The sequence below is a fragment of the Cibotium barometz genome, chromosome 12 (genome assembly GCF_041138505.1).
Source record: "Cibotium barometz isolate CiBa-2024 chromosome 12, ASM4113850v1, whole genome shotgun sequence".
Taxonomy (NCBI): Eukaryota; Viridiplantae; Streptophyta; class Polypodiopsida; order Cyatheales; family Cibotiaceae; genus Cibotium; species Cibotium barometz.
This window is the reverse complement of record NC_141057.1, coordinates 41881774-41940920: the sequence shown is the minus strand read 5'-3', so window position 1 is coordinate 41940920 and position 59147 is coordinate 41881774. Positions and strand designations below refer to the sequence as shown.

General features: G+C 43.0%; 1 protein-coding gene across 2 annotated transcripts; it reads left to right on the top strand.

The window, feature by feature from the left end:
* The first annotated feature begins 14482 nt into the window (after positions 1-14482).
* LOC147633419 (uncharacterized) lies at positions 14483-46867 on the top strand. Of its 2 annotated transcripts, none has more exons than XM_086806488.1 (8): positions 14483-14856; positions 14957-15023; positions 15179-15785; positions 26199-26405; positions 26717-26956; positions 27096-27307; positions 27654-27908; positions 46433-46867. In XM_086806488.1, the coding sequence occupies exons 3-8, from the start codon at positions 15395-15397 to the stop codon at positions 46682-46684; spliced, it is 1557 nt and encodes a 518-aa protein (XP_086662614.1). In that variant the 5' UTR covers positions 14483-14856; positions 14957-15023; positions 15179-15394; the 3' UTR covers positions 46685-46867. The 2 variants fall into 2 exon arrangements, with proteins under 2 accessions (XP_086662614.1, XP_086662615.1); XM_086806489.1 differs by having other exon boundaries at positions 14553-14856; positions 14957-15089.
* The last annotated feature ends 12280 nt before the right edge of the window (positions 46868-59147 follow it).

Here is a 59147-nt window from a genome sequence, read left to right as displayed (position 1 = left end):
AACAAATCTTCGTAGACCATGTCTTTATCAAAGCTCACCCCCAAGCATGAGAAAAGTATAACTGTGGCATTTATATCCATGGATGACGTTGTTAGCATCCTATATACCACATGTGATGTAGCCACCCATCATGACCTATGGGTTGGTCAAAGCAACTATTACATAAACCTACTATAATTATCATATTTTTTGTACAACCCTTAATAGTGCCTTTACACCTCCTTTAGTCTCTTTTTAGCAATAAATACCATAATATTCATTCCCCCTTGAGATTTCATGTCCACTGAACAAAATGGAAAAGTGTCTCTCTCAAGGTGTTCCACATTTCACTTAAGTATCATCATTCAATGACTTTTCTTTCCAAGGGACTAGATACTCAAACATGGTTACGTTATAGAGTTACGTAATAGAGTTACTTTTATTGTTACTCTAGTATCCGATTAATTTCGTTAATTTGCTCTTTATGAATCCTCAATTTGAACAAATTTGTTTTATGCAACTAATGAGTACTTGTCATGTAAACTAGATTTTAATCTACTCACGTGAAAGCTCAAATGAATAGTGACCTCATTAGGTAATTTCAATTGATATGCCATTCCTCTACTTTCTTCACAATCTAGTAAGGCCCACCATATCTTAACAATAACTTGTAATGGTTCCCAAATTAAATTTCTTAGGAAATCTAAAGAAAAATCGTACCTACTTTATGAACTTGTACTTTCTAAAACCCATACGTAGCTAAATGCATAAGCAATTTAGGAAGAAAGATTGGTGGTTTTATTGCAATGAGTGCGGCAAAAAGTTAAGTCTCATAGATCAAAAGAAGGATGTCTTTGCAGAGAAACTATGTACCCTCCATCATAATTCAACATGTCTTTGCCCCCTATGCATGCCCATCCCGTTATCTCACAACCCTCTTGCCCCCCCTTTCTTCTTGCACATGCCTTGATTATTGTGTGCCTCTCTGACCCTTCTCCTCTCCTTTGTGCACCCTCCTAGACTCCTCCCTTGCTTGAGCACCATTTGCCTTTCCCTTCTTTTGCTCCCCCTCTCTACCTCTACACCAACCTCTCCCCCTTCTCTTGTTCTTCCCTCCCTCACCTTACTTCTTGACCACATTACCAGCACTTGCATTCTTCTCCTTTCCCTTTAGGAGATCCCCCTTTTCCTTCCTCTCTTTCTAGGCACTTTCCTCCTTCCCTCTCCTCCCCTTTACCCTATTTTCAACCTTTTTTCCTCTTCCACTCCACATAATTTTGGGTCCTTTATGACTCGCATTTGTTCTTCATTTTGTGATATCAACCCTTGATTCTCCCCTTCTAGATGACCCCATGCCGCTCCAACCTCCTTGATCAAGGCTACACTCATTTTTGGAAGTGGATAACCCAACTCTCGTTGTCTTCAATCAACTCTCTAGAAGCCACTCTTGTCTATAGGTTTGCTTGTTAGTAGCAAGATGTGCCTCCACACACAAATCCAAGATCTCCTACAAGACACACTAATCCGACGAGCAAGAATGGGTTTTTTAGTTCCTCAATAATGGATACATTCGGGTTAAGTTTGATTTTATAGCAAGATGTGCCTCCACACACAAATCCAAGATCTCCTACAAGACACACTAATCCGACTAGCAAGAACGGGTTTTTTAGTTCCTCAATAATGGATACATTCGGGTTAAGTTTGATTTTATAGCTCTTATAAATAGAGTTAAGAAACTTAGCCCCATCACAATATGTATTATACATGTGTACTTTGTCAAAAATGACATTGCGGCTTCATGCTTAACTTGGACCCACTCGACTCCATGGTTAGCTTTCTACTGATTGCTTGATTCCCAGGCTTGACAAAGACGTACCATGAGCTTTTCATAGCAATTGGTTGGAACCTTCGGTAGGTGATAGAGATCGCAAACTATGATAACTGCCATGCCTTTGGCCATAGACCTCTTGCCCATTCAGATGATCACCCCCTGACACAAAAACCTCCCATACCAGGTGCCTATATTGGATGGCTCTGACTTCATAGAAAGGATTGAGTTCTCATGACCCCTTAGCTAGTATTTTGTTTATTTCTATATGTTACTCGTGTGGTCCTCTCCTCAATGCCATGCTAACACAATAGCCTTGGCAAGATGGCCTCACATTAGGTTGGCTCAGTCATTTTGACACTGAGCAACATACAATCATTCCCTTGTAATAGAATACTTGTGAGCTCTTCTCTTCTCTACTCCTTTGTACTTGTTATTGGATTCATGCATGCTAGTTTCTTGAATAGATTTGCTTGTAGGAATCCCTCTTACATTAGCTTCTTCTTCTTCCCCCCACCTTTTGTGAGAAAAAACCACTGTAAAGGACAATCTCCTTTTGCCTCTTGCCTCTATCTAGCCATAGAGATCTCTTCCTTCACTCCATTTGGAAAAGGAGTATTCGAGTGTGACAATGGAGTGAGGATGCACCCATATCAAGAAGTTACAATTGCGGCTCTAAGGCAAGGCCCAACGACACATGATTCGGCAAATCCTAGTTTGTATAAAAAAAGACGTAAACCAACAGACGTGAGCCTATGTGAACCTGCACACGTGAACTTAGACATGTGAGCTTGCCTACATGAGTGAGTTAGAAGCATGACCTAGAGACATGTGCCTAGTAAAAAATATATATAGCTTAAGCAGAATAGGCATGTCTGAAATCATTTTCAAACCTGCTTCAAGAGCATTAAAGACATTTATTGTTACAAACCCAATATGGACTAATTGTTAAAAATGATAATATAATCTATTGTAGCACATCAAACCACACTTCCTCAAACCCAGCTAGCCTTTGATCCCAAAAAATGACCAGCACTCATCAAAGTGCTCCCCTATAAAGAAGACTAGACTCCTTCGGATCCACCGCAAGTGAGGAGAAACGCAGATGTGAGCGAAGGAATAGGAAAACCTCTAGAAATAGGAACTGCATGGTCCTCTGGTCCAGATTCACAAATGGTTTTCCAAGCTTTTGTAGAAGAGTGTCCATTGGTGCTAAGACATGGACCTAATCCTTAGAGTCCTTAGGCTTAGAGAGAGGCTTGTAGTCCTAATTTTCATCTTTACTATCTAACTTGTTACAACAATTGCACATGTTTTTTGAAGCAGTGTGGACAATTGTGTCAGACTCATTGGCACGAAAATACCTCGACCCATGGGATGAGTCTTCGTTGTCTTTAGGTTTATCTTCAAGGACTAGTTGTCTACATATATAAATGTGATTGGTTGAACTAGCCTACATATATAAATGTGCCCATATGTAGAAGACTACCCCAGGCCTCCTAACAATCCTTGGTGATTAGGCTGACACCAGTGCCACCATCCATGACATGGCGTTCATTTTGTAGCTTTTAAAATAGTGCTATAACTTGCTAATCGGAACTTTGGATTATCCTTTGGGTTGGGTTATGGAGGGATGGTGCTCAATGGGGCACAACTCATCCTCCTCCTCTTCATGTTCAAGTGGGTTCTTAGATTCCCATTCCTCCAGTCGGATAAGTATCTTAAAAGGAAGTTTCCTACCAAAGAAAACTTATCGAAACTTGGACTTTCGAGAACAAAAAGGCTTTGAGGTGTTATATGCCTCACAAGTGATATTTACACGTGTTGGGTTCATACTCACTTTGAGGTGGGCTAGGATGTGCACTAATCCTTCTAAAGGAGGTGATGCCTCTAAAGGGAAGAGAATAAATTCATCACCAATTACCTTAGAGAAAATGTTATGCTAACTATGATGATCTATGGAATCGCAACTTTCACCTCCCATCATTGAGTCTTCCCTCATTGCATCTAGCAATGAGGGGTCTGGCTGAATTGGTTCTAGAGTTAGAGGCTTGGAATTAGTTCTTTTTGTGTGGCCACTTGAGAATGGTTATGGGTCAGCTTGAGGCCTTTGGCAAACTCTGAGTTTCCCTCACTGGGTCTATGATTGGCTTTAGGATAGGGTCTAGGATACGCTTAGGCGAGGTCAGCAATCAGTACTTGACCACTTACTTTAGTACTAGCTCTAGTTTAGCCTGCTCATTAGCTCTTGTGCTTGTTTCTTTCTCTCTCTCTCTCTCTCTCTCTCTCTCTCTCTCTCTCTCTCTCTCTCTCTCTCTCTCCAACATAGGGTTGGGATACTCCTTCGATTTCTTGGGAAGGTTTTCATAACCTATGGTTTTTTTTTTGGAAGAGCGAGTTTGTGGGGGAGATTACTGGCTATTTTTGTATAAGGAAGATAGTCTCGAGCTATCTTCCGAACCACTTTCAATGGTTTTTCTCAACCATTCGTGCATTGTGCTTCCACATGCTATTTGAGGTCTTCTTTTGAACCTTTGGTGTTGGGCCATTAGCCTTTTTAGGGGCTACTACACTCTTTACAGCTTGCACCTTAGGCTTTTTGGTTGCTTACAGCTTGCACCTTAGGCTTCCTTGGTGACTTCCGCTCTCGTCTTAGCTTGGAGCCTTATGATGGTGTGTATGAACAAGTCCTCCTTACATGCTCAACAAGTTAAGCTTTGTTGAAGTGGTAAGAGATGCTTTTTCCATGGCCGGGGGGGGGGGGTGATTGTCACTCTATTGAGACAATCTTATACGCGCATTTTTTTGAATCCAAACTTATAGCTTGTGCCTTTGTCTAGAGTTATGTTGGGGTTTTGTACAAGATTCAAAGTGCCTATAGCAATGAAGGATTTTGTGCAAGGTCTTTGTGAGGACACTTTGCATCAAAAGCATTGCCATTGGTGGCCTATGTACCATATTGTTGAGGTCTTTCACTCTTTCTTGCACAATGGATTTAAATAGAGAGACATAGTCTATGGGTGAAGCCTGGTCAGGATACCCATAGGGATCATATTGTTGCTCCTTATATGGGTCTTGTTATTCATAAGACTCGTAGCTCTCTTTTTTCTAGGTTTCTATCTCTCTACAAGTAGAGTCAGCGAGAGTATTGTTATGGTTCTTGGAGGAACCGGTTGAGGCTATAGTACCAAAGGTGGATAAGGCAATTATGGCGGTCTATACATACCTATTGATAAGGAGTGATGATAAATAGGCATTGAAGCTTGTGCCTCCTTAGGATTGACTAGCTGGGTTGGCAAGAAAACCAACAATGGCTTCCTTGGCATAAGGAGCATTTGCTATCGTGGTTCTAAAGTTCACCCTACTGGGTTTCCTTAGTACCAATAATAAGCTATATCATGGCTCTTATGGAAGCACAAAATTGTTGTTGTCTAGGTCTCAGATCCAAACGCTCAATACTTATATGATTTTGACGATAAATTATGCACCAAACCATATCTCTTTGTGGAAATAGGTGTGGGTGTCTTGTTTGAGGTGCTGGCTAGGGCTAGCCTTGAGGTTGTTCTTGGGGATGACCCTACCATTGTCATAGTTGAGCAAATTTTCTACCAACTCATCCATGCTCATTTCCTTTAACTACATAGGACTCTAGCTGGTGTTGGTGGGGCACCCTTGGCCATTGAGGCTTTGGATGATGTATTCCCTAACTTTTGATTTGGGTGGACGACTTCCATATCCTTATCTTGTAGATTTTCTACTAGGTATACTGCCTCTCTTGCAACACTCATCGAGAAGATGTAGGGTCTAGACTTATAAAGATGGTTGTGGTCTCTTGCTCTTTGGACTAATCATAAATCAATCAATGAGTAATAAAATCATCTAACCAGTCTTTCATAGTAATAGATGCATCTCATGTGGAGATACTTGGTTTTACCAATGTAACCCCACATTGTTTATCCCTCCTCCTGCTTGAGGTTATAGATTTGTGCATTGGGTCTCCATTTTGTGAGAATCCCATAGTGAATGTGTGTCTCAAAACCTCATATTGGCCCTTTCAAGTGGATTTAGAGACCTAAGCCATTGGCCTGTTTTGTCTTTAAGGTAAACAGATCTTAGTGGGATCATTAATCCTTTCCATGGCCTCACAAATTTGATTGAACAACTTCTTTAGGTACTGAAATGGGATCTCTAGTTCCATCAAATTTAGTCATTATCCTTAAGATGTAGATTTGCTAAGTTTTGTCCAACTTTGAGCATTTGGGTGTTATGTTTATCACAACCCCTCTTCCCATTTTAAATGCCATCATAAGTATCTCTTGTGCATGTTTACGTGGTAGTGGAACATAAGGGAGTGGTTGCACAACTAAATGCTTTATTTTGGGGTTTAGGATTTCTTGCCCCCTGGGGTGGGTTGTGTGATTTCCAATGGCACTTGTCCTTTGTTGACCTGGCTTTGAGGCTATTAGATTGTTGTATAGTTGAGGACATGTTATGTGAATGCCCTTGTGGATCCCTTTGGTGTGAGGTAGTCTTTACCCTTCTCTCTGTTCCCTGTTCCTCGTCTGAATGGAAAAGAATTCAAACTTGGGTTCCGTTGGTAAAGATGCTTCTCTAATGAGATCCTCAAAAAAATGGGAGTCCTGCTTGCACTATATGCGCTTGTTGTTGTGTGTTTTGAGAAACCCTTATCCCTAATGGTAGTGAAAAAGAGACATGTCTTAATTACCGTAATTATGGTTGTCGGGTAGCTTGTTGGTTGTGGTTAACTTGAGATAAAACATCCAGCTTAGGATCGATAACAAATGTTTGTGGCGTTTGACATGATTTGACCATTTCTTGAGGAGAGAAATGAGGTTCTCTCCCTTCTTGTGCTACTACTTCATTGGAACTTTGCCCATAAATAGGGTAGTTTAATACCCTTTATACATAATTTATGGTGGTGTTATTACATGCATGCTAACACAGCTAGGGGAGAACAACATGGACTTCCTGTGACCTTTGCTAGCCATCAACTTAATAATGTTGTGAACGCAATTACACAACCACTAAGATAGCTAGCCATGGTATATGCCATGAAAAAGAAGTATAAGCGTTACCTCTTGGCTACTAGGCTTGCTTTCTTTGTCAACCATCAAGCACTTTTGCTTTATTTGGTGAATAAGCCTTACACTATGGAGCGCATCACTCACCCGATGGTTACTCATTTATTTTGGAGTTAGATTTCACCATCACTGCATGCAAAATGGATATGTGCATGTCTATGCTGACCACTTTTTCATAATTCCCCATGAAGAACCCCATTTAGGAGTGAGATGATCTTCCCAATGCTCCATTGTTCCACATTCGCCATGTACCAAAATGGAGTGAAGACATTTCCCACTTCTTGGTTAATAGATTTCCAATTGGTTGTTCCATCAAGAATAATAGAGCTATATGCCTCATTAGGAAGGCAACCCCTGTCAATTGATACCAGGAATACTTTACAACAAGAAGGATCAAGATGGCCTCATGAGGAAATGATTTCACATGAAGATGAATTTATCATCATTCTTGAGTAATCTAGGGACATGACTGCCCACGAGGTTCTCCAGATTAGACTATGGTGGCCCCTACACTTTTTAGAGATGCAGCCGAATTTGTCAAACGCCTGTGAGATGAATGCCAAAGGTTTTGCATAGTCTAAGAGAAGGACCCAATGCCCCTATAGAATTGATACAACCATTTGAAAAAATGGGGTTTAGACTTTGTGGTTCTTCCCATTAGCCCCACTGATTACTTCACAAAGTGGGATAAGGCCAAGGCCACACAAAAGGTTGACACAAAATCTACCACATAGGTTTCTTTATGAGAATGGGATCACTAATTTTTTAATTTTCCCACTTAAAATAGTGAGCCATTGTGGTACACATTTTATAAACGAAGTGGTTTAGTTCTTGCTCATCAACAAGTTTCTTATGGTGCACAAAAAGTCAACACCTTTCTACCCACAAGTCAACAGCCAAGCCAAAAGCACAAATAGGACATTCTACACTATTCTCGCTAAGACGGTAGAGGCATAAAGGTGCGATTAGGAGCATAAGTTGTACTCTACTCTAGGGGCCTACTCTAGGACACTTTTTTAGCCAACATTCAAGCTTGATGCAATCATGCCAATTGAACACTTGGTTCTAAGCCTTCAAATTGCATAATCTCAAGAGAAATCCTCTCACAAAGAGGTTGGTTTAAGCAAATATTGTGATCTGCTTAATGGATAAATGGTTTAAAAACTATGGTAAAAGCAAAGGTTTTGATGACCAACTCAAGGACAAGTGCATGGAGGTAGGAGATAGATAAAGAAGCCTATAATCAAGCCTATCCATGTATGAATACATCACTCTATGTAAAGGTTCAATAACACAAGCAAGTAAGAGAGTAGGGAGAAAAGGGAAAGCTCACAAGTATTATATTACAAGGGGAATGATTTTGGATCGCTTAATGTCAAAATGGCTATGGGTGTGGAGGAAGAGCTCTATTGTGAGGTGGATGGAAGAGAAGCTCATGAGATAAAGAAGCCTATAATCAAGCCTATCCATGTATGAATACATCACTCTATGTAAAGATTCAATAACACAAGCAAGTAAGAGAGTAGGGAGAAAAGGGAGAGCTCACAAGTATTATATTTCAAGGGGAATGATTATGGATCACTTTATGTCAAAATGGCCTTTTATATAAATGGCTAGAGTTCACACTTGCCATAACTTAAAAAATATTCCACGACGACCATTTATAACCTTAAGATACACACATGAATTCTATGACTTAAAAAATAGTCCACAATGACCATTTATAACCTTAAGTATATACATGAATTCTAACCTTAAGTAAGTATATACATGAATTCTATGACTTTCGATTCGGCACTAAGTACAGGGCAAGTATATTATAGCATCATCTTACAAAAGACCTTCCATTACATATGGGTAAAATGGAAAAAAGGGCCTTACAATAGGAACACTGTGTTAATTAAAATGGTTAACTTACCCCCCTTCCCAATGGTTGGTGACTGCATCCACACATCACCAAATATAGGTGTTTGGCAAATTTTTGACCACCATTGGAAAACAATCAATCAAATGAAGGTAATCCTAGGGCAAAACCCCCAATGCAAAGGCATGGTCCCCTTCCCCACCACTTCCCTCTATTTACAAGCCCAAACCACTTATAACCCTTGGGAGATGAGACCTTGCATCAAGCATTTCTATGCCAATACTACACTAAATGCATCCTACCAAATCTCTCAACCTCCGTAAAGCCTAAAAATAAGATGTAGATTGCTCTCTTATCTACCATTAAATCTCCAAGAAAACTTTATTATAAATACATCTTCAAACTAGTAGCATCTTCACCCATTTGTTGAGACAATGGTCATTACCAAAGAGGAAGGTTCCTGCTAGATGCAAAATTGCTCCACAAAGTCATCTAAGTTCTCATCCAAACACACATCACCCAATCAACAAAATAAATAATTACAAAGTGACTTATCCATCGATAGCGTGCCTCAAACTTATCTAGGCACCGGATGTGACCCCTTACCTTGACAAGGTCAGTCTCCATACACAACCATCGTGGAGCTCTACCTCTCACACTACACTTCATCGATACCCATGACAACAATGCCAACTTGGGTGAAATTTTGTTATCGGATGGCTTACAAAAGAGGTTAGTCCTCGATCTGCACAACGCTCTCCATCTCCCCACCATTCCCTAAAAATTTAGCAGAGTAGGGAGGGTTCTCACAACAATCAAGCATCTCATGACCAATACAAGTATTAACAATAATGGTGTAAACAAAACTTGAAAAGGGTACTCTTATTCCTTTGCCCACCGAATGCCCATGGGACCACCATTAGCGAAGTACATCGCTCACCATTATGGCCAAACTCCATAACGGCACCCCACCTAGTTAGGTTGATGTGCTCACTTTGGAGCTTCGAGGTGCCTACAAGTACCATGCCAACAAGATCATTTGTGCCCACGTGCTTACTACGGTCTTTTGCTACCATTAGCAAAAAACTACCACCATAAGTATACCTACAAGTCCCATGTAGGCAGCAAGATCACCTCAACAAGATTTACCTCTTCAATAAACCGAAACTGACCTCCCACTAAAGAAGCAGATAACTTTGCAACCCTTCAAGAACCTTTCCCACGGCTTCTCTTTGGGGAGACCCAATCCAAACCAACCCAAGTGTCCATGGTCAAACCCCTACCTCCCTAGGAACCCGTCACCCATGAGCTACCATAACAAAAATGATGAAGAAGAAGTGGCTCTGTCTCCCCATCCAATTCAAGAAGAGAACCCTTTCAACTTGAAGAGAAGATCTCTTCAAGTTGCATCACTTCTTTATAGATGCAGTGCGGGGAGAGAGGTGAATAATGCCAGTGCTTAGAAAGTTATAGCCACCCCCCACTAAGTACTTCAACAACTAACATTTTATGCATTAGCTTCACTCATCAATGCTTCCCAAATCATAACAAGGGCCATGGCCTATACATCAACATACCACCTTACTTCTTGCCCATCCCACAACCTCAAACCCTCAACAAAGCCATCCCTCTTCGACCAACTCTTCCCACTTCAAGGACATGATAGATATAAATTTTTGGAAACCCTTTGACATTATGCGATGGTGGCTGGGTTGATGGCTTTCTTGCAAGCCCTTTATCACTTCCTTCTACTAAAAACTGATAATGTCTTTGGCACCATGCTAGATAGTAAGTACCACCACCATCCCGGGCCGCCTTATCCACCATTTCTCTTTTCTATATGAGCTGAGAGCTGTACAAAACCCTCGCTCATCAACTTAAAGAGAGGCTTGTGCATGCACACACACACACACACACACACACACACACACACACAAATGAGTCTACCAGCCGTGGAGGGATATCTATTGGCTTAAAAAGGAAGGGTGTTATCATAGAGGAATGTTATTCCACTATTAAACATCTTTTATATAATTGATTGTAGGAGAAACATATTGTAGTCCTTCAGCATGGATGGAAAGGTTTTCGTAAAACAAGTTCAAATGGTGTTTTTATCCATATACGTTTTGTCAATGGTATATTGGATCAACTTAATCTCAAATTCATATTTTGAGAATTTTGCGACATTCTGGATCTTTCTCTCCTATCATATGTAAATTCAAATGTTATTTCATTTGCATGAAGTTTTGGTAAAACTTAAAGCATTTTGCATATTTTCCAAAAGAATGCTTTAAGTTTTAACAAGTGGAATACACTTCATGTCATTACACTGACATCTATCCAAGTTTTTTCTTGTTTCCAAACTCAAAATACATTGTCACTAGTGCTTAATATTGTTAACAATATGATACTAAAATGAGAATTATGTAAAGGTCTTAATCATATACCTACAAGACTATACATATACCTACAAGAATTATGGTCTTAATCATATACCTACAAGAATTATGTAAAGGTCTTAATCATATACCTACAAGACTATACAATGAACAAGAAGATATTGAGTCTTTATGTGATGATTGGAATCTATTTTCCTCTATCATCTCACATGATGGTATGACTTAAGGTAATGAATATAAACTCTTTATAACTAACAAGATCGATAATCTTATTTACTTATGTCTCACTTAAACCTACTTTTTGCATATACCAGATGTAAGATCGAAATTGAATTCATTACTTGAAGATTTTTTTATTTGTGGTTTGGATTAAGCTCCAAATAACCCTACCTTTATATGTAAAAAATACATAATGAATCGAGCTAGAGAGAGATTCAATTGCAAGGATTTCTATCGCATTGAATATCAAGAACATGCCCTCATACCAACATGCTTGTTAATCCCATTTTGGATTAACAAAGATGCTCCTTCAATTGAGGAAATTAAAAAGTGTCATGAAAAGGCACTATAAAAGTTGTATTAAGAATCTTTTTAAAGCCTGCATTCTCTCATAAAGATATCAGTAGGTTCTAACCTTTGGTATTTTGTGATTGAATGGTTGCACGTGGGAAGATGTCCTTTGGTATGCTTAAATAGTAACACTAATCTTATATGTACTTGCAATCTCATATCGTGGTGCTGTAGTCAATCGGTCGAGAAAAATTTCGTGCTTGTCTTGTACCCTTGATTATATAAAGATTTTTTATCTTTGTCTACGCATGGTTGAGAAAACAGTGTCAAGGTATTTTGCAATTGACATTATAATGTTTCTTTTGGAAGTTGTCACATTTTTAATATTGCTTAACACATACACATAAATATAAGGAAATAAACAACTAGATTACTTTTCCCTATTCTCCACGTCATGAACACCACATATAGAGTGGAGGTTATGGAGATTAAAACACCACATAATTGAAGCTCTCTATCCTTTTAACACATGTGAGATCTCCACCCTTGAGAGTGAATTCTATACACTTGATAATGAGAGCTATACAAGATAAGCGAGGGGTAGTGTGTATCTCTATAGCCAGGGTTTACAACTAGAGAAGACATGGGGTGAGAGAGAGATATATACACAATGCAAAATTTAGAAAATGGCATAGATATCCGTTATTGTAAGGGAGATTCCATTTATTTACAATGAAGCCTAAGTACCCATCACCTATGTATACTCAAACAAAGCATACTCAAGCTTCAAAACAAAAATTTTGTCCCTAGTCACTTATGTAGATGCTCCCTATTCTCCATGTCATGAACACCACATATAGAGTGGAGGTTATGGAGATTAAAACACCACATAATTGAAGCTCTCTATCCTTTTAACACATGTGAGATCTCCACCCTTGAGAGTGAATTCTATACACTTGATAATGAGAGCTATACAAGATAAGCGAGGGTAGTGTGTATCTCTATAGCCAGGGTTTACAACTAGAGAAGACATGGGGTGAGAGAGAGATATATACACAATGCAAAATTTAGAAAATGGCATAGATATCCGTTATTGTAAGGGAGATCCCACTTATTTACAATGAAGCCTAAGTACCCATCACCTATGTATACTCAAACAAAGCATACTCAAGCTTCAAAACAAAAATTTTGTCCCTAGTCACTTATGTAGATGCTCCCAAGAGGCTCTTTGAACCCCACATGAAAACTCAAATATAAAGAAAACCAATTATTGGGGGTAGATTTAGATAAGAGTACACACTCACTTAACCCTTTTGGGCACACACATCAATGTATCTAGTCCTTTCCATGTGCTGTTTAATGGGGTTAACACACGCCTTCTTTACACACAGTGAATATCGTACTTTGTATGGGTTATTCATAGCCCTTTATTGTGCCTCACAAATCCCTACACAAAAAATGTAACATGATTTTATGCATTTACATATAACAAAGACCATTTGTGAGATAAGAGGAGTACCTTCACTTAAATACGAGGGAAGTTATGAATATAGGTTTTCTACTATTCAATATGGAAAATGAAAATGTTAGAATAGTGAAAGGTAAAATGGAAAAATGTAGTAGCAAAAGTAAAGTTATAATAAAACATGATATAGAAAGAAATACAAACTAATCAATGATATAGAATTATTGAAATGATAATGCCACACACAATAGTATATAATAACACTCACTAGATTTGGCTACAAGGTGTTGTATTATTTATGACAAGATTTTAACACTCTGGTTGGTTATATAGCATTATCCCTGGCACACGTGGTGTTCGTGCATGAGCTTTAAGACCACTTTTTCGTGAAAGTGACTTAAGGTGTAGCCCCATCCCATCGCAAAAAGGAGCTAGATTATGTTTTCCTGATACCCAACCTTTTACTTTTTAGAAGGAAGTTTATTGGATTGCAATGAAGGTTGTAAATGGATCCAAAACAAAAGCTTCATCTTAACCATAGGTAAAGTCGGTCATAGGCCACAAGATGATGGGGGAGAATTGACAAATTCAAAATTATTTTTCATAAGCAATTAAAGTAAGAATTGTCCACCAAAATAATAATCACTATCACTATCACTAGAGTACCCACAAAATGCTAATTTATAACCACAATACATGTATTCAACTAGACAAAATGATGATAAAATATCATTTCTTGGCTCTATGCAATCCAAGTATGGATTTTGTGTCGACAAAGTTTTAGAGATCAAGATAGTCAATAGCTTTATTTTTTTGCAAAGAAGTTTGCTCGAAATAATTCGACACATTATAGAAGATCAAATCCTCATAATGTGGTTGCTTTGGTAAGTAGAGCCCATTAATAAAACGAACAAATGTTCACAATTTCTCTACTTAGATAATAAGAAGAGACCATTAGCGAACATCAAATCCATTGGTGTGACAAGCAGAATCCAAAGTACAAAATATAGATGTACTAGAGAGCCCATTCTTGCGAGACCTAAATATTGTTTATCCCAACACAAGCTAGAAACCCCCCCAAAACAAAAGAAATAGAAGAAGAGTAAGTATACTTTTCTAATGCTTTACTGGAAAGCACCTCTTTTTGAAGTAAGCAAAAATATCAAATGCTTTTTATGGCTAAGATGAAATTAAAAAAGTGGTGAAAAAGGGATTTTGAAATGCTAAAAGAGCATTGGGAAGGTTGCCTGTTTCAAAATGTGTGAAATAGATATTGGCCTTAACAAGAGAGAAAGTGAAGGGAGTGGGTGTGAAGGGGCTTGTAAAAACTCGTGGATTGTGGAATCCTGAAAAGAGGGCGGTAAAAAGACCCAAGGAAAAAGGTCTTTGTAGACCACACTCATTCATTGCTAACAACACCAGCAGTTGGGTTACACTTCAACTGTCGCTGTGGGAGGCAGCACACACACAGAGAGAGAGAGAGAGAGAGAGAGAGAGAGAGAGAGGCGAAGGGCAGCACACAGACGGGGGGAGAGAGACAAGACAGAGAGAGAGAGAGTGAGAGTGTTGGGGGTGAGGGGGGAGAGAGAGAGAGAGAGAGAGGGAGGGGGCCAGCACACAGACAGGGTGAGAGAGAGAGAGAGCACTCTAGAGAGAGAGAGAGAGAGAGCACCCTCCTGTCACTCCTTTGAGCTCTCTTTGTACTCACAGTAAGTCAATTTGGTTGTTCTTTCATTTTTTCCCCTGTTCTATCATTGATCTGCTTTTCCTTGAATAAACTCACATGTATTTTTCTTAATTGGCTTGCAGACACATGGGTGCATTCTAGAAGGCCAAACCGCAGCAGTGGGCACATCGGAAAGAGAAAAAAAAATCAGTGCGTATTAAAAAATTAAAGAAATCGCTAGGCTCATTTTGTACTACAGGCACTCACCAAATTCATGTAATTCAGTGGTTTCCTTGCAGCTTGTGGCGGCTCATTATTTTTTGGGCTCTAAATCTTTTTTTGTTTTCCTTGCATTTTCTTTGCAGACACATGGTGTACATTCTAGGAGGATCTAGACCCACCAACGCCTAACAGAGGCAAGAGGACCCAATCCTACAGTCTATTAGTTCCTAGATGATCATGCACACCTCTCTAGAGAATTCCAGAATATACACTGGTGGGTTCTAGAAGCAGCATGGAGCCTTATAGTGTGTTCTAGAAGCAGCCTCAGAGAATTTCCCATTCAGATTTTTGCCCACTGTATGATGGAGAGAGATCAGAGCATTGAGGACCCAGAAGAGTTGGAATTCCAGGCAATGACTTACGAGCCCAGAATATTTGAGTCTGTGGCTTCTACCAGGGATCCATCAGAGCAATGGGCAGAACACAATGGGGATATATGGGACACATCAGCCCATGCTGACGGGAGTGGGGACTTTACAAACAGAAGCTCGGGGTATGCTAGTGTTGCAGCTGGAAGTGACTCCTTGGCAGACCACGAGGCACTTGAGAAGGCGTGGAACTGGAGTGTTGAAGTATCCACTCGGCTGTGGGAGAAGCTTGAGCCAGTGCTTGTTGAGTACATGCCTGAGGACCGAAACCCCTTGTGGGTCTGTGGTGTCGTGGTCCTGGTTTGCTTCCTGGCGATTGCTGGTTCTACCTCTTAACCTCCTCGTGCTTTTTATGATAAAGAAATTTGTGAGCTGCAAAAAACAGAAGAGAGTCCTGAGTGAAAAAATCTTTGTCCATATTAAACATTTTAAGAGAGCTTTGAGTAAAAGAACCTTTACACTATTGTACACCAGATAGTCCCCTAACTAGAATAATCTCCTATCCACCCAAACCTAATGCAAACATAGAGAGAAAATAAAGTATGATAGAGAGAGCATGCATAGGAGTGCCATGTGTCCGGGCAGGTGATATGTGTGGGGGGGCGATGTTCTCAGAGTTTCCTCTAGGCCTCTTTGCACTTTGGCCCTAAAAAGAGTCGGTATAACTCATCCTCTTTCTGAGCGCAGAACTCTTGTTTCTTGTGTTGAGTGAGGCATTGAGAAATCCATTGCGCTTGGCACTTCGTGATTTGCCCAATCCGCACCTCATGCTTAAGACGGGAGCGTGTGACTTGGCATTCCTCATCATACCAATAGTTTTGGGGCATGGAACCACAAGGTGGCCTGGTGGCAGACTGCCGCGTGTAGATGAAAGAAGTGGTGGAAGATGTGTGGAGTATGGTGGTGAGCTGAGATGTGAGGGCATCCACATCTTGGAGTTGGCGGTAGATGTGGTCGGAGTAAACAAGGTCAAGCTCATGATCAAAAGAGAGAAATATTAACATTTGCAAAAGACCCCAAGCGTCTATGAGAACATGAGTGATACAATGATACCTTGGGTATACTGAGCCATGGTAAAAGTAACTGAAAGAAAATGAAAAACAACTATCACTGGAGTGAGGTTCTAATCACTCAAATCAATATATGTCATATGAGACCTAAAACCGGAGTACAAACTTGGGCACGAAAGTGAAAGGAAAGGTCAATAGACCATGACCATTTGTCTAAGTGGCATAGGTTGGCTAATCCAACCAGTGTTTTATGACATTGGAGTCGATAGATAAGCAGTGTATATACATGTGATATCAACATATGACCCTGTGTATGAGGTAAACTAGCCATGATGTACACCGGATAGTCCCCTAACTAGAATAGTCTCCCATCCACCCAAACCTAATGCAAACATAGAGAGAAAATAAAGTACGATAGAGAGAGCATGCATAGGAGTGCCATGTGTCTGGGCAGGTGATAGGTGTGGGGGGGCGATGTTCTTGAAGTTTCTTCTAGGCCTCTTTGCATTTCGGCCCTAAAAAGAGTCGGTATAACTCATCCTCTTTTTGAGCGCAGAACTCCTGTTTCTTGTGTTGAGTGAGGCGTCAAGAAATCCATCGCGCTTGGCGCTTCGTGATTTGCCCAATCCGCACCTCATGCTTAAGACGGGAGCGTGTGACTCGGTATTCTTCATCATAGCGATAGTTTTGGGATATGGAACCACAAGGCGGCTTGCCCCAGTGGACCGCCGCGTGCAGATGAAAGAAGTGGTGGAAGATGTGTGGAGTATGGTGGTGAGCTGTGATGTGAGGGCATCCACATCTTGGAGTTGGCAGTAGATGTGGTCGGAGTAAACAAGGTCAAACTTGTGATCAAAAGAGAGAAATATTAACGTTTGCACAAGACTCCAAGGGTCTATGAGACCATGAGTGATACAATGATACCTTGGGTATACTGAGCCATGGAAAAAGTAACTGGAAGAAAATGAAAAACAACTATCACTAGTGTATATACATGTGATATCAGCATATGACCTTGTGTATGAGGTAAACTAGCCATGATCAACTAATGGTAATGCTTGCTTCAACCAATACCGATCTGATGGCCAATAGAATATCAACTCTCTGTGATGAAAGCATGTCATGGTGTCGAAGAGCCTCTAGGAGCTGTTGTTTCTGTCGTGGAGGGTCGTGATGCTATGGGTTGGGGGCGTCTTGTCAGAATGCACAGCAGAAATAAAAGACAATTGCTGTAGAGAACAAAATGTAGAATAGAGAGGGAGAGAGAGAAGCTATAGAAACTCTGCTCTATACACAAAATCTGATACACAATGTACAGAAAGGTGTGGGGGGCAGGGCCAATATATATGGCCCCAGGCTACTGGTTGGCCAGTCTAAAAACAACTGACAGGAGCCAGAGATGCTCACGACCTGCAAACAAATCAGTCGGCCAGAAGAAAGGTAGTCAGCCAGTACGGAGGAAGAAGTCGGGTAGCACCAGTCCAATCGGCCAGCAATAGACACAGCCGACAACCCTCCCACAGCTAGTAAAATTGGGAAAATGAGGAAAAATGGGGTGGAACACCTAAAATGGGCGGGCACACCCACAACAGAGGCCCTGGTGTATACTATACAAACAGGAGATGATTGCTAACACTCCCTTTCAGCTCTTGGGTGTGGAATCAACCCCAATGAGCTGGAGTGCTGTCGGAGCATAGCTTGAGATAGAGACTTCATGAAGAGGTCTGCTGCATTGTCCTCTGTCGAACAATAAACAAGCAAGATGTCACCAGCCAAAATCTTCTCACGAACAAAGTGATATTGTATCTCTATGTGCTTGGTCTCGGCATGGAAGACCGGGTTCCGAGCAATAGCGATACAGCTCTGGTCATTGCACTGGATGACCGTGGGCTCTTTTTGTGGAAACCCAATCTCGCCAAGCAACCTCCGTAGAGCCACACAACCTCGCAAGCAGCACCACAAGCAGCTTGATACTTTGCCTCCGTAGACGCCAAGGCAATAGTTGGTTGCCTCTTGCTGCTCCATGAAATAGTTCATGAGCTGAGGGTAAATTATAGCCTGATGTAGATCTTCTCGTGTCTGGATCACTCCAGCCTTGGAGTCAGTCTCCATCCGTCGTTCCCCCTCTAGTGTCATAGAAGAGTCGAAGATCCTTCGTACCCTGCAGATACCGCAAGATCCTCAATCCTGCGTCCCAATGTGAGTCTTCAAAGGTGTCTGCATGAATGAGCTCAACAGCCCCACGGGAAAACTCAAGTCTAATCTGGTCTTCAGCAACCAAATCAATGAACCAACTAGCTTCTGATACAAAGAGGCATTAACCTGCTCACAAGGATCATTCAGTGTAAGCTTTGTGTTCGGGTCCCGTGTTCGGGTCCATCGGTGACATGATAGGCTTGCAGTTCTCCATCCCAAAGGCCTCATGCAAGTTTGCAACTCATGAACATATCGCTGTTGAGAGATAAAGAACCCCCTGTGGGTCTGCCAAATCTCCAATCCCAAGAAGAAGTGGAGTAAGCCTAAGTCGGTCATCTCAAACTCCTTTGACAAGGTAGCCTTCGTCACTACTATGTGCTCCACATGACCGCCAGTGAGAATGAGATCATCCACATAAAGGATAATCAACGTGACCAAACCGTGTTCTCGAAAGAGATACAAGTTAGGATCTGCAATTGATCTCTGAAATCCAGTCCGTAGATAGAAGGAATCAATCTTGTGATTCCAAGCCTTGGGAGCCTACTTAAGACCATCCAAGGCCTTCCGCAACCTGTAAACCATCCCCTTTGACCCTGGAACCTCAAAGCCTGGAGGTTGCTCAACATACACCTCCTCCTGCAAGTCACCATTAAGGAACGTGGATTTTACATCCATCTGATATATGGGCCACCGTTGAGAAGAGGCAAGGACAAGAACGGTCCGAATCGTGGTCATCCTCGTTGTCAACGCAAAGGTATCCTCATAGTCGATGCTAGGCCGCTGAGCATAACCCTTAGTCACAAGTCTGGCTAATGGCTGCGTGAATCGTGCGTGTGAGTCGAAAAACCAAGCTGCTCCTGTGTTCTACCATGAAAGCTTCTTCAAAAGCTTGATAATAGTGTTCTTAAACACTAATAGTGTTAATTAACACTAATGATGCAACTAATCCAGCAAAGGGGAGCCATTTTAGAGTGTTTCTAAACACTAAGAGTGTTCTTAAACACTAATGGTGAATCTAATCACCAATACAAGTGTCATTAGATGCTAAAAATGTGCTCTTAATAAGCACTAATAGTGTTGCTAAACACTAATGGTGATCTTAATCACCAAACAAAGTGTTCTTTGACACTAATGAAGCTCTTCTCCATGAGAATTAGTGGTTGGGCACAAACCCTAAGTGCTAAACCATAAGCTTCATCATCTTAATCTCTTTTTATGCAACATCCTTGGCTTGATTAAGAGTTGTTGCACTCTCATAAGCCATTCTCTGGAACATGCTCATCAAAGACATCTCTACTGACAACAACCTTGTTCCGCTCCGGGTCATACAACTTGTATCCTTTGGAAAGAGAGTTATATCCCACAAATACAAGCTTTTGAAGAGCCTGCAACTTGTTGATGTGCTCCTGCATCGTCGAAGACTTTGCAGGATTCATCACCCGCATCTGCACTTCCAAGGAGATTCGCTTCATGGGCGATACCCTGTTATATAGAGAAGCTAAATGCTGTTAAATCCCTCTGGCCAGCGTCATATGTTTTATATGATTAATCACCTGTGGTGTGCAATTAAGGAAGATGAAAGAACGCACATGGGCACTGACATGATCCCACAACTATGCCTGAGCCTCCCGTTCTTTCCAAGTAGAGGGTAAAAGCTCCCCGTCCTCCAACTTCGGCCATGGATCACCAACCACAATGAAATCAGCCTAGTCATAAGACTCCAAGATAGACTCCATCATAACCTTCCATATGCCGTAGTTCTTCTCGTCCAACTGTCAATCCATCGGGAATGTGGGGAGAGTAGGGATCTTCACGTGCTTCTTAGCCATCTCAAGCAAGTCTGCCATCTCAGGGGTTCACGAGGTCTTGTGAAGGGAGGGTGGGTGGGAAAAAAAATGAAGAAGAGGTTGCAAATAATATGCAAGGTGGCTGTCCAACGGTGATGGCCGCCTTCTACCCGATCTTCAACTCCCGAAGTGCCCAAGCAATCTCCAATCAGCACCACAAATCAACAAACCCTCAAGCTCCCACTGTCTCCAAGCTTCAAGCGACTCGGGGCTTTGATACCATGTCAGAATGCACAGCGGAAATGAAAGACAACTGTTGTAGAGAGCAGAACGCAGGAGAGAGAGAGAGAGAGAGAGAGAGAGAGAGAGAGAGAGAGAGAGAGCTGTATTAACGTCTTCTAGAGGCCGAAACCTATGAGACAAATCAATGTACAACTGTCAATGTCTTTTGGATGTCCAGAAAAAAAAGGACAAAATGAACATGAAATAAACTATGAAAGTACCGAGCTAGTGGGGGGGTGTGATGGATGGAGCACTACTGCTAGAGGCTTAGTATGCAACCTATATGCGCAAGGTATACAAGAATGCAATGCAGATCTGTCTAGCTCCAACCAGTACCATAATGGGGTTATAATATGTGATACATAGGCGATGGCGAGGCAAAAATACCTCGGAGCATGAGCTCCGGGTGTGACTGTAAGTGGGCTAGCCGCTCCTGGATATGGTGCTGATGTCGAGCCCGTATCTCTGTGATCTTCCTCTGATGTAGTCTGGGAGTCTGGTAGCCTGGTGCTCTCGTTCTCCGTCTGGCTCAGAGGTCCGCAGCGTGCTGAAGTGTAACCCCCTCCTGTGTCAGGATAGGCACTGGGATGGATCTCTGGAAGAAATGAGAGAGAGAGAGAGAGAGAGAGAGAGAGAGAGAGAGAGAGAGAGAGAGAGAGAGAGAGAGAGAGAGAGAGAGAAGCTGTAGAAACCTTGCTCTATACACAAAATCCGATACAAAATGTACAAAAAGGTGTGGGGGGCAGGGCCAATATATATGGCCCTAGGCTATTGGTTGGCTAGCCCAAAAACAGTCGACAACAGCCAGAGATGCTCACGACCAGCAAACAAATCAGTCGACCAGAAGAAAGGCAGTCGGCTAGTACCGAGGAAGAAGTTGGGTAGCACTAGTCCAGTCGGCCAGTAGTAGACACAACCGATAGCCCTCCCAAAGCTAGCAAAAAATGGGAAAATGAGGAAAAATGGGGGAACACCTAAAATGGGCGGGCACACCCACAACAGAGGCCCTGGTGTATACTATACAGACAAGAGATGACTGCTAACACGTTTGGTCCACAAAAGAGAGAAGGAGAAGAAGATATGTTAATGTCTTGCTAGAGACCCAACAGGGGTGTGTGTGTGTGAGAGAGAGAGAGAGAGAGAGAGAGAGAGAAAGCTGTATTAACGTCTACTAGAGGCCGAACTCAACCTATGAGACAAATCAATGTACAACTGTCAATATCTTCTGGATGTCCAGAAAAAAAAAGGACAAAATGAGAGAGAGAGAGAGAGAGAGAGAGAGAGAAATGAAATGTTATATTAACGTCTTCAAAAGGCCAAAGTGACCTATGAGACCAAAGTTACAACCATATGACATCTGATACACTATCTGAGAGAACTGGCCTATGAGACAAAACCATGTACAATGTATGTATGTCGTATCTCTGAGTATCAGATGGTGCTCAGTGCACAATACAACAACCGGAAAAAAACTGAAAGAAAGAAAGAAAACTGCTACTGTGAGGTCGGGATGTATTTACATATATAAGGATGGAGCACTACTGGGGTAAATGCACAACTATATGCCAGGGTGATACAACGATGGTCAATGCAGGCACGCTCCTAGTCAGCTCCATCCTGTGGTGAGCGGGGGGTGTAATATGTCATACATGTCAGCGCCAGTTGTAATGATATGCAAGATGGCCGCCAGATCAATGGGTCCCGGCTGTCCTCTCCCTTGTAGTCGCCTCTGGTGTCGTGCCTGAATGTCCCTGATCATATGTCGATGTCTGTGGGAAGGTCGGTATCCGGGCGCTCGTGGACACTGCAATGCTCGAATCTCCTCTGCTCTCCTCAAAGTGACCCCTCGGCCCATCACTGTGGGCTCTGGCATGGCTGTCCTCTGGAAGAAATCTCAGCTGAGTTTGTCAGATCTGGGCGCTCCTCTCTCTTGACTGGAGTAACTGCTCTCTGTGTCGGTATATCTCTAGTAAGAAGCGCCCAAGTACTCGTTGGTCTGATATCTACAGGATGGACTGAAAAGATGTGTTTGCTCCTCTGAAGAGAGTAGGGTAGGTGGCTTTGATCCCATCATAATATGGACATCTGCATACAAAGTGTGACTCGCTCTCCACATCCTCTGCATAATCTGCATAATCTCTCCTCCCACTGGATGTGGGCTGCTCGTCCAGCCTCAATCTCCAGGGGGTGTGATGAAACTCGGAGCTGTCCAATCACTACTCTCAGAGCATGTGGAACATATAGATCCATGTAGTGCGGTCTCTGAATGAAACCATCATAAGTTAGCATCAAGAAATGATCTATGGAGTATGCCATCTTCGTACGGAGAGGCTGTGATGGTGTCACCCATGTGGGCATGATATGTCTCTGAATCAGCTCCTACTTGATGACTCTTCCTCTCAGTGTGTGAGACGGAGAGGTGTGGGGCATGTAGATCATACTGGGTAGGTGGTAATCGGTCCATATCATACCCACAACTCTGGAGCCACTGGACTACCTGTGTATACCATGAGCGATTGTCCCCTGACTCTGCAAGCTCCCCGGATGCCTCAAAATCAATGCACGGGAGTCGGTCCACGGACATGTCACTGAGTCTGTGCAAGAAACATACTGTCTGAAAGAGTGCCTCCACTAGCATCGGTGGTGCAGCAAACTCTGCTCTCACAATGTCATGGGGAACGGATGGCTTGCTCTACGAACCATCCGGGATAGCAGTATGACCTGTGGGCGCTCTATCTGGCTCCATGTGGAGGCTGCCAAGCCTGGTGTCCAAACTGGGGCTGCGTACATCAGGGCTGGGGTGACTTAAGTGTCAAAAAGCCACCCTTTTGTACAGGGCTCTTGGAAATGTGCCTGATGGCTTTGTCTCTCTAGCATAGCCAAGGCTGCATAGGCTCGGGTGAGTCGATCATGGGCTGCCTGCGTCATAGAGAATCGCCCGGCTCTGCTGGTGAATGTAATCCCCAAATATACATAAGATGTAGAGACCTCTACTTGGCTGCCCTCAAACATAAAAACAGATCTCCTCCTTATTGCTGGCGATGTATGGAAGATCATAACCTTGGTTTTCCCAAGGTTCACTGTGAGGCCTCTGTCTCTGCAGAAAAGCTCTAGAGCCCCTAGATGCTGCTGTAGTCCCTCCTGGGTCTCTGAAATCAGGATAATGTCATCAGCATATAGCATAATATGTACCTGTGTGTCCGAGATCTGCCCGCCGACTCCACCTCCTCGCTGAATATAGTCTGCTACCTCGTCGATGTATAGCCCAAAGAGGGTGGGAGATAGTGGGCATCCTTGCTTCACACCAATGGTGCTAGCAAAGTCTGCAGACATACCTCCTGGCTGCCACACGCTCATAAAGAGCATAAATTCCCCACATCAGCTCTGTAGGTACTCCCAGTGTCATGAGTCTCTGAAAGAGCTGCTCTTGAGGAACCGTATTGAACGCTTTGCGGAAATCCACAAAGCAGCAATGTGAGCGCCTGCGAGAGAGAGAGAGAGAGAGAGAGAGAGAGAGAGAGAGAGAGAGAGAGAGAGAGAGAGAGAGAGAGAGAAGGGGGGTGGGGGGCGCGAGGAGAAGCAGAGTAATTTTAACGTAGTCAAGAGACCCAAAAGGTCTAAGTAGTACAAGAAATCATTCCAAATCATGGAATTTTTAAGAAATTAAAATAAACTAGCTATCTATGCTTTGATAACATTTGAATACAAGATACACATACATCATGTGCTTACCTAGGTATAATGTGGATAGTGGTGGGGAGACATCATCATCATCCATCAAGAATGTCCAATATGAGTGAATGTAGGACCTAGAAGAGGCTCTTGTTATCCATTGCCTGTGGTGGACATCTCTTTGAGAGATTTATTAACGTCTACTAAAGATCCAATCGGTATGTGAGACCAAAAAGTGTTCCAAAAGTTCCATGCGTAAGCTAAAGATCATAAACACATAAATAAAACTACCAAAGGAAAAAAGTATGTGGGCCCTACATGCACAATGGGTAGTGAGGCCACTAGTGGGGTGTGTGTTTGTGTGTGTGAGAGAGAGAGAGAGAGAGAGAGAGAGAGAGAGAGAGAGAGAGAAGAAAGTTAGAATTAAAGGCCTTCGAAAGACCCAATGGGCTAAGAGACCAAAAGTGATACAATAGTGTCCATGTAATCTCATCATGGTACAAAAGAAAACAAAGACTAGAGCTATGAGCTGGGAATGTCAAATCCAAGCCAATGATAGTACCAAGGTTGCATAAGTACGATGTACCTTATTATAAGGTACGTTTTAGTTTACAGTATGGTATTGTACCGTACCATACCGTACTGTATGGATCTGTACGTGGCAAGTTCCCCCCCCCCCCCCCCCCCGCGGAGTCCTTTGGCCCAAGATCCTCTCGTAGTTATTGATTTTTCACCGCCCATAAAAGCCCTCCTGTAGCCGCTTATTTATCCACCTATAGGCGACGCCGCCGAGGAAGCACCAAGGGGGGTTTTGAGCCCAAGGCCTCTTGGTCCTAGGCAAACACCTTCACCACTTGAGCTATCACCTCATTGGCAAGTGGCAGTTTTAAAAAACATTTTGGGCCCAAAAAAACCCTAGGCCGGCCATCGTCACCGATTTTAGCCGACTTATGCAAAGTGCGAACATAGCCATTCCTCTCATTGATACAGACATTGCAGCAAGAGATGATGATGATGCGGTGCCAGCTGTTGCGGTCACTGCCATTGTAGAGCCAGAGCTGAGAGTATGATAGCGAAGGAAACATGTTGACATATGGAGCTCTCATTTTGGTAATTGTGTTGTTGTTGAATGTTCAGAAATGAATTGTTTTTTCATTCATTTTTCTGTATATATATGTACACTATATAGTATATTTTTTATGTTTTTATGGACCTTACGTATTTAACATACCTCAAAATCTCAACCCGTACTTGAATGCGTACCTTACCGAATAGCCTATGGAGCTACCTCAGCATGTAGAAGGTTCTCCAGATCCACTCCAGGGTTGAGAGACGTTGAGAGAGAGAGAGAGAGAGAGATGTTATTCACGTCTACAAATGACCCAATGGGTCTCTATGAGGCCATGAAAAGAACGCGGGCCTCCCATATATACAAGTGGCTTTGAAAATCCCAAAGCAAGTCGGCTAGAGATACTCAGAAAGAAAGAGTTATATTAAATGTCTTCTAAGACCCAATGGGTCTGTGAGACCAAAGTGATACAATGCTATCCATGGTATGTCTCATCATGGAAAAGGAAACAAAACAAGTAAAACTAACATAGCTGTCTGAAAGTAGAGGCTGATACAATAATCATCATGTGGGAGTTCATGGGATATATAAGCATTAGTACAAGAGAATCTCATCATGGAGTGCCTGAGAATATGAAGCACCAGAGAGAGAGAGAGAGAGAGAGAGAGAGAGAGAGAGGCAGAGAGAGGAAGAGAGAGGCTAGAATTTCCATTTGGCAGGTCTTAGAGCAGGTCCTAGACAAGGTGGGGCTGCCAAGACTGTTAACAATGAAGCTGCTAAGGTTGTTGACCTGCCTCCTATCAGTGCACCACATGTCAAGCTTCCTGATGGTAGGCGTGTGGCTTATCGAGAACAAGGGGTTGCTCGAGAACTTGCTCGCCATACAGTTTTGGTGTTGCATGGATTTCCATCCTCTCGCCTTGCAGGTCTGAATGTTTCATTTTTTGAATTTATAGTTTGTGATCTCGTTGTTTACATGCACGCACACGCGCACGCATGCAAACACATGCATGCACGCACACACACCTGCACACATGCATATACATGCATGCACGCATGCACACACGCACACACACACACACACATGCCCCTGCACATGCATGCATGTGGGTATGCATATACATGCATGCATATGCATACACACATGCGTGCGTGCATGTGGGTATGCATATACATGCATGTGTGTGAAATAACGATTTAAATATGTCAAACAATATCAAAAAGTTTCATTTAGCAGGTATTCCTGGTATAAAGAACAGAGTATTGGAGGAGTTTGGCGTTCGACTAATTGCGTATGACCGCCCGGGTTTCGGTGAAAGTGACATGCATTCTCGGAAAAGTTTGCGCGCGTCTGCCCAGGATTTGGCCCACATTGCTGATGCTCTTAGGGTGGGGGAGAAGTTTTGGGTCCTTGGATATTCAACGGGAGGAATATATGCTTGGGCTGCAATGAAGTATATTCCCACTAGATTAGCAGGTGCAAATCCTCTTGACTGTCCTCATACAAGGACACAGAATCTCATCATTGCTTAATTGAAATCAAAAAAATCAGTCTTGAATAAATAATCTCTTGGCGCAGCATGGTGCTCATATAGGTTGTTCTTGTATGACTTTAGGTGTAGGTTTATTTGCACCTGGAGGTAACTTCTATGCTCCGAACATGACTAAGCAGGAAAGCAGTCAGATATGGGGGCCGTTGACTTTCCACCGACAGCTATTATACAGGGTTGCTCGATGGGCACCCTCGCTTCTTCCGGCCCTTTGCAGGAGAACATTCATCGGGAATGTTGACAAACTCCAAAGCGATTATCTGGTCACTATTGGAAAGGTAAGTCGAATTTCATCCATCCATCTACCATGCATCCATCCATATATGTACATACATATATACATAGGCGTATGTGCCATCCTACCCACCCACCTACCTACATACGTAATACACATGTACATATGCATGCGCATGCACATCTACCTTCACATGCATGTACAATATATATATGTGTACACTGTACTCAAGAAGGAAACTCTAATGCTGGTTGGTTTCCCAGCATGATAACGGTACTTTTGCTGCTGTCTTTCTATATTATCACAGCATACACGCAAAGAGACTAATATGTGGCTATTTAGGGTGATTGTTGTGTGGACATTTTATTGAAGTTTGATAGATTTTGCAGGATCAAGTGCTGATGCAACAGGAGATGTTTTTGAAAGCTCTTATGAGAGATGTAGAAGAGTCTGTTCGGCAGGGTAATGCAGCTACCATTGCACATGAGATTATAATTCAGGTTCGTCCATGGGGGTTTCACCTTTCAGATTTCCGAGTGAGAAAGAGGTTGCCACAATCTGGGCTATTACATCGTATGAAAAGTTTCTGGAAGAAAGAAGAAGAAGGATGGGAAGGTTTCAGTGCACCCATCCACATTTGGCAAGTAAGTTATCAGTCTTGGTATCCATATGGAAGAGTTATCTAATGTATTACATTGTTTTGAGAGAAAGAAAGAAAGAAAGAAAGCTGTATTAACGTCTACTAGAGGCCGAACTCGACCTATGAGAAATCAATGTACAACTGTCAATGTCTTCTGGATGTCCAGAAAAAAAAGAGGACAAAATGAACATGAAATAAACTATGAAAGTACTGAGCTAGTGGGGGGGTGTGATGGATGGAGCACTATTGCTAGAGGCTGAGTATGCAACCTATATGCGTAGGGTATACAAGAATGCAATGCAGATCTGTCTAGCTCCAACCAGTACCATAATGGGGGTGTAATATGTGATACATAGGCGATGGCGAGGCAAAAATACCTTGGAGCATGATCTCCGGGTATAAGTGTAAGTGAGCTAGCCGCTCCTGGATATGGTGCTGAGAGAGAGAGAGAGAGAGAGAGAGAGAGAGAGAGAGAGAGAGATATTAAGCGTCTACTAAAGACCCAATGGGCCTATGAGACCAAAGTGATACAATGATGTCTATGGCATATCTCATCATGGAATGGAAAATAAAACAGAAAGAAAACATAAATATAGCTATCTCACTGGGGTGATACAAAACTGTCCATGGAAACTCGTCATGGAATACTAAGAACATAAAAACGTGGGAGCAACATGAGCTCCGAGTAGATGGTATACCACTCCCCAAAATGTCAAGCATGGGGCTGATGAGTATGGCTGAAAGGTCTCCCTCAGCTATGCCCATATACTGTGAACCAAGTGGAAACTAGTGCATACCATACTCCAGAGTGCCCCTCAAGTGCTAGCTGTCTGGAGGACTCCAGGGCAAGCCTCGGGTACTTGTGGGGATCCATGTGACTGATGCGATGGAGGTATGTGACTGTCTGGAAGAGTGCCTCCACTACCATCGGGGCTGCAGCAAACTCTACCTGGATAATTTGGTGTGGGACTGATGGTTTGCTGCGGATCATACGGGAGAACATCATGACCTAGGGCCTCATCGGATAAATCTGGCCCCCCCAGAAAGCTGCTCCATACATCAAGGTTGGTGTAACGAGGGTGTCAAAAAGCCAGCCCTTTGTCTTGGGCTCCTGGAAATGTGCCTGGAAGCATTGCCGCTCAAGTAAGCTCAAGGCTGCATATCCCCGCGTCACTTTGGCATGTGTTGCGGGAAGCATGGTAAAGCGTGGGCCACTGAAAGTGACACCAAGGTAGACATAGGACGAGACAATCTCCACACGTTTCCCTCTATATGTGAAACTCAATTTGGATGTGATGGGGTGAGAGGTATTGAAGACCATTACCTTGGTTTTACCAAGGTTAACAGAGAGGTCTCGCTGAGTGCAAAAGTCATGTAAGGCATCCAACTGTCTCTGAAGCCCTTCGGCTCAGTCTGAGAGGAGGACGATGTCATCTGCATAAAGTAGTATGGGGATCAATATGCCTGCCAGTGTGGGACCAGCCCCGCCTAATCCATCAATGAAGCTTGAAATCTCATCAATGTAGAGGCCGAAAAGAGTGGGTGATAGAGGGCAGCCCTGTTTCACCTCAATAGTGCTGGAATTCTCCTGTGATGTACCTCCTGGGGCTCTCACTCGTCCGGTGACGGACTCATAGAGGGCGATGATACTCCAAACCATGTTAGATGGGACTTTGATCTCCTGTAGACGGTGTAAGAGGCGGGCTCGGGGTACAGTATCAAAAGCTTTGCGGAAATCCACAAAGCAACAGTAAATCCTTTGGTGTCGTGCTCTACCCTCCTCGATGATGGCACGGAGGGTGAAGATGTGGTCAAGGGTAGAGTAGCTCCTTCGAAAGTCAGCCTGTCGTGAGGTTCTGCATCCTTGGCTCTCTGTAAATGAACTGAGCTCCGCCTCGAGCACTGATCCATAGAGTTTGGTCAATGTGTGGCCAATCATGATCGTCCTGTAGTTATTAGGATCAAGTGGATCTCCGGCTTTGAGGATGGGGGTGATGGTGTTGGTGGACCAAGAGGGTGGAAATCCTTGACAAAGGGCTCTATTGAACATGTAGGCTAGTAGGGGCGCTAGGGTATCATGGGCATGCTAGATGTACTCGGCAGTGAGTCCCTCATGATCTTGGGCTCGCCCATTGCGTAGTCTACGAATGGCCTTGAGGACCATGCCCTTTGTGAAGAAGGTGGAGGTGGTTGGGCGGGGGTCTGGTGGTGGGGGTAGGGGTGGCTGATGGGGGATATGATAAGAGGGAGCGTGCATAGGAGTGCAATGTGTCCGGGCAGGTTGTGGGACGGCGATGTTCTCGAAGTTTCCTCCATGCCTCTTTGCAGTTCGGCCCCAAGAAAAGTCAGTATAACTCATCCTCTTTCCGAGCATAGAATTCCCGTTTCTTGCGTTGGGTGAGCCGTTGAGAAATCCATTGCGCTTGGTGCTTCGTGATTTGCCCAATCCGTACCTCATGCTTAAGACGGGAGCATGTGGTCCGACATTCGTCATCATACCAACAATTTTGGGGCATGGAACCACAAGGTGGCTTGGCAGTAGACTGCCGCGTGCAGATGAAAGAAGCTGTGGCGGATGTGTGGAGTATGGTGGTGAGTTGAGTTGTGAGGGTGGATAGGGGGACAGTAGGTTCCACATCTTTTAGTTGGCGGTAGATGTCGTTGGAGTAAACAAGGTTAAGCTCGTGATCAAAGAGGACGTGAGTGTAATGTGAGATGGGGGGGGGTGGTGGAGGGACGGGTGGTGTGCAGGTAAGAGTGAAAGAGAGGTAGGCATGGTCAGCTTCAAAAGGGGGTGGCGGAATGGAGAAGTCGGGGATAAGGTGTGTCAAAGCCGGAGATCCCATAAGTTAGTCCACAGTGCTAGTACCTCCTGAGCGAGGGAAGGAGGTGAGGTTGCTGGAGGAGGGCCATTGGGACATCCTGTTATAGATAACGAGACCATGTGCAGCTCCCAACTCTAAGAAATCTCTCCTGTACACTGTGACCTCCTCACGGTCCTGTGATGATTGCTGCAGCCCTGTGTCAGTGATGTCCAGCTCTTGTAGTCTGATAGGGTCGTCTAGATCGAGTAGTGGGACTTGTTGACTTCCCATCCTGGCGTTGAAATCCCCGAGCAGGAGGACTTCCCCCAACTGTGAGAACTCCATGATATCCTCAGCATGCCATTACAGTTCCATACTGCCAACCTCAGGTGTTTGGTCTCATAGACCCCGCCATCTTTGTAGATAGCCCACTTGCTTGCTCTGCGGGCCTCATGAACAGTCACCATCGCCTCACGCCGGTGTGCCACCTGTGCTAGAGTGAGATCATCTCCCATGTACACCTGTGTGCCCTCCTTGAGGGCAGCCCGCCTATCTAAGAAGGCCTGTCTGCTGGTGGCATCAGGGAATGTAATGATGAGGGGTCGCTCTCGTGTCATATCCTTTCCTGCCCTCCATATATCTGCAAAGGAGGGGGCGATCCCGTCCACTCCTAGCATCTTGGAAAGTGTCATGGCATCCTCCTTTGGGGAAGCCCCCACTTATAGTCCCCGTACTCGTACATGGAGGGCCCTATCCTTCCTGAGTTTCTCCTCCTCCAGAGTCTCATGTATGATGCTCTGCGGGGGTTTGTGCTTCTTCACCACCTCCACCCAATCTTTCTTAGTGGTCTGCAGTTCTTCCCGCAGCTTATCGCTCGCAGCTTTCAACTGCTCCAAGTCAGTCCTTAAACCCTCCTGAATATTCAGTTCCCCTTCCTCCGCTGTATGGTCCTTGACCGTAGCAGAGAGAGAGAGAGAGAGAGAGAGAGAGAGAGAGAGAGAGAGAGAGAGAGAGAGAGAGAGAAATGAAATGAAATGATATATTAACGTCTTTAGAAGGCCAAAATGACCTATGAGACCAAAAAGGTTACAACAATTGGTGGATCTGATACAATGTCTGTGTAAGAAAAGCTAAAAACAACTAAACCACTAACTGAAATTGAAACAACTATGAGGAAAAGTACGGTACTAGGAGCTCCTAATGGATAACATCTGGGAGGAAAACTCCAGCAACAAAGGTAAGCATCATACACATCACTATCCAAAGATGTCTCTCATCGGTCGATGGCGGATATCCTCAATGTCCTCCATGGTGAGTACTCTGGCTGGACGTCTCCCATGCCGTGCTAGTATGGTCCTGATCCTCTGTTGTAGTCTTCGCTGGTGTCGATATGGGCCTCTCATCTTGGGGCGCCTGGACCGCCCCAGCTCTATAGCCCGATCAATCAGTGTACCTCTGGTGCGGCTATACTCTGGGGCTAGCTGCAATGCCTGCTGGCGTGACTGCTCAATCTCTGGTCGAAAGAAGTCTGTAATCTGCCTTTGTAGGTGTCTCTCCCTCTCTGATCCCCTCCCTCTCAAGAGACCCTCTCTATGTCTACGTAGCTCCAGCAAGTATAATCCGAGGCATCTCTGATCCTGGTATCTCATGACTCTAGAAAGTGGTCCGAAACCCTCTCTGAACAGGCAGTGAAAACGGCCTCGTATCTCATAATATACTGGACAGTGACATATGTAATGTAACTCTGTCTCTGGCTCCATCTAGCACAGCTGACAAATCCTGGCCTTAGCTGGTACTCCTCTGAATCTGCCAGTCTCAATCTCTAGCTGGTGTGAGGATGTGCGCATCTGACCAATAGCACACCGTACCCCATGAGAAAGATGAGTATCCATGTAGCTAGGTCTAATCACAAACCCATCCTGCGTGAGCTGGAGAAGATGATCTCTATAGAAAGCCATCTTCGTACCAAGCTCGTGTGTCGGCTGTATCCATGTCCTTCTAGTGTCCAGCTGAATCAAGTCCTGCCTGATAAGTCTGGTAATCTCTGCCCGTGTGAGAGAGAGGGAGGGTGCATCCAGGGAGCACTGAAATGGAGGTAGCCTGTCCATACTAAAGCCATGCAGCTGGAACCAAGCTGTCATCTGTGCATACCAACATGATCCGTCTCCCTGTGATGCCAACTGTCGTGAAGACTCCATGGCTAAGCGAGCATATCTGTCTCTAGGGAGAGCCCAAGTGCTATGTATAAAGGAGACTGATCGAGTGAGTGCCTCTACTACCAATGGGGGGACAGCCATCTCTGCACGGATAATATCATGTGGTGCGGAGGCCTTGGCCCTAATCATCCGGGAAATCATAGAAACCAAGGGCCTCTCCATACATCTCCATCCATCAGTGCTACCAGCTCGGCTGTGGTGATCCACTGAGGGTCCCCATATCTCCACTCCATACAGCATGGCTGAAGTGATCAAAGTGTCAAAGAGCCAAAGCTTTGTTCGAGGTTCCTGAAACTGAACCTGCGGACACATCCTCTCTAGTCTCCCCAATGCTGCATAAGCTCTGGTCAATCTGGTCTCCGCTGCTCTCCTCAAGGAAAATAGTGGGCCACTAAAAACCACACCAAGGTAAGTATATGCATTTGTATACTCCACTGTCTCCTGACCATATGTAAAGGTGGGTACTGAAGGAAATATGAAAACAAGAGCAAAACTAGAAATGAAACAAGAACTAAATGAAAGACAAAGAGTTACCTTGAGATGAGTGTAGACAAGACACAAGATTGATACTTTCATTGATGTGACACCTACAATATATAGGTGAGAAGTACAAGATTGAGTAGACTGACTTATGGGATAAATGTAGAGATGCCACATGGCACTAGACTCAAGACACAAAGACTTAAGTGAAACTAGACTAGAAATAGTACACCTAGTGTGCACTTATTTCCAACACCCTCCTTAAGTGGACACTAGGAGGAAGACAAAAAAAGACAAGACTAGAAGATAGACATAAAGACTGATAGACTGAGAGACTAGACATGAGAGACAAAAAGATCTTGAGACACCCCTCCTCAAGTGATATCCTCATATGGGTCCACAAGGGTAGGGACAAGATGGATCTAAAACAAGACACAGTCAGATTGATAGACAGATAGACAGACAACAGATAGATAGACAGACAAGACTAGATAGACAGAAGACTGACTGTAGAACTGACTGTAGACAAACAGATGGACCTTGAAGACATCCCTCCTCAAGGGCAATCTTTGCCTCTCAAGTAGGGACAAGAGAGAGGTCCTAAAGCAGAATGAGTAAGACATAGAACCCCTTGACCTACATCATCGGTGGTCAAAGTGGTAGACAAGAAAGGTGAAGTAATCAGAAAGCCCACTCCTCATCATAGGAATGAACAGCAAGATCTGCTGATGTAGATGCTGCAGCAACATGGGTTGAGGTAGATGCAGGGGCTGATGTAGAGGTTTTAGAATAGCAGTCCTTCTCCCGGTGATTATCACGGCCACAAATGGTGCATGGATGGGCCTTGAAGCAGTCCTTCTCCATATGATTAGTTTTTCCACAATGGGTGCAAGGCTTTCTTACCTTAGAACCTCCTTTCTTTGCTAAAAATGCAGTGTCAGTTACCTTTTGTTGTTTTGTTCTTTCCTCTTCTTGGAGAGCATTGATGATACCTTCAAGAGTAGGATTATTGTGATACTTGAAGGTAGTAACAAGAGTAGCATAGGTGTCAGGTAGGCTTTTGAGAAGCACAGCAATAGCAATATCTTCGGAGATGGGGGACTTCACTGATGCAAGCTGAACCATAAGACTGCGAAAATAATTGACATGAGAGGCTATAGTAGCTCCCTCCTGCATATATAGATCAAAGAATGAGATCATAAGTGCAATCTTAGAGTTTTTAGAGCGGGGTCCAAAAAGGGTATCCAAAGTGATCCATGCTCGAGAAGCAGACTGTATGTCGGAAATGTGATGAATGTAATCATCTCCAAGACCGAGCAAAATGATAGCATAGGCTTTGTCATTCTTGGCAGTGGGAGCATAAGTGATAACTTGCTCAATGTCGGAATCTTCGGGAGCAGCAGGATGAACAACGTCCCAAAGACTTTCTTTCATAAGATGGCACTTGATTTTGATTTGCCAAGTATGAAAGTTGGACCCGTTGAATTTGTCGATAGACATGAGAGAATGAGTAGAAGAGGCCATGTGGGAAGGTCTTACCTCTTGCTAAAATGCAAGGGCAGTGTCTATTCCCTTACAAGATTGCAGAAATGAATGAAAGAAGAGATCCAAAATGTTTTTAGAAGCCGGCTCTCTCACCACTTGTCAAGGCCATAGCATGTGACAGCCTATCGAGGTATGAGGAACCAGCAGTTTTCAGATATGAGCATGAACAAAAAGGAGACAATGCACAGTATCTTAGACTTTTCAAGAAGAAGTGATGGCAGAACTGAATAGTTAGGCGGCCTGAAAGGGGGAAATGCGAACTCAAGATTGTGAAGAGCTGTGTGATATACTCATGATTGTTGTAGGGGGCGGCGGCAGCAGCTGTAATCAGGGCGTGAGCAGACTGTTGTAGAGATAGACAGCTGTAGCAGTCGGCTGCAACATCAAAAACAGGTCGGCCAGGAGTTGTGTATGAGCCTGAACACGTACAGGCTTCCGTAGCGGCTGCTGGAAAACAGGTCGGCAGCAAGAAAGTGGCCAGACGGCAACTGAACAGCTGAGCGCAGCTAAGGGAGATGAGCGCAGCGTATCCTAACAGCTGAGCGCAGCTTAGGGAGATGGTGGGCAACACAGGACAAGAGCAGTCTGCTCTGATACCATGAAGGAAATATGAAAACAAGAGCAAAACTAGAAATGAAACAAGAACTAAATGAAAGACAAAGAGTTACCTTGAGATGAGTGTAGACAAGACACAAGATTGATACTTTCATTGATGTGACACCTACAATATATAGGTGAGAAGTACAAGATTGAGTAGACTGACTTATGGGATAAATGTAGAGATGCCACATGGCACTAGACTCAAGACACAAAGACTTAAGTGAAACTAGACTAGAAATAGTACACCTAGTGTGCACTTATTTCCAACAGGTACTGACCTCCTAACCCATTGTGCTGTGGTGTTAAACACCATCACCTTGGTTTTACCAAGGTTAACAGACAATCCACTGTCCTGTGTAAACGTGTGCAATGCATCCAAATGACGCTGCATCCCCTCTGGAGAATCTGAGATCAGCACAATATCATCAGCATACAATAACAGTGGAATCCATGTCCCTGCTAGCTGTGCTCCTCTGTCACCCTCCCGCTCTACATAGTCTGAAACCTCATCCACGTACATCCCAAATAAGGTGGGAGAAAGGGGGCAGCCCTGTTTCACCCCAATAGTGGAGTGAACCATCTCAGATATACCTTGAGTAGTACGTACTTGCCCCACAACTGTCCTGTATAAAGCCATGATTCCCCAAATCAGCTTTGTGGGCACTCCCATCTCCTGTAGTCTCTGGCTCTCGGTACTGTGTCAAAAGCTTTGCGGAAATCCACAAAGCAACAATAAATCCTCCTGCCATATAATCTGCCCTCCTCAATAATAGCTCTGAGTGTCAAGATATGGTCAAGAGTGGAGAAACCTCTCTTGAACCCTGCCTGCCCTGATGCACGTATGCCCTCTCTCTGTGCCCATCTACTCAACTCCTGCTCAAGAATAGATGCATATAATCTAGCCAATGTGTGACCAATCATGATGGTACGATAATTCCCAGGAAGCATGGGATCCCCTGACTTAAAGATAGGCACAATCGTGGACATATTCCAAGTCTCAGGAAAACCCTCACACATGGCTCGGTTAAACATCATAGCAATAAGCTCTGCAAGCATATCTCTGGCATGAATAAAGTGTTCTGCTACCAAACCATCATGATCATATGCTCTCCCAGTCCTCATCTTGTCAATAGCTTTCCTTACCATCTCAGCAGTAAAGAAAGCACATGTCTCTGGGCATGGCTCCGATGGGTCTGGCAGGGGCGGCTGTCCTGCCGCTGTGTACAGGGATGCTGCATACTCACCCCAAATCTCTGTGGAGGTAATGGCTGGTGATGGTGAATGCTCATGGAATAGTCTCCATGCCTCGCCTGAGTCTCGACTCATAAATAACTGATACAAATCTCTCTCTAACTGAGCAAGATAAGCCCTCTTCTTCCGTCGCACTAGGTGCCGGAAGGTAATCCGTGACTGTCTGTGAGTGGTAACACCCATGAGCACCTCTCTCTGTAATACGATCCTCATCTCTCTGCACTCCTCATCATACCAACTGTTCTAGGGCATGTTCCCAGATCGTCTCCGTGTAGGCTAACTATGGGGATATGCCTCTGATGCTGCAGCATGAAGTGTCTCTATCAATATCTGAGTGAGCTTATCTAATGGCCGTCCCGGCTCCTAGGCACATAAGCGTTTGTATATCTCATCCGTGTACATGGTGTCAGTCTCCCTTGTAAAGGTATAACGAGTGTGTGTGGACTTGTCCCAATGGAGCGGTGCTGAACTGAAATGTGAGAGTGAAGGACAAGATAGCATGATCCACTGCTATTCCAACCGGCCTAGTGCCTACCATAAAATCGTGAAAAGAGGGAATGAGACTGGGCTGAGCCATAACATAGTCCACTGTACTAGCACCATGCCGATGTGGAAAGCTAGTGAAACCGCCCGATGTCGGGAATCTCCGTAGGCCATTCAGGATGGCCAATCCATGTGCAGTCCCCATGTCTATCAAATACCGCCCATACACTGTATGTTCCTCATCCTGTGAGAGTCTAGATAGGCCCATATCCCTAACATCAAGCTCCCTCAACATCTCCTCTGAGGTATCATAAAATACTGTCTGGTTATGGGCGGTCCTGGCATTGAAGTCCCCGAGGAGAATGATGTCACCATCCCTGGAGAACTCCCAAATGTCATCATCCAAAATAGAAAAGGGAGACTGCCCGCTAGGTGATGCATACACTGATGTACTAGGAGCAAAATAGCATATAGCAATTGAGAGATATCTGCCCGTCTCTGCCCTCAGTCTAACCCACATGTACCTAGCTTGCTCATCTCTGCGGACTATATGTATCAGTGGCTGTAGCTCCTCTCTAAACAATACTGCCACTCCTCCTGAGCCCCGTCCTCTATGCTCTGAACGAGTCTCCTGTCTACAAGCTGTCTCCCATCGGTATCCACTAACATGTGGCATGGACTGTCCAGGAGCCTGATGCGTCTCACAATAGAAGATGATGTCCCTCCCACTGAAACTATCCTCAAAAGCCCCTACATCAAGGCGTAGAGATCCATTACAATTCCAAGTAGCAACTTTGAGTGTAGTCCCATAGGTCTCGCGCCGTCATGAAGAGCGCCTCTCCATAATCACCACTCTACCATCTCTATAGAAAACCACTTTCCCTTTCTCTCGGGCTGCCGTTATCTCGGGCATAACTTCTTTCATGTGGGCAAGTTGCGAGAGTGTGAGGTCATCTCCAAGAAATATTCCCGTCTTCTTGAGTGTAGGACGTCTCTTCAAGAAGTCCTCCTTCGCTTCCATGGAGGGGAAACGAATGATAAGTGCTCTCTCCTTAGAAGATTCGCCACTACCTTCTCTCTTCTTTCCCACTCTCCATGCCTTTGTGTGCGTGGCTTCAATGCCCATCATAGAGAAGAGCTCCTTGATTTCCCCTTCTGCATCATCATGGTCTCTTCGACCGGACACTCGTACATGTAAGGCCCGGGTCTTCCTCCTTTGCTCCTCTTCAAGGGTCATGTTGATGATTGTGGGAGTGGGGATGGGTGGCGATTCTTTACCTTTCCCTTTCTTGGCGACCTCGATCCATTTCTCCGCCTCGGCCATCTTCTTTTGTGTCTTTGTGATCACCTCCACCCATGAAGATGTCTTCTCTTTATGTTGCTCCTCCTCCTCTCGAATGATCCTCATTTGTTCCTTGATGGTTTTCAGCTCTTCAATAAAGGAGGGCTGAAATTTTCCATCCTCAAGCTTGCCTTGTGAAGTGGCTTCCAACTCCTTTTTGAGGGCTGAGATTTCAGCCACTTGACTTTTAGCATGCAATTTGGCCTCCACTAGTTCCTCCTTTAAGGCTGAAATCTCAGCCTCTTGTTTGGATGTTCTCTCTTCGAGCTCTTGGATTTTGTCAAATCCCTTCTCGAGTTTGGAGAGGCGGTTTATGATTGCGGTAACAGAAGAGTCGACCATCTTCTTGTTTTCTTTGATAATTGTGCCGAGCTTGTCCTCCACCTTCACGAGCTCCACTTTAACTCCGGTCTTGGCCATGACTTTTTGCAGAACTTCCCACAGCCAATGGACTGGAAATTAATCCATGACAACAGCAGCAGCAGGGAGGGGGGGGGGTTTCAAGCCATGTAGGGGAAAGAGAAAGAGGGAAGAGATTCAGCAGAGAGAGAGTTATGTTGCTGCCTTGGGGGCCTGAGGAAGGGTAGGTTCGAAGAGGGAAGGCGAACAGCGAAGAGAGAGAAAGATGCAGGGGGGGCGCAGAGAGAAAGATGCAGGCGAACAGCGTGGGAAGAGGGAAGGCGAACAGCGAAGAGAGAAAGATGAGCGAAGAGAGAGAAAGATGCAGGGGGGGCGCAGAGAGAGAAAGATGCAGGCGAACAGCGAAGAGAGAGAAAGATGCAGGGGGGTGCAGAGAGAGAAAGATGCAGGCGAACAGCGTGGGAAGAGGGAAGGCGAACAACGAAGAGAGAGAAAGATGAGCGAAGAGAGAGAAAGATGCAAGGGGGGACGCAGAGAGAAAGATGCAAGCGAACAGCGTGGGAAGAGGGAAGGCGAACAGCGAAGAGAGAGAAAGATGCAGGGGGGGCGCAGAGAGAGAAAGATGCAGGTGAACAGCGTGGGAAGAGGGAGAGAGAGAGAGAGAGATTGAGGTGGTGAAGAAGAACAGGCGGCCAACAGAGAGAGATTTTATCAAAAGACCGAACTCGGTCTATGAGACAAATTAGTGTACCTGTGTGGGGTATCCTCTGTCATCCCAACAAAATGAAAAAGTACTGAACTAAAAAGCTGAATCTGGGTGTGCAATAAGTACAATGAGTGGGGGAGGGGATGGAGCTCTACTACTAGGAGAATGCAAAGCTATATGCATGAAGTATACAATCATGATATGCAACCTAGCTAGTTCCATCCTGTACCATACTGGGGGTATAAAATGGTATACATCAATGAAGGGGGTGTCCACAGCTCCCTGAAGAACATGCCTGGGTCTGCTCTGAAGTGAGCTAGTCGCTCCGCACCCTCTCTGTGAAACTGAGCTCTGATCTCTGTCATCTCTCTCTGGTATAGGCGTGGTGTCCGAAAGCCAGGTGTCCTCTGTCTCCTGCGGGCTTTGAGTGTCTCTGCTCTCTGGAGAGTAATTCTCTGCTGTGTAGGGGCTGGGAGTGGGGTGGATCTCTGAAAAAATGTAGTAATTTGTGTCTGTCGTCCCCCCTCTGGAGCTGTCTGAGCCTGTAATGATGTCTCTCTGTGACGCTGTATGTCTAGAATGAATCTCCCCAATATGCGCTGGTCTGCTGCCTCAAAGATCTGGCGTAGGGAATGTGGCTCTCTGAATAAAATGGGATATCTCTCTCTCATGGCTTTATATGCTTTGCATCTGCATACATAATGCTCCTCACTCTCCACCTCCTCTCTGCACAATCTGCATACCCTCTCCTCTCGGGGGATCCGTGCTGCTTTGCCAGTCTCGATCTCCAATCGATGTGATGAGACTCTAAGCTGACCAATAGCTACTCGGGAGCCGTGTGGTAAAAAGCCCTCCATGTATCTAGGCCTCTCTATAAATCCAGCATATCATCCATCCCATTAGGCACATAAGACCACATAGACCATGGCAGAAGCATCATAATATTATTCAGCATTATTCTACATTTTTAGCATATTTTCTAGCATTTTATTATCATTATTTTCCAGCATTTTATTATCATTATTTCATCATTTATCACCTCATATCTAGTCGTGTAGCATTTATGATGCGGTCGGCTCTGTAGCCAGCCGACTAGCATCAAACCCATATAAATATTATCACTTGTTCATTCACTCATTCATCCATCTAAGCAATTGGCAGTAAGCACTTCAGCGTTTCAGCATTCAGCCCATAGATCTCATCAGCATTCAGCGTTTTCAGCAAGCGTTGCATCCTACAGCACCTAGGAGCATCAACGCAAGAGCATTCAGCCTCCAACAAGAAAACGCAGCAGTCCATAACATTCAACATCCAGGGAACCTTGCGTTTTCTGCTTGCAACCAGTTTTCAGCCTTCGTGTCATCATGGTTTTGCTACAGCACTGCGGTGAAGATAACCCGCATGCATTCATTCATTTTCAGCATTCATACATAGCCTAGAACAGTCCCAAACAGTCCATATCTCAGCCTCAGATTTGCAGCCTTCCTACATTCCATTGGGAAGAGTACATAGGCTCGAGATGGGTCATTATTGGTGCTTCTACAGCCGTGTACAGTTCAGCCCGACTCTTGGTCTTTTAGAGATCTTGCATTTGGCTTATCTACAGTCCAAAGTCATTCTCTTCAAATTAATAAAAGCAAATACTATTCCGGTAACGGGATAAGGGGACCTTCAATGGGTAATTCGAGACCCAATCTGGTGTACAGTTCTATCTCTCTCTCTCTCTAAATCTCTTAAAGTTTGAAGTCATAAAAGTGGATTGCTAAACTCGTGAAACTCAGGATACAGAAGTTCTATCGAGATGGTCGGGTCATCATTGATGGCCGGCCCATGGATTAGCGGTTTGGAGCCTATGGGACACAGACCAGGCCACTGACAGAGATACACATGGCAGTATGGAACTGTAATGGTTCACTATGGGTGCAGCCTAGACGACTGGAGCATGTTATGGTGAGGAGAGACATCATACTTCTGACAGAGACACATCAGAGCCCAGAGAGAGAGCTACCTCGAGTAGAGGGATTCCAGTGGGAGTCGGCATACTGGAGGACACGCCAGGGTACCTCGAGAGGGTCGGGGGGAGTAGCAGTTCTATTCAGACGGGAGCTACAGGGGAGACTGAGAGTGGTAGCACAAGATCCAGAGGCCAGATACATGTGGATCAGCTTACAGCTCTCACAAGAGACAGGGTTATATTCATAGCCCTATGTTACTTTCCTCCATCAGGATCCTCCTATGTCATTACAGAGGACATGCCACAGGAGGAGGAGACAGGAGCCTCGCCATACTTGTCTGTCAAAGGAGATTATGCATTATTCTACACTAGGGGAAGTATTTCTTACGGGTGACTTCAATGCCCACACATAGCGCAGACAGTGTGAGGTGTATGACTATGATGACATGGAGATCCTCCACCCTGTGGATCCAGAGGAGATAAGGGCTAGTCAGGCATCACAGGACACTGGACCAGACAGAGGACATTATGGGGACTCCTTACTAGAGTTGGGAGCCAGGCATCGTCTCGTTATTTATAACGGGATGCTACAGAGGCCGGGATCAGGACGGCTGACATGCTTCCCACATGGGGGTCATACACGGACCGGAGGCACAGTGGTAGACTACATTATGGGGTCTTTGGAGGCCGGATCACCAGTATCACCAGCCCCCCAGATACCGACGCCACACACTACCGTCTACTTCACACATGACATGGCAGACATATACACTGACAAAGTAGAGGATGGGCTCCTACTCATGGATCCCCTGACACCTATGGATACCATTACAGCCCAGCTGGCATCACTCCTACACACCGCTGCACTACAGAGCTTCCCACATTGTGTCCACTCAAGAGAGCCTGCGAGATCTGCGACTATGCCCCATAACAAATGGTACGATGACAAGTGCAGAGCCCTATACTCACGGCTCCGCATACGGAGAGCCTTGGGAGCCATCACAGAGCAGGAGTCGAGGAGAGAGATGAGGAGACTTACTCGCCGCAAAAGGCGGGCCTTTGCAGAGATACAGGAGCTAGAGATCTTCCATTTCTTCATGAGTAGAGATAGCCCTATCTCATGGCGGCACTTCAGAGAGCCCCGGACACCGACACCCATTGCAAACCCACAGACATGGCACACATATGCCGAGGGCCTATACCACGCCCCACAACAGCCACCTATACCTCAACCACAGGAGCCTCGACCTACCACAGCTAGCTTCTTTACCCACTCGATGGTAAAGGAAGCTATCCGCTGCCTACAGCATGGACGGGCCGCCGACCATATGGGCCTACAGGGTGAGCATCTCATATATGCAATAGATTCTTTGGCTCCTTTTCTTGCACACCTGTTTAACAAGGCACTAGCACAGGGTTTGCTTGCGGAGTGGACGATGCACACCATTGTGCCGATCCACGAAACACGGGATATGCTCGATCCGAGCAACTACAGGACGGTTATGGTTGGCCACGTGTTGGCCAAACTCTATGGTGCAGTGTTGGAGCAAGAGCTTAGCTTATATGCTGAGCGAGCAGGTTTACGCTCATCACGGCAGGCAGGCTTCAAGAGAGCTTTCTCTACCACTGACCATGTATTCACTTTGAGATGTATGATTGATCAGGCCAAAGTGAGGAAGAGAAAGCTCTATTGCTGCTTTGTGGATTTCCGCAAGGCATTTGACACAATACCACGAGAGAGGCTCTCAACTGCAATGCAAGTGGAGGAGAATGTGATGCATCTCTCACCTATGGTACACAGAGGATAGCACATACAGGCTCATGGGCATGCGCAGATGTCACATGGTAGGTGATGACGTGGCAATGTTGACACGTGACAAGTTGTGGACAGCAAGCCAACAACATATACTGGTGAGTAGTAATATTGATGCATATACATGCTTGGGTAGCCAAATTGTCATAATCATTTGCTTTCCTCAATGTTGGACTTCACAGACTGTTTCTATGTAGGCGTAATGCTCGCCAAGAGTGTACAGTAGGTTAAAGGGCTGCAAATGACCTTTTCACTCAGCCATATCCATTGTACTAGAAATTTAGTTGTATTACTTCTTTCTTGTACATAATACAGAAAATAGTTTAGGACTCGTGTGTGGTGTGTGATTCCGTGGCATTCTTCTTTCTATCTTTGAAAACCCTAGCACATAGGCAGAAGTCTTCTACAGCACTTGTGATGGAATTATTTTCATTACTTCTAGAAGGGATTCCATGAGGGGTGTTCTCCACAAAAAGTTCTACTAGAGCTTGTTCAGGCGGATACAAATCAAGGGTCATTGTTTCACCTGGAAGCGCAAGAAGTAGCAAGTTTGCTTTGCGAGCTTTGGTGTTGACGAGGCATGTAGGAAATGTCAGCGTCATATGTGGAGGCAAAGTGGTTGCAGAGTGCTAAGGAAAGCCAGCATCTTGAATGCGACTCGATTGGGCCTTTTCAGCTCTTGAGAGGATAATTCATATGAGCACCGTATAGTTCAGGACAACTGTCATCCTAGTGGGGGAGAACATAATTGTACCTGTATAACAAAGGTGCACTGCAGCAGCCCCTTGACGTGGTCAACAGGTCAGACAGCAATGTCGGCTCCAGCATGGGCAGGCCGGCTGACCAAGAGGATGCACACAGGCTGTACGGGTAAGTTGGGCAGTGCATGGGCAGGTTGGGCACTAGCTGACCAACAATAAGCTGGCTGATCAGCAGCGTGGAGCCTTATGAACTGGTACCTTAACCCTTCACTGGATCATCGAGGTATTCTGCTAGTTTTCATGTCCAGCAAGCAGCAATAAAGCATTTGGGAGAGCTTGGAACCATGTGTGCAACCAGCGGTTGCACAGGACCAATGGGTTATTGCATCTTGGGTGAAGATTATCAGAGTTTGATCAACCATTGTACTTCCGAACAATTAGCTGTACATTTATTTGGTGTATATATATATATATATATATATATAACAAGGATTAAGCTAGGTTACTTGTGGGATTGTTCTTTCAAGTCTTCCATTGCATATCTCTCTCTGTTAGCACTTTCACAGTACTAGTAGCCTCATAGAGGTGATGGGCTTTAGCATTTGAATTGAGCAGGGTTTCAATGTCAAACTTCACAAGTGGAAAGACTAATGGTATAGTAGGATCTAGGTTGAAGCGAAAGTGATAATTTTAGTAAGTGAGAACTGTGAGTGGTATGAAATACTGTGGGCTGTTTATGGGGAGAATAAGTAGAAATGGGGAGAATAAGTAGAAATGATGGAATCCAGGAATAATTGTTGTGATATGGAGTGTATGGATCCATGTCCATGTGGCTGGTAGTAAGGGTCAGTTGACTGCAGCCATCTTGGCATCTTGTTAAGCACTAAGAAGCCTTGGTCAGTCTGACATTTGGTGACTCAGGCAATTCTATCTGGCGATTTACGATTGATATCCAGATCACATGGCATCAGTATCTTTGGAAGTATCAAATCCAACATCTCAGCTTGATACTCTGATATTCTTGCATTAAAATTCCCTCAACAGCATCTTCCCCTGGCAAGAAAACTACTCGTCTTTGTGAAGTGCATGATTAGGTTACCCTGGTTGTTGCTGTGGTACATAGACACTGCTTAGAGAAAAATAGAGTAGAAACCTGCGATGTATATGGTGGGATCAATCTCTCAATACGGACCCACATAAACCTGGTATACTTGCCCTGTTTGAGAACACTAATCATGCCTTGAAAGTATGAAAGAAAGAGTAAGGCCATCCCATGAGATCCACATACTCCTCCATGGGCCCAAGTCTCCTCAGCCCTGTATGCCGACTTCCAAGTGTAGCCGTGTACTATTGGCAAGCCTCTCTCCAGGCTGGTGTCTTTATATAAAAATGACATTTCCACTAGTTATGTCTGGGTGAACTTGCTTCGGTGCGTCTTTATCTGGGAGTGAGTACGCGTTTCTCCTGTATAATCACTTGTCCATCCCTTTAGACAGCACGTTTGTCCTAATTTCTAGCTTCCTGCATCTTTTTGGAGACCTTTCATCAACTGTATTTGCATTTGCCATGTCTTCATACGTGAAAATTTGAAATACTGTGTTTTTTAGACTGCCTTGTTTCTTATGGACTGCCAACCTTGATTGTGCATCTTTAAAGTGCAGGAGGGGCTTTTCCTTTGTACCATCTTTTCCAACTCACCCAAGCTTCTTAAATAGTTTCTGATGCTCATTTCAATTGATGTGTCCAGGGATGAGTTTTGATCTTTTGAGCCCATGAAGTTGAGATTTAAGGATTAATTTTAATCTGGTATCTTGTTGGAAAGCCACAGTCACACGGAGAGAGTTAGGGTTTCAGTTGACAGCCACGCACAGATGGAGATGGACACAGTACACAGATTTGAGAGTGAGAATCAGTGGAGGTGATAGAGTCAACCTTCCATGTATATCAATAGATAGATATGAAAGTACAAAGCAATAGATAGTGTCCTTTCACACTAGATATTCAAGGAGAAAAACCACATGGGAAAAAGTGCCCTTGGTTAGTTCCTGTTCACACGTAGCGCTACCATAAGTGTGCATTTGCCTTCATATCTTGCTTGAGAGAGAGAGAAAAGAAAGAAAACTATATTGATGTCTAACAGAAGACCACAAAGGTCTATGAGACAATGGCAGTGCAAGAGTACCTTGTGTGTGTGTGTGTGGGGGGGGGGGGGAGAGAGAGAGAGAGAGAGAGAGAGAGAGAGAGGGAGAGAGGATTGAACTTTTTTTTTTCAGGGTACGGAAGACCAACTAGTGCCCTTCGCTATCAATGAGTTTGCAGTTCGTATGGTGCCACAAGCAGTCCTCCATAAGTTGGAAGGCGAGGGCCATTTCTCCTATTTCTGGTTTTGTGACAAATGTCATCGGAATATATTTTTGACCTTGTTCAAGGATCCTGAAGGTGTGAAGGTTCCTGTCGCAGAGCATCCTGCATCTGCTGGTCTAGAAACTTTCTACCAAACATATGAGCAAACACACAGAGGCTAGTTACCATCATTTATACTCAGCATAAAGGGGGTGTAAATTAAACGACACATGCTTACAACAAGATGAATGACTCTCCTTGTGCTATAATTTGAGTTTACAATATTGGAAAGAAAAGTGGCTTCTGGGGCTGACTATGCTTGTAGGCTTCATATAATGATACAAAAGTGAGGGATTTGTGTGCTATGTCTTCTAGTATTGTGCATTTCAAGTGCAAATTAGTCTTCTAACTTTGTTTTTGAAAGAATGCACGCATGATTTTTCTCAGCCACTTATGTTCTAGTATTGAAACATTTCCATTGGATTGCTAACCAGTGTCACACGTTGAGATGATGTGTCAAAGTTGCAATGAGATGTATGGGAAGGGTGAAATGTTCTAGTGACTGACAATAAGCTAGGCTCCATGTATTTATTCATGCATGTGCAATTATTCAGTGTGCTTAAGTGACAGCAACAGAACCACGAGTAATAGCAACAGCACCATCTCTCTCTCTCTCTTTCTCTCTCTCCATTGATTTGAGGAATTGGTATTCTTGTCCTTGTAGGTCATAAGCCACTAAAACAACAAACAGCAACAATGAGGAATAACAAAAAGAATTTGCGGAGTCCATTAAGACACATTTTGTTTTTGAAATTCACATTAGATTAGGAGAAATTATTCATCCCAACCTTGATTTACAAATCCTTGTATTTTAACCATATTAAATGGATTTCACATAGTTTAAGGACACAAAATTCTCTCTCTCTCTCTCTCTCACACACACACACACACACACACACACACACACACACACACACTTTTGACATATTTACCTTTAGAGTGATTATTGAGGCAACAAAACATAGAAGAGGAAAAACTTCATTGATGCTTTGTGGAGTTTGATAAAGCTTTTGGCATGGTCTCACATGCAAGGTTGATTGGTGGTTTGAGGGAAACAGAGCTTTGTGGATGAGGTTTTTTGGGGGTACAGCTTAGGAGTGAGGTGTAAACTCTCTTAGGAAGAAAAGGTTACGGGGAGATGGGTCTACAAGATCTCCTAGGAGGAGAGGGTTGCAGTGGCATAGATTGGGTTTATTACTGTTTTTTTGTAGATAATGCTCTATTCCGATCGCACTCAGTAGAGTATAAAACACCTGAGGCATTACATGTCTTTTGCAAAGGAAAACACGTAGTAAATATGGGTGGAGGTCAAGACTGAGGTAGCCAACACGTTTTTATAGGTGCATGCTTCTTCCTTCTCGGTGGGCCATCATACATCAGCAAGGAGAATACAGTGGGAGTGAACATTTCTTGCCTTCTATAAAACGTTTTAATGGATCTCACAACATGCCATTCTGTTTAAAGTGTCAAGACAACATAATAGTAGTGAACCCTATTGATTTTCATTCAAGATATAGAAGATCTTAGGGGAATCACAATAAGATTTAGCAAGGATGAGAAAATTATTTGTATGCACTAGTGAGGATATACTAGATTTAGGACAAGCTTGTAGGTAGATAATCCACAATGAGTTGTCTACAAGGCCGAAAGTTAGGAGGCCTTACCACTTTTTCTTATGATGGAGGCTCTGACACAGTGGATCATGTCATGGGATCATAGCCTTTGCCTCAAGCATCCTTGGTCTTTATACCCATCTTCCATGTTTTGGAATTCATTATACTTAACCTCATATTCAACTTCATATGAAAAATTCCAAAACAACGCAATCACCACTTTGTTCCTTTTCACCACAGCTTGGAGGCTCTTTATTATGATCACCTTTATAGAGTAGTACTCTTTACACACTATATATCTCTTTTTAACACTTGACAACACAATTAGTACCTTTCAAGCCAATCCATCAAGTTGCTCTGAATTCTCTCTCATGCTAATAGGTTCAACTTGTCCCATAAGCACATTTTGTCCGTGGGCAGATAATAAGCAAGCGACGTGTTGGTCACACACACGGCTGTGTCTGAGTCCCAGTGTGGCTGATCGTCCAAAAAGATCAGCTAAGCATCTGCGGCTTGGTCAGCTGCAATATTTTTCAAAACAAATGATATGACAAGGAGTGCAAACTTGAACACGATTGGCTAAAGAAGGAAGTGGTAGAAGGCTATGACCCACTAGAGTTATCGAGGCACATGCTAGGTTTAATAAATTGTGTTGATGTTTTGTAAACTTTTGAAGGTCTTTTGACCTTTTTCTATGTAAAACCTTCTTCCATGGAATGTCTGAGGAGGAGTTCAGATAACCATTGGAGTCAAGCAAGGATGTCCATTATTTTTTATTCTTTTGGGGCTTTATGTTGATGAGGTGTAGAATTTTGTTGAGGCCTCAGGTCAGAAGGGGTATATGCAAATAATACCTTGCTAATTTCTCTTCACAACAAGGGTTTTAGCAGCAACTGGTGCACTATAGACCTTATGTAAGCAGAAGGATCTCAAGAAAACCCTGTGATTTTAGGTTCTCTAAACACTGCTGTTTTTCCTTCCCAAAACCATGTTCACTAGAAGTAAAGCTTCTTCTTTAGATCCCTCTTCTATAGTCTTACCATGCAAGTCTTTGCCCAGTATTCCATTTACATTTCTTAGAAGCAAACCTAGGGCAACAGAAGGTATGGTTCAGAGAGAAAATGAATAGGAGATGAAACATTACCAGGGGTTGATTTGAGTGTACAATATGTGATAAGTTAGACGTAGAGGTGCAGGCCTCTTCTAGTTGGAGATTAGTAAGAACAAACGTGGTTAACTATGTTTTCTTTGTAGAAGAGAGGGTTAGGTTTCCAAGGATGGCATCCCACCATGGTTGAGGATGAACTTCCATTACCCTAAAGCTCCTGCTGCTGTCAAGCCTGTTGCATCTGTGGAGAAGGGTTCGGCATGTGCTCCTGCGCGTAGAGAAGGCATGGTAGAGGAAGGGGCGACTACGAGCAGGCACAGTATGAAGGGGGTATTACTTTGGAGCAACGCATCATCTGTTGCCGAAGCCCTGCTCTCTCTCTCTCTCTCTCTCTCTCTCTAGCTCCAGGTGTCGAGAACGGCTTCAGCCACAATTTGTTATTAAAAAAAAAAAAACCTTAGGCACCCCATCCTAATTTTTTAATCAAATTTTCTTGGTAAACCCAATTCAATCTTGGTGGTGTCTTTTTTTGTGATTTGAATATTCGAATTTGTTTAAATATATTTATATTCATATATTCAAAAAATATATACTCATATATTTTTTGATATCACTTTTTATGTTGCATGTGCTTTGATGGGTTTTAAATGATGGGCTTATATTTAAAAAAAAACCATAAAGGTACATTGTGTTACTTGTTTTCTAAAGTGAGAAAGGTTATGTTCTTAGAAGGGAGAATGACACTTTGAAAATTTGAAATAAATTATGTTTTTTTAAAAGGGTAAAGGTTACGATTACTGAAGAGAGAAGAAGACGTGGAGATCATTATCCAGCATACTGTTGGTGTCATCAGCAAACTGCTATAAACACATTTGTTTGTGACAGCTAGGGAGGGAGATACCTTTAAGATCCTAATTGTTCATAACATCTTCAACCAACCATCCTAGTGCATCTGTCTCGCAATGGTGTAAAGCAAGGGAGCTAGAGGACATCCTCGTCTTATTGATCTCATTTTGGAAGTGTCTACATATCTTTTGCCTAGCTTCTCGATCAAGGGAGCTAGAGGACATCCTCGTCTTATTGATCTCATTCTGGAAGTGTCTACATATCTTTTGCCTAGCTTCTCGATTTGAGATTAACCATTAAAAATGGGGGTTAGGACATTGCTCCAAAATGGCTACTTGATCAGGGGTGTAAGAAGATCCTTTAAGGGAAAATCTTTAGGTTGCTGGGTATCCCAATAGGATTTGGGGTTAGCCTCCATGAAAGATGGCAATATGTTATGAACAAAGTCAAAATGAAATTTGATAAATGGAAGGATCTTGAGCAAAGTATGGCAAGGAGAATCTTGGTGCTAAAACATATGCTCATCCCTTCGACGATGTACTCTCTCTCTCTCATGTCGAAGGTCGGCTAATATTGATATCAAAATCATAGATGCCCTCTGTAGGAACTTCTTAAGGAATGGCAACTCAAATTCTTTCAAAATGCCCAAAGTAGCATGGAATCATTGCACCCTTCCAAAATCGGATGGTGGTCTAGGTTTGAAGGACAATTGTGAGCTTGAGGGATTTGGAAGATGTGGAACAGATGTAAAATCAATTTGGTCTTTACTAGAAACCTCAGATTCAAACCGTCATAGTCTCTTTTTTTGGACATGCAAGGAATACCTTATAGGTCTCCATGGCCTCTGACATTGTTGGCGATCCTAAAGGCGAAAAAAGAATCAAACCACATCAACCCGCAACATGATTAGTCGAAAGTATCTAAGAATCTTGAAACACTGTTTTGTATGTTCTTTGGACCAACTTTTCCAAATTCACTCTTACAATCCTTATCCTTTTTGCAATACGTACAAAAAAACATCTTTGCAGTACTATGATCAGAATAGGCCCACTCAAATTTTATTGTCAGAGGCTCATTCCACTCCTTCCTACGAAGTTCTTTTTCTTTCCTCCTCATGATCATTCTTGTCACCATCCATTCCTACAACTTGTTCTGATGACACATCTTTCCAAGGAATCTTTTTTCTTCCTTTTTTTTGGGGGTAGAGCTTGTTGGGTAAAACGTGGCATAGCAAAAAGGGTTTATTGAGACATTATTGAACCTTGAAAAAAAGGTAGATTTGATAATTAATTTATTCTCTCTCATCTCATAAGGTTTTTCTCGGAAGATAAATCTTCAATAACGTTTTGGGAGAAGGAAAAAATATTTGATGTTCTTTTTAAAAATGAAAACTTATCCCGCTCTCATGGGGAAGTTCTTATAGCCCTTTATCTTCTTGGAAAGAAACTACTTCTTAAAAAGAACCTTTAATTTCCTTCACGAGGCTGGCAATGTTGGATCGACCATCCATATGTCCAACCATATAGGAGATGGTAATGTGTCTTATTAACGTGTGAAGGTCATGTGACGTAATTACCTAATCATAACTTATAAATAGTAAATTTAAGTCAATTACATAATAAAATTTTAGGAAATCCATAAAATAATAGGTGACTAAACCTCAACCTAGCAGTTCCCATTACTAGCCATGTATCCTCATGTGTGTGTGAAGCTCATATCACATGAGGACTTAGCTTTGGAGATATAGGCATTATCTATATCTAATGATAAATTGTAAAATAAAACATTCCAAAATTAGTTAAATCTAAGGCTATACAATATGGAATCTATAACCAATCAATAATAAATTCGTTGACATAATCAATAAAATATTAGAAAATTTAGTATAATTGGCTAATGAGGTGACGAAGAATAGGCCTAGCCATGGAGTTGCAAAGATTGCCAACATCACGTCTTTGAAAGCTTCTAACGAGAAGCATTGGTCCTTTGTTTTATCAACACTACATAAATAGAATAATATAAATGAAAAACCCAGTTATGTGTAGTAGAAGTTAAAATGTGCGCTTTACAACATCTTGTTCGAATTTTTTTATTAAAAATTGCTTGCATTTTCTTTTTCTTTTTATAAAATCGAGGCAAAGAGTTTATATTGTAAGAAAAATCTCCTGAGGAGATAGGAAAGAAACAGATATATATGTTTTGGTGAGAGCTGACCAAAATTTAGTGGAGAGTCTCCACTTTATAGGAATTGCCTTAAAATACAAAAAGTTGGGCTATATAAGGGCTAGGTAATCCAGAAGACAGTTGTTTCAAAGGGAGTCCCTGAGCAGATACAGGGAGCATAGATGGTCTTCCAGTTCTTTATCCTTGACTTGGAGCTCCCGTAGGGCTTCATGAGCTTCCTCCACTTGGTATTTGATGTTTATATGCATAACATCTTTAAGGTACCGCTTTTCAGCTGCCTTGATCTTCCTTTGCATGGTAGAGCTAGCTCTACTCACTGCCTCTCTTTTCTAGGCACCCTTTTCTTCCCACTCCTTCTCCTTCTCCTCTTTAAGCTGAATGTGAACACTTAGTGCTTGCACCATCAAAGTAGATATTAGACATAGTACAGAGGGTATGAACTTATTGCAAAAGATGTTGGTGTTTCTGTGTATCCAAACAGAGGCAGTTTAGAATTCCTCACAATTCTCTTTGGTTTAGAATTCCTTCTTTAAAAGGCTTCAAAGGAGTCATTTAATGAGTAAAGGGAGGGAGAGAGATGAGGAGGAGAGGGAGGGGTGGGCATGGGCATGGGCATGGGCATGGGCATGGGAACTCATGCTTAAGGTTGTATTAATAAATGCTATGTTAGTGGCATTTAATTAATAGGCCTACAAAAAAAGCGTGAATACGGCCTTATAATGAGTAAAAAATCAAAATCAATTAATTAGTTGGTGTGAGGATATTCAACCTTTGAGCGAAAACGTTTGAAAACAAAGGTTTTTTAACCTTTCAGATTCTCCATGAGCCCCCTGGGGACGCCTCTCTCTCTAACCTTGCGTCTACGGTTTCTAGATTTTTTTAAGATTTTTTTTCAAGCATGTGCACAACAACAATGTTCTCTCACAGCATACCACGGCACGTGCCTTGGTGGCAGGCCTTCATGATGGTGGCTGCATTACTAGGGAAAATAGAGTTACGCATAATTGGAGAAAAAAAATAAAAATCCAAATGATTTAGAAAATCTTTAAAAAACCAAACCAATCAAAGCTTCAAAACCTGAAAAATAGTGCCCAATCGAGAATTGTGCAAACATATGGCTAGCCCATCACCTTTGCATGTATTACACCCACCCACTCTTCCGCTAGGGTTCACACCCTTGGTGACTCCAATTCCTTCAAACTAGTCCTTGAAACTCCAATTCCTTCAAACTAGTCCTTGATAACTCCAATTCCTTCAAACTAGTCTTCTATCTACCTCAACGACTTGACACCCAACAATGCTCATAGCCCCTAAATGGCCAAACTTTAGCAATATCAAACAGTCTAGAGAGAGGGATTGCATAAGGAATAAATGACAATCTAAACTTCAGAGGAGTTGCACAAGGTCCCCAAGGGAAGCCATCTAGAAACATTGTCATATAAATCTCTAAACTCATGGGGGCAAATATGATAAAACCATTAATCTTGTTCACCCCATGCAAGATGTGAAGCCTTTTGATAATCTGGATGCCCCACTAAAGTACATGCCATGATTTATCACTCTCAGGCCGCCTGAGATTAGGGTGAAGTTCAAAACAGTAAAGGAAGCCTTTGTCTATGGATTGTCAAGGCAAGGCCCTAGGTGGAGTGTAGCAAGAGAACTCTACACATTAGAGTAAAAGCCTAGGGAAAATGTACAGGATCACACCTTGTGTATGAAAACCCTGAAGTCATGATGTGAAGTCTAGGAGAAACTCAACAACACACAAATGAAGAGATGTTCCCTCATGAGATTGAAGAAAAACACTTTGCATAATTTGATCATAGTCTTTAATCTAGATTCTTTTGATCAATGTTCTAAAGAATTAATCCGTTTAGATGATAACATGTTGAAGGATAATTGCAAAATGGGATCCTCCTTATCTAAACTAGTAGAAGCGAAGAGTAAGGAGAATTTGATCTCTAAAATATCAAATGCATAATTCTATACTACCTTTTTTGATACCTTGATAGAAAATGCCAAATGGGGGATAAGTTCATCAACAATCCTTAAAACCCTTTTAGTTTGTGGACAAAATGAGATGTGTACATTGCCACCACTACCACCTTAAATCAAATCATCCATTTCCTACCAACATTGCAAAATTCTAGGGCATGACACCTCATAGTGTTTTCATCTATACAAGAAACAAGTGCACAAGGATCATCTCAGTCTTGGTTTATGCCAACCCTTGATGCTAGGTGCATCACTCTTTTCACCATTAACTTTCTCCCACATGACCCAATCAACGGGCCACTCAAACACCTTAAGCCCCCCATGGGCAAATAAAGTTCCCTTAAACCAAATGCTAGAAAAAATGTTAAGGAAGCAATTAACAAAGGCATGAACCCTCAATGCAAAAAATTTCAAATGGCGCCCAATGTAAAAAACGTATAAAAAAAAGGGTTTCCACATGCCTACTCTATGCTCAAGGGTATCATGATGGTAATTCCATTATATGGGTGCCCAACGAAATTAAAGAGAGAAAAGACACACCACCAACCTTAGTTAGGAAAAGTGCACCAACCTTAGTTAGGAAAAGTGCACCAAATTCCAATTGGTGTAGAGGTTTGCCTCAACACTTTTGATGCCAGTAGCCTTTCTTACTACTTCCAACAAAGTTTTTTGAGTGCATAATAGTATGACTTAAAACTTACAAAATCTTTGCGGTAGATATAAGAGCCTTCACTCTTAAAAAGGAGGGTAGATACAAGAATTTTCACTCATAATAAGGAGGTTAAAATAACGACACGGGAGCCAAAATAATTGCCTACCTCATCAAGGTATAATGCCATAAGAACCTCCCACAAATAGGAGTAAAAAACAAATCCTTATCAACATCATCAATCTACCAAGCTCCTTAACCATCCACAGCTAGCCATGTCAATGGGGGTGAGCATTCTTCCCTATTTTTATTAGCTAACTATAGTAGCAACTACTTTATAATTGGACACACATATACCTACCCTAGTGAAAATTATTATAAAGTTTGGATACATCACAGCCTCACCATCAATATCCTTTTAGGGACATCTCGATGGGGGAGCCATTGTGGAGGTGCGACAACCTGGCCCATGGTATGAGCCCCATTGCTGGGATTCCCTTAAAAGGTGCAAATACAATAGGTTCTCAATGATACCACTAAGCCATCATATTCTCTACGATAACCCAAAACCTCCTCAACCCACAACCTCTTCATATGTAGTGAGTCCCACACTCTTATCTTGAGAACATTGAACTTTTGCATTATCCTCATAAGTTGATTTAACTCTTTTAAGCCTCTACAATGGTTTTGATTACATCATTAGCTAAATTAAGAGTCTAACTGACTCCTCACTTTCGTGCACTTATGATATATATGCTTATAAGAGCACTTTAATTCTTATAAGAAGCGCTTTAATGCACTTTAATGTACATATAATTATAAGAGCACTTTAATATACATACACTTATAAGAGCACTTTAGTGTACTTAAAAGCTAAAAAAGTAAATCGACAGAAGAATGTCCTCCAAAAAGTTACTTTGACAATACTTCTACAAAACAAGGAAAAAATCTAGTAACCAAGAAGTTTATCCCTCAATGATGCTTCAATGTATCAAATGAGGAGTTCAGATTCACACTTAAAAGCTAAAAAAGTACATAGGCAGAAGAATGTGCTCCAAAAAGTTAATTTGACAATACTTCTACAAAACAAGGAAAATTGACATTCACACTCTTGTTCTAATGATTGTATCTAATTTCCCTTGGACTCCCATCTCTTCTTTTTCTAACAAGCCTTAGATTCCTGTGCTAACCCCAAAATAAAACATTGCGACCTTGCTTGTGTGTCAAAAAAGAAAGTGAGAAAAAATAAGTACTTAAAAAGGCTCATAAATCATAAGAAAAATGTAATCACTTATAGAGGTCCCCACCCCTATTAGGTTTTCCTGCCTACCACTAACTTCATTTACTAACTAGACTTCCCATTCCTTGTGTAGAAATAATGCACCACCAACACGATGCTTCTCTCATCTCCCATCATTCCACACACACACACACACCTCTTAATAAAAGGGTTTTTAATGCCTGGCAAAACGAAACGCATGTTGTGGTGCAATTGGGGGTACGTGCACAGCACTAAAGCTTGCCTCAATGGAGGAAGAATAGGACATTGTCAATTGATCCTACCCTTAAGGATTTATTTTGCTAAAGCATCTAGAAATGTCATGGTTCCCATAGCATTGGCAATGTGCACAATATGCTAGGATACCCACCACCAAGATCTCCACCTAGATCGTTGGCACATTTTGAATAAGGACTCCTCACTTGAGGAAGTCCCTACGAAATTATGCCTTCTTAGTCTAAATGTACTCCTTGCTTGAGGAGTACATTTTGAATAAGGACTTCTTGCTTGACAAAGTCAAAATCATGCCTTCTTAGTGTACTATGTTGAGTATCATTGGATTGATGAGACCTAAGGCTAGGTGGACAGGAAGAGTTAGAATTATTTGATACACTATAGTCTCTTAGGTTACATTTGCTAATAAATTTCCCAAATTGGAATTTTCTTCCAAAGGATATGTTCCCTTTTCAGCTTTTTAAAGGTTAAAATTCAAGATAGAACACGTGGGTTGAAGCTTGGGATCACACAAACCAGTTTCTTTCCTCATGGTTGTGTCAAACTATGCTTGTACAAGATTCCTGGTAATACATACAATTTCTTATTATACGATAGTGTCAATATATATGGATTCAAAGGGGGGATGATGTCAAAGACATGATGTCAAACCCCTAGTTGTGAAACCATCACTATGAAATCTCTTGGTGTTAAATAGACGATGTCTTTTTTTCATATACGATGATTTCAAACTCACCCGGTGTGAAATTAGATGAAGTGACACTTCGACATGAGCAAACTTTGAGCTCAAAAGTTTCTAAGAGCTTAGAAGCTAATGGTTTCAAACCAATTTTAAACGATATCAAAGTCTAGAAATAAATGTTTATTTTTTATGGTTTTAAACCAATTTTTTTTGGGAACAAATCTGTAACTTGCTAAATGGAGATTGGAAATAGGTTTGGTGGAGGGAGAGATGTGAAAAGAGGTCTTTTGTAAATGGCTTTAATGAAGGCTACAAATGTATAAACCAATTGCTTCTCCTTCATATACCATCTTCTGGTTTTAGGTCCAAACCTTGGGCATCTTTATTAAGATATAGGCCTTGGAGCCTTAGTGAACAAGGGTGTAGAAGGTGGCTCCCTTAGGACCATTCACACCCACACACATTCAACACCCTTGTTCACAGTGAACAAGGGTGTAGAAGGTGTGTGGGTGTGAAGAATGGTCCTAAGAGAGCCACCTTCTACACCCTTGTTCACTAAGGCTCCAAGGCCTGTATCTTAATAATCTTGCCCTCAAGTCCTTCCTAGTGTAACCTTCCCACATGTCAATATTTTTTAGGTCACCCTAGTACGTACTAATATCTCAACAGCCTACTAAGAGAAACTCATCCTATCCCAGCTTGTAAGACCTGAACTAACTCAACAAAAGAACTACCATTAATCTTATTTACATAATATACATACCAACAACATTTGTAAATACATCTATGCATCAGCCTAGTCTCATCTAGCCCCTGATTTGGATCCTTTTGAAACACCAAACACTTCGTGGGATTCCAAATCTCCCACAAATAATAGTATCTAATAAGACAAAACACCAAATTATCAGCCCCTTCAATTTCAGTCAATCTCCCCAACAACCAATCCCCCCAAGACCCTTTTGTCCCTGTATGATCTAAAACCCATTTATCAATCCTACCCTAGAGCCCCCTAATATCAGGGCAGCCCAAAAGGCATGTTTGTCATCCCCAAATGTTGTTCTACATGTGGGACAAGTTCCATATGTGAAGTTCCTATGTATCAATTTGTAACCAATAGGGAGAGCCCACATATAGACCCTCCATAGAAAAGTATGGGCCTTCACAAGAACATCCAATTCCCATATCATTTTGCATCTCTTCATCCAAGTAATAGGATTCCATCAGACTCTCTAGATTTTATTGCAGTATAGCGCATTCACCTCACCCTTGCACATCTCTTCATACAAAGCCCTGGTAGTCTCCTTATCCACACCACCAGCTTAACTCCATAAAGCCCTAGTAGTCTGCTCATCCAGCTTAACTCCATTAAACCATGAACAATCTTTCAGCCAGCAAGCCTCATTGAAGACAGTAGAAACCCAGCCCTTCTCAACTTCCCCCAAGACATGTCTTACCACCTATAGATCACTTTGTTGTAGCTCCTCCCTTATCTGTCCCAACTCCTTCCTTCAATTTCTTAGCTATCCTTGTATCAGCATAGGCTAGGGGGGTGAATTTGTGAGTTCAATAGGCCAAGACTCAAGAAAGAGTTCCCTGTAACTCTGGTGCATCCATCCCACTTCATCAATCCCATAACTTCCTTCGAGTTTAGGTATAGAAACTTACAAAAGGGGGAGCTTGTAATTTTCAAGGGAGCATAAGATAGAAATTTAGCTTTCTAGTCCAGTCCAAGCCACCTGTATTTGTATTGGACATTCAATTTCCTCTCTAACCATCCTGGTCCAGATCTCCTCTTGCTGGAGACATTTAGGTAGACTGGTTACTACCCTTGCTTTGGCATGTGTAGGCAAATGCAAGATCCCAAGACCTCCCACCTTCTTGGGAAAGCTTACTTTACCCCAAGCCAACTAGGCTGGGGCCTTTCTGTCATTTCTACAGTTTTTACATAGAAAGTTACTAATTGGGGCTATAATCCTCCTTCTAGTGGCATTTTTT

Excerpts from the sequence above, each read along its gene's own strand:
- LOC147633419 (XM_086806488.1), top strand. The coding sequence starts at position 15,395 with ATGATGGAGAGAGATCAGAGCATTGAGGACCCAGAAGAGTTGGAATTC. Across the intron at positions 26,406-26,716 it reads TCCATCCTCTCGCCTTGCAG|GTATTCCTGGTATAAAGAAC; the intron begins GTCTGAATGTTT and ends TTCATTTAGCAG. Across the intron at positions 26,957-27,095 it reads TATTCCCACTAGATTAGCAG|GTGTAGGTTTATTTGCACCT; the intron begins GTGCAAATCCTC and ends GTATGACTTTAG.